Here is a 72,089-nt window from a genome sequence, read left to right as displayed (position 1 = left end):
TTTGGTTGTGTAGTAAAGGCATTGTCTGTCAAAATACTAGGAATGACCCAAGAGGGAGAGAAAAACCAAGTGGGAGGCAGAGAGAGAAAACACCTGGGTGACGGTGATCCCTCATCACAGGGATAAAGGAGTAAGAATCAGAGGGTGAAGAAATGAAGAAAAACTGGGATGTGACATCACAGAAGGTAAGGAGCGCGTGGACGCTGAGCACGAGGGGAGGGAATGTGATGAGTGCTCTTGTGTTTGAAGGTAGAACATAGAACAGTACAGCACGTGAGCAGGCCCTTCAGCCCACCACATTTGTGCTCTGATGTCAGTCAAAACTAAACTCACCTGCACTAGATCTATATCCCTTGATTCCCTGCATGTTCATGATAAGTTACAAGATATTTATTAGTCACCTGTACATCGAAACACAGTGAAATGCGTCTTTTTTGCATTACTGAGAACGTGCTGGGGACAGCCGGCAAGTGTCGCCACTCTTCCGGTGCTAACATAGCACACCCACAACTTCCTAAGTGCCTCTTAAACATTGCATCCACTGCCACCCCTGGCAGTGTATTCCAGGCACCCACCACTCTGTGCCTTGTAAATCTCCTTTAAACTTTCCCCCTCTCACCTTAAACCTCTGCCTCTAGTCCTTGACCTTTCCACCCTAGGGTAAAAAAACCTGCCTGTCTCTACCCTGTCTCTGCCTCTAACTTTATAAACTCTTATCAGGTCTCCCCTCAGCTTCCAACACTCCAGAGAAAACAACCCAAGTTTGTTCAACTTTTCCTTGTAGCTCATGCTCTCATCTAGCAGTATCCTGGTTAACCTCTTCTGAACCCTCTCCAAAGCCTCCATATCCTCCTTGTATTATGGAAATGAGAACTGCAAACTATACTCCAAGTGTGGCCTAATCAAACGTTTATACAGCTGCAACATGACTTGCCAACTTTATACTCTGTGCCCTGACTGACAAAGGCAAGTTTGCCATACACCTTGTTTATCACCCTATCTACCTGTGTTGCCACTTTCAGGAACCTATGCACTTGCACCCCAATGCACCTGAGGATCCTGACATCTACTGTATACTTTCTTACTACATTTGACCTCCCAGAGTGAAACACTTCACACTTGCTCAGATTAAACTCCATCTGACACATCAGAATCGGGTTAATGTCACCACCTTGAGGCACTGCCTTTTGAAGATGTCCTGGATGGTGGGGAGGGTTGTGCCCGTGATGGAGCTGGCTGTGTCTCCAACCCTCTGCAGCCTCTTGCGATCCTGTGCATTGGAGCCTCCATACCAGGTGGTGATGCAACCAGTCAGAATGCTCTCCATTGTACTTCTGCAGAAATTTGCAAGAGCCTTTGGTGACGTACTAAATCTCCTCAAACTCCTAATGAATTAGAGCCGCTGGCATGCTTTCTTCATGATTGTATCAATTTGTTGGGCCCGAGATAGATCTTTGGAAATGTTGACACCCAGGAACTTAAAACTGCTCACACTTTCCACTGCCGACCCCTCAGTGAGGACTAGTTTGTGTTCTTCTGGTTTCCCTTTCCTGAAGTCCACAGTTAGATAGATTTTTGCATAGTAGGGGAATTAAGGGTTATGGTTAAAAAGGCAGGTAGGTGGAGCTGAGTCCATATCCAGATCAGCCATGATATTAGAGAATGACAGAGCAGCCTCGACGGGTCAGATGGCCTCGTCCTGCTCCTGTTGTGTTCTGATGTAATTCCTTGGTCTTGCTGACGTTGAGTGTGAGGTTGTTGCGACACCACTCAACCAGCCGATCTATCTCACTCCTGTACGCCTCCTCATTGCCATCTGAGATTTTACCAACAGTGGTGTCATCAGTGAATTTATAGATGGCATTTGAGCTGTGTCCAGCCACAGTCATGAGTGTAGAGAGAGTAGAGCAGTGGGCTAAGCACGCATCCTTGAGGTGCACCTGTTTTGGTTGTCAGAGGAGGAGGTGTTATCACTGATCTGTTCTGACTGTGGTCTCCATGATTACAACTGAGCTGTAATCAATAAACAGTGACCTGACTTTGTAAGTTTCTCCACCCAGATTTCCAACTGGTCTACATCCTGCTGTATCAGTTGACAACCTTCCTCACTGTCCACAACACCAAATTTTGTGCAGTTTGCTAATCGTCCCACCTACATTTTCGTAGAAATCATTTGTGTATATCACACAGGTCCTAGCGCTGATCCCTGCAGAACACCACTGGTCACACTCCTCCAGTCAGAGTAGTGTCCCTCCACCACTGCCCTCTGTCTTCTATGGCCAAGCCAGTTTAGATTCCAACCTACCAGGTTACTGTGGATCCTTTAACTCAATCTTCTGGGTCAGCCTATCATGAGAGACCTTGTTGAATGCCTTACTAAAGTCCATGTGGAGAACATCCACTGCTCTACCTTTATCAATCATTTTTGTTACCTCCTTAAAAAGCTCAAATTTTGTAAGACATGACCTCCTCTACACAAAGCCATGATGTCTATTCCTAATGTCTATACTCTTCCAAATGCTGAAAAATTCTGCCCCTAAGAATCTTCTCCAACAATTTCCCCACCACTAACTGGCCTATAATTTGTTGGATTATACAATTGCCCTTAAACAAAAGAACAACATTGGCTATGCTCCACTCTTCTGGGACCTTGCCTGTGACCAGAGAAAGATCTTGTCTGAGGCGTCTGCAATTTCCTCCATTGCCTCCCTAGGATAGAACCCATCACCTTATCTATGTCTCTCACAATTGTAAACATTTCTGTAAGGTCACCCCTTATTCTCCTATGTTCCAAGGAATAAAGACCTAGCCTACCCAACCTCTCCCTATAACTCCAGGGCCTCGAGTCTTGGCAACATCCTCGTAAGCTATCTCTACTCTTCCTAGTTTAACCACCTCTTTTTGATAATAAGGCAACCAAAACTGTACATAGTACTCCAAGTGTGGCCTCAACAACTGCAACATAATGTCCCAACTCCTGTACTCAGTGTCCTGACGAGTGAAGACTAGTGTGCTAAAAGCCTTTTTCACCACCGTCTACCTGTGAAGCCGCTTTCAATGTACTATGCCTGGATCCCTCTGTTCCATTACGTTCTCTAGAGCCCTACCATTCATAGTATTAGTCCTCTGCTGGATTGACTTTCCAAAATGCATCACCTCACACTCATCTGTATTAAAAATCCATTTGCCACTCCTCAGCCCACTTCCCTAACTGATCAAGTACCCCCTGTAATCTACAGTAACCTTCACACTATCAACAACACCTCCTGATTTTGTGTCATCTGCAAACTTGCTGATCAAGCCTTGTGCATTCATTCTACTCTTTTAAATTTAAATTCCATGTCTACTCTGCATCCTGTTATTGTTTTACCCTGTACTACCTCAATGCACTGTAATGAATTGATCTGTCTGAATGGTACACATAACAAGTTTTACACTGTACCTCTGTACATGTAACAAGAATAAACCAATCCCAATACCAATTCGCATCCAAATATAAACAACGAATAATGAGGGTCTCAACACCAACCCTTGAGCCACACCACTAGTCACCAGCCTCCATTTTGAGAAACAACCTTCAACAACCACCCTCAGCTTCCTGCCTCTGAGCCAAATTTGAATCTACCTAACCAGCTCTCCCTGGATTTCATGTGGGACCTAACCTTCCAGAGCAGCCTACCATGTGGGACCCTGTCAAAGGCAAATAGATAACATCCACTGCTCTACCCTCATCTACAGGGATCAGACATTGTCCTAGAGAGTTGCAAGGTAGCCAGGACTGAGCTTAAGAATGGACTTTGGAGAGCTAGAAGGGGGCATGAGAAGTCCTTGGTGAGTAGGATTAAGGAAAACCCCAAGGTGTTCTATGCTTGTGTGAAGAATAGGAGGATGACTAGAGTGAGGGTAGGACCGATCAGGGATAAGAGGAAACGTGCTTGGAGTCTGAAGAGGTAGGGGAGGTCCTTAATGAATACTTTGCTTCAGTATTCACCAGAGAGAGACCTTGACATTTATGAGGATGGTGTACTATAGGGCATGTTGATGTAAGGGAAGAGGATGTGCTGGAACTTTTGAGAAGCATTAGGATAGATAAATCACCTGGGCTTGTTATGGGAGGTGAGGGAAGAGATTGCTGCGCCTTTGGCAATGATCTTTGCGTCCTCACTGGCCACTGCAGTAGTGCCAGATGATTGGAGGGTGGCAAATCTTGTTCCTTCTTTCAAGAAAGGGAGTAGGGATAACCCCAGGAATTACAGACCAGTGAGTCTTATTTCAATGGTGGGGAAATTACCGGAGAAGATTCTTAGAGACAGGATTTATGGGCATTTGGAGAAGCATAGGCTAATTAGGAACAGTCAGCATGGCTTTGAGGGGCAGGTCGTGCCTCATGAGCCTGATTAAACTCTCTCAGGATGTGACAAAGCACACTGAAGATATTGGTCTATTATTGTCACTTGTACCGAGGTACAGTGAAAAGCTTGTCTTACAAACTGATTGTACAGGTCAATTCATTACACAGTGCAGTTACATTGAATTAGTACAGAGTGCATTGCTGTAGTACGGGTAAAAACAATAACAGTACAGAGTAAAGTGTCACAGCTACAGAGAAAGTGCAGTGCAATAAGGTGCAAGGTCACAACAAGGTAGATTGTGAGGTCAGAGTCCATCTCCTTGTACAAGGGAACCGTTCAATGGTCTTATAACAGTAGGGTAGAAGCTGTCCTAAAGTCTGGTGGTACGTGCCCTCAGACACCTGTATCTTCTACCCAATGGAAGAGGAGAGAAGAGAGAATGTCCTGGGTGGGTGGGGTCTTTGATTATGCTGGCTGCTCCAAGACAACAAGAGATAAATAGTCTGAGGGGAGGCTGGTGTCCGTGATGCGCTAGGCTATGTGCACAACTCTCTGCAGCTTCTTGGGGTCTTGGGCAGAACAGTTGCCATACCAAGCTGTGATACATCCAGATAGGATGCTTTCTTTGGTGCATCAGTAAAAGTTGGTGAGAGTCAAAGGGGACAAACCAAATTTCTTTAGCCTCCTGAGAAAGTAGAGGCACTGGTGAGCTTTCTTTGCTGTGGCATCTACATGATTTGACCAGGACAGGCTGTTGGTGATGTTCACACCCAGGAACTCGAAGCTCTCAATCCACAGTAGAGCCATGGATGTGGTGTACATAGATTTTAATAAGGTGTTTGATAAGGTTCCTCATGGAAGGCTCATTCAGAAAGTCAGGAGGCATGGGATCCAGGGAAACTTGGCTATGTGGATTCAGAATCGGCTCGCTCATAGAAAACAGGGTGGTGGTAGATGGAGCGTATGCTGTCTGGAGGTCAGTGACCAGTGGTGTTCTGCAGGGATCTGTTCTGGGACCCCTGCTCTTTGTGATTTTTATAAATGACTTGGATGAGGATGTGGAAGAGTGGGTTAGTAAGTTTGCTGATGACATGAAGGTTGGTGTTGTGGATAGTGTAGAAGGTTGCTGTAGATTACAACATGACATTGATAGGATGCCGAGCTGGGCTGAGAAGTTGGCAGATGGAATTCAACCTGGATAAGTGTGAAGTGATATGCTTTGGAAGATTTAATTTGAAGGCAGAATACAAGGTTAATGGTAGGACTCTGAGCAGTGTGGAGGAACAGAGGGATCTTGGGGTCCATGATATAGATCCCTCAAGGTTGCTGTGCAGGTTGATAGGGTTAAGAAGGCCTATGGAGTGTTGGCCTTTGTTAGTCAGGCAATTGAGTTCAAGAGCTGCCAGGTAATGTTGCAGCTCTATAAAACTCTGGTTAGACCACACTTGGAGTATTGTGTTCAGTTCTGTTGCCTCATTATGGGGAAGATGTGGAAGCTTTAGAGAGGGTGTAGAGGAGATTTACCAGGATGCTGCCTGGATTGGAGAGCATGTCCTATGAGGATAAGTTGAGTGAGCTGGGGCTTTTCTCTTTGGAGAGAAGGAGGATGAGAGGTGACTTGATAGAGGTGCACACGATGATCAGAGGCATAGATCGAGTGGACAGTCAGACTTTTTCCCCAGGGTAACAATGGCTCACACGAGGGGACATAATTTTAAGGTGATTGGAGGAAGGTATAAGGGGGATGTCAGGTAAGGTTTTTTCACACAGTGGTGAGTGCGTGGAACGCACTGCCGGCAGAGATTGTGGGGGCAGAAACATAAGGGACATTTAAGAGACTCTTAAATAGCCACATGAATGAGAGAAAAATGGAGGACTATATGGGAGGTAAAGGTTAGATAGATCTTAGAGCAGGATAAAATGTTGGCACAACATTGTGGGCTGAAGGGCCTGTACTGTGCTGTAATGTTCTATGTACCCTTTTGGTTACCTCTTCAAAAAAAACTCTAGAACATTTGTCAAGCACAACTTCCCAGACACAGCCATGCTGACTCCTCCTAATCAGATATTGTCCATCCAAATGGTAGTAGATCCTCTCCCTCCAGTAACTTCCCCACAATGATGTCAGGCTGACCAGTCTATAGTTCCCTGGCTTATCCTTGCTACCCTTCTGATACAATGGACCAACATTAGCCATCTTCCAGTCTTCAGGAACTTCACCAGTGTCTAACAATGAAGCAAATATCTCCACAAAGTCCGAGGATGCACTCAGACAGGCTCCAGGGATTTAGCTACTTTAATGTGCATTAAGGCTTCAACTACCTCCTTGCTGGTAATATGATTGTTCTCCAAAATGTCTCCACTTGTTTCCCTTATCTCTTGAGCAACCATTATTTTCTCCTCAGTGAACACAGGAAAAATATTTGTTAAAAATCCCACCCATCTCCTGTAGATTGAGATGTACAGTAGGCAGCCCTGCTGATCTCGAAGGGGACCTACTCTCTCCCAAGTCACCCTTTTACTCTTAATATAGCTGTAGAACCTCTTGGGATTTTCCTTAACCTTACCTGCCAGATCCACCTCATCCTCTTTTTGCCCTCCTGAGTTCCCGGAATCTTTTTATAGACATCCACTTGTCCCTGACCTCCTAAACCCAATGTAAGCTTCCTTCATTTTCTTGACCAGAGCCTAAATATCTCTTGTCAGCCAAGGTTCCCTGAACTTGCCAGATTTATCCTTCACCCTAACAGGAACATGTTGCCCCTGGACTCTTGATATCACACTCTTAAAAGCCTTCCACTGGTGTTCACTGGAGGCAAAGTGCTCCCTGACTGCAACCTCAGTTACCTGCCCTGCCTCGTTCCCCAAGAGGAGGTCCAGTATTGCACCCTCCAGAGTTAGGGCCCTCTATACATTGACTCAGGAAACTTTCCTGGACACATTTCACAAATTCCACTCCATCCAGACCCTTAACCCTCTGGGTGGCCCAGTCAATTCCAGGGAGATTAAAATCTTCCACTAATATAACCCTATTATTTCTTAAAGTGTGAGCAATTTCTCTACACACCTACTCAAGTTCCTGCTGACTATTGGTGGGGGAGGGGGTCCATAATACACCCCACTAGAGTTACCCTCCCCTTATTGTCTCTAAGATCTACCCATGTGGCCTCACTGGACGATCCCCCAAGAATGACATCTCAGCACTGCTGTTGCATCCTTCATTATCAAAAAGGCAGCACCCTCCCCTCACTTACCTGTACCTCCGTCACACCTGGAGCATCAGTCTCCTTGAAGGATGTGGGTAAGACTGGAGTGCCAGGCCCTTCAACCCACCATGTCCATGCTAACCAGGGATCCATCTGCACTACTTATTTTTCCTCTTGCATTTCCATCAACTTTATGCCCTTACTGCCACTCAAATACACTGGGGCAATTTACAGCAGCTAATTAACCATCAATACAGTACCTTTGGGATGTGGGAGGAAACGGGAGTGCCCAGGGGAAACCCATGTGGTCACAGGGAGAATGTGCAAACTCCACACACATGGCACCAGGGTTCTGGCTCTGGGCCAAACTTTACCATGAACATTTTACAGCTGTCTTCACAAAAGGGGATGATAATGATATTGAGGTCAAGTTGGAAGAATTGAGTTAACCACATTGAAAGAGGAAGTACTAATGAGTTTAGCAATGTTTAAACTGAATACGTTCAGCCCAGATGTTAAAAGCTGCAGGGTACAAAATTGCAAAGCCCCAGACCATTTTACAATTCTCCCTGGCTGCAGGATTGATGCAAACAGTACCGTTGCTTCTGAAGGGAGAAAATGATGAAGCAAGTTATTACAGGCTAGTTAATTTAACTTCAGAATTAGGAAAATTATCGGGGAGAGAAACAGTCAACATTTCAGATTGGTGATCTTTCATCAGGATTGGAAAACTGAAAAAACGTGTTTTATGTTGTGAAGAAGGGGAATGGTGGGGTGAAAATGTGGAATGTCTCCAATAGGGCAGAGACAAAGAATCCAAGTGACAAATGCTGTTATTGCTGAAGAGGGTGGAGAAAGCTCTTCTGTAAGAGGTGTAAATAGTAGGAGAGGAAAGTAAGCAGGAGAGCGACAAGGGTGATTGATGAAGGTAGAGCTGTGGATGTTGTCTGTGTGCATTTCAGTAAGGTGTTTGACAAATTCCCTCATGGGAGGCTCATCCAGAAGATTAAGATGCATGGGATTGACGGTGACTTGGCTGTTTGGATTCAGAATTGGCTTGCCCAGAGAGAACTGGTGGTCAATGGGACTTATTCAAGCTGGAGGTCTGTGACTAGTGGTGTTCTGCAGGGATCCATACTGAGACATTGCTGTTGGTGATATGTTTAAATGACTTGGATGAAAATGTGGATGGGTGGGTTAATAAGTCCACAGATGACACAAAGATTATTGCCACATTAATGTAAGTCTGCCAAAAGCTACAGCAGGATATAGATCAGTTGCATATATGGACAGAGAAATGCCAGAAAATGGAGTTTACTCTGGCCAAATGTAAACTCAAATGTAATGAGACAATACACTGTCAATGGCAAGACCCTTAAGTGTTGATGTACAGAGGAATCCAAGTGGCCCAAGTCAATATCTCCCTGAAAGTGGCTGTACAGGTTGATAGCATGGTAAAGAAGGTGTATGGCATGCTTGCCTTTATTAGTTGAGGCATTGAGTTCAAGAGTGAGGAAGCTGTGTTTGGAGAGGGTGCAGAAGAGGTTCACCAGGATGCTGCCTGGATTGGAGGGCATGTACTATGAGGCGAGGTTGGACAAACTTGGGTTGTTTTCTCTGGAGCGGTGGAGGCTGAAGGGAGACCTGATAGAAGTTTATAAGATTATGAGAGATGTAGATAGGGTAGAAAGTCATTTGTTTTCCCAGGGGTAGAAATGTCTGATACTAGAGGACATGCATTTAAGGTGAGAGGGGGAAAGTTTAAAGGAGATGTTTATAAAATTGAGAGGCATAGAGTAGATAGCCAGTATCTTTTCCCAAGGTCGAGATGTCTAATACTAGAAGGCACACATCTAAGGTGAGAGGGAGTAAGTTCAAAGGAGATCTGTGGGGCAAGTTATTTTACACAGTGATGGGTGCCTGGAATGTGCTGCCATGTTGGTAGTGGAGGCAGATACAATAGAGGCTCTGAGATAGGCACATGAATGTGTGGGGAATGGAGGGAGATGGACATTGTGTAGGCAGAAGGGAATAGTTTAGTTAGGTGTTTAATTATTAGTTTGGCACAACATCGTGGGCTGAGGGGCCTGTTCCTGTGCTGTACTGTTCTGTGTTCCTGGAGAGAGAGAGAGACACCAAACAATTACAGGGATTGAGAGATGCAAAGCACAGCAGAAATTGGAAATTTAAAACAATACTAGTCTCTAGTCACTTCTGGTCCCTTCATTCTTTAAGAAGAGCTGCAAAGAAAAACCTGGGAACTGGAGACCAGTATATCTGTGGAAGTAAGTTACCAGAGGGGATTCTAAGGGATAAGATATACAAGCATTTGGAAAGACAGGAATGTCAGCATGGCTTTGTGTGTGGGAGATCATGTCTCTCAAATTTGATTGAATTTTTTTTTGAAGTAACCAAGAAGGTGGTTGAGGGCAGGGTAGGAGCTGTGGTCTATATAGACTCCGGTAAGGCCTTTAAGGTTCCAGATGGTAGGCTGCTATGAAAAGTTAGATCACATGGGATCCAGGGAGAGCTGGCTAATTGGATACATAATTGGCTTGATGGTAGGTAGCAGAGGGCGATGGTGGGAGGTTGTTTCTTGGACCGGAGGCCTGTGACTAGTGGTGTTTCTCAGCAGTTGGTGCTGGGCCCATTGCTATTTGCCATCTATATTAATGATTTGGATGAGAATGTACAAGGCATAGTTAGTAAGTTTGCAGATGACAACAAAATAGGTCATGTCGTTGACGGTGAAGATGGTTTTCAGGATCTACAGAGGCATCTTGATCAGCTGGGCAAGTGGGCCAAGGAATGGCAAATGCAGTTTAATTTGGATAAATGCAAGGTGTTGCATTTTGGGAAGACAAATGAAGGTAGGACTCTCAGTGAACGGTAGGACCCTGAGGGAATGTTGTAGAACAGAGGGACCTCGGAGTACAAGTACATGGTTCCCTGAAAGTGGCATCATAGGTTGACAGGGTGGTGAAGGCTTTTGGTACACTGGCCTTCATCAGTCAGGACAATTAGTATAAAAGTGGGATGTCATGTTGCTTTTCTACAAGACACTAGTGAGGCCGTATTTGGTGTATTGTGTTCAGTTATGGTCACCCTGCTATAGGAAAGATGCCACTAAGCTGGAAAGAGTGGGGAGAAGATTTGAGGATGTTGCTTTTACGTATGCACTGAGCAAGAACGACAACAATGCGGTAGAATAAACATCTTTACTGATTCATATTAATCAAAATACACAAACTGAGCAACTTACAGTTGTAGATCCACGAACAGGTCTGCAGAGACCTAAAAGCACGAGAGTCACCGAAGTCCCGTCCAAAGTGAAATTTCACACATCATTGACATTCCGGCGAGTGATTGGCCAGCCAGTGCATGCATACAGGCTTCCACGTTCACGCCATCGATCTGCTGGACAATTGACCAGCTGGCGTCTGCATCTGCCTCCCCCCAAAGGAGGGAACTGCAGGGGAAGAAAATAGTTCCGCCGCTATTCTGCCTGTTATTGATGCACACCCGTGGGCCACCGCAGGGGGGCGGCTTCTCTCTGTGTCTTCCTGATTAGCCAAGATCGGTTGGCTGTGAAGGTCCTTCCCTCGATGGAGCGTCCATTTGTTCATCTGCTTAAATGGTAGCTTCATCGGCAGGGAGTGCTCATGTGGCTTCATTGGGTCCTCCGTCAGTTCGCTGGCGCACATGACCCAAATGTCCCCTGACAGTTCGTCCATCTGGCCGTTCAAGTTCTGCAGTTGGACTGTTAGTGTCGGGTGACAGCTAGTTGCCAGTCTTCTTTGTGCGTGAGTCAAGTGCCGACCTTGTCGTCGGCACCAAACGTTCACAGCCCAGTGTGGGTGTCACGGTTTTGTTTCATGGCCTCTTGTTTGCTGCAAACTTGTTCCTGATGGCTGGCAGCAGGAGATCCAATCTGGTGCGTAATGTGTGTTTGAACATTAATTCAGCGGGGGAGGTGCCCGTTAGTTTGGGGGGATTCGGTAATCGAAAAGGAAATGGCTTAATTTCATCAGGTCACCCTGTGTTTGTTCAGAAAGGCACTGTTTGCACTGCTCGCTCAGCCGGGCCATTTGATGCTGTGTGATGTGGAGCTGTTGTCAGGTGCCCAATACCATTCTTCTCTACAAACTCCTTAAATCCTGCACTCGGGACAGCTGGGCCGTTGTCGGGTATGATCATTTCCGGAATACCAAATGTAACAGAGACCGACCGTAGTTTAGTTCCAGTAGTTGTTGAGGAACACTATGTACAGTCAGTAACGCCTCTGTCCACTTCGAATGGGCATCCACATTAACCAGAAACGTGTCCCCAGAACGTTCTAAAGTAGTCAGTATGAATGTGATTCCACGAGGAAATCTGACCAGGCCCATGGTTTAAGGAGGGCCTTTGATGCTTTTTGCATCTTCTGACAAATAGGGCAGATGCGCACCACATTCCCAATATCAGTGTCCATTTTTCAGCCACCACACACAGCTTCTCACAAGTGCCCTCATTCTGACCACCCCAGGGTGAGTGCCATGCAGACCACAGAGTCTGCACTTGCAGCTTTGAGGGGGAACCACTACTTGACTGCCCCAGAATATGCAGCCATCCTGTGGGCTCAGTTCATGTTGGTGATTTGTAAATGTTTGAAATCTGGGTGAAGGACTGGTGGGCCAACCGACCTGTTGTGCTCCTTTTACCTGTGATAGGAGTGGATCACGGGCTGTCCACTGCCTAATGAGGTGACTTTTGATTGATCTTTCATCTAGGCTTAGTAACAGGTGTGCAACCCTGAACGGAGGGGAGCTGGATGCTGTGCCCTCAACAATTGGGATCTGCTTAAGGCATCGGCAACGACATTTTTGTTTCCGGGGCACACTTCATTGTGTGGGAGTAGCGGATAGGGTGAATGCCGATTGTTGCATTCCCTGTGAGGACGTGTTGGATACCCAGTGTCTCCCCCGTTAAGCCCTGCAGAGGATTGTGTGGATTTCGAGAGGCCGGCCAAATATGTATAAATGGAAGCACTTGATGCCAAACATAACAGGTCGAGCTGTGAATAATTTGTCTCCGCCTGAGACATTGTCCATGAAGCGACAGCAATAGGTATCTCTTTTCCACAAGGTGTTCAATGCAGGAGGACAGCCCCCACCCCACACGGTGGGGCATCACATTTCATGACTATAGGCTTTTCAGGATCATCAGGCACCAACACGGACGGAGGACTGAGGGTGGTTTTTATTTGTTCAAATGCCTGTTGCTCAATTCTTGACCATTCCCAGTGTGGGTCCTTCTGGAGTAGTTGATAGGAGGGATCTAACATTATTTGATTTTTAAAAAAAAACTGGTTGTAATGTGTGACCAGTCCCAGGAATGAGCGTAACTGCATCACGTTTCGAGGACATGAAGCATCTTTTTAAGGCTTTGATTTTGTGCTCCTGTGGATGGAGACCTGTTTTGTTGACTTTGAAGCCCTGGTAATCCACTGTGTCTTCCAAAATCTTGCATTTCTCCTCCTTTAGAGTAAAGCTGGCGTCCTCTAAACTGAAAAGTACTGTCTAGTGTCTCAAGATGATGGGACTCTGTACCCAAAAATTAAAATATCATCAAAGTATGCACAGACATGAACATCCTTTGCCAAATTATTGATAAGGCATTGGAATATCTCAGGGGCAGAACTCGCTCCAAATGGCAGCCGCTTGTACCGACACAGGCCTCTGTGTATCGATTATCGTAACGTCCCTGAAATCTTCATCCAGGGTGACCTGATTGTAGGTGTGTTTCAGGTGCAGTGTTGAGAACTGTTGACAGGGATGTGTACAAGTCCTCTATCCGTGGCAGTGGATACGCGTTCAGTATTGTCGTGGGGTTTGCGGTATTCGCCACAATTGTGCACTGATCCATCAGACCTGAGGACGGGCACGATCGGAGCCACCCACTCTGAGTACTGCACCGGCTCTGTCACCTCTGCTCTCTGTAGGTAGTGTTACGGACTCGGTGAAAGCCCCTTTAAGATAGTGTATGTGTGTGGGGCGTGCTTACGTCAATAGAAGATAAAGGACGTAATGACGTAGTAGAAGAAGAGAGAGAGAAAGGAGACACCAGCCTGCTAGTTTTCTCCATCGATGGTTGCCACTGAAATCCATGTCTGGAAGTTGGAAGTAATCCGGTGGAGTTCACTTTGTTGCTGACCTGTAGAAGGAAACAGGTATTTGTGTGTGGACGACCACGGTTCGGATGCTTTTCGGGGTGAGGGAGTCACTACCGAGTAAACACTGAAGTGTCGTTTGGGTTCCATCGTGGAACATTTGGATTTCGTATTTACTCTCTGTTTCTCTACATCTACGTCTTATCTTAAGACAACGGTGGTTGTTGAAGAAGCCCTTGCTCATGTTTCACCTTATGGCTTGCGGAACTGAACTTTAAGAACCATTCCTGAACTGGGAGTTTTGGACTTTGTCACACACACACACACGACGAGTTTAGTTTTGGGGTTAACGTTCAAGGTTTAACATTTTTGAATTCTAACATACTAACATTTTTACTTTTTTATATTATCATAAGTAGTGATTAATAAAATAGTTTTTGACACTGAATCATGCTCAGTGAGTTTCTTTTGTTGCTGGTTCGTGACAAAATTGGGGGCTCGTCCGGCATCCAATCCAAAGATTAACGAGGTTCGTCTGGGATCGTTCCCCAGATTGACGAGATTTGTTTGGGATTCAATCCAAAGATTTTTGAGGGAGGTCTGATAAATTCTTTTTAATTGGCTTGTGTGTGTGGAAACCAGCAACAATGGATATTAAGGCATTTTTGGAGTCACCAACCCAAAAGGGATTGGAGGTGGCGAAAAAGGATGATCTGAAAGATTGCTACAAGGCTAAACCTTACAGAAGTAAAGCAGTCTATGAGAAAGGCGGATATTCAGAGACTGATAGCTGGCCATTATGTGGAAAAGAAGGTGTTTGAGAAGGAAGTGTTAAAACAGTTTCCTGGCAGTGAAATAGCAATTTCTGAGGCACAGGTGCAGCTGGCAAAGATAGAGGCTGAACGAGAGCAAAATAAATTAGAAGCTGAACGAGAGCAAACCCAGTTAAAGATAGAGGCTGAACGAGATAAATTAGAGGCCGAACAAAAGATAACAGATGAAGTTAGAGGTGGAACGGGAACTAATTCAGTTAGTTTGAGGCAGAGGAGGAGGAGAAACAGAGGCAGCATGAGTTACAAATGAAGCGTAGGAGTTCAGAATCTGATTCTGATGATGGTTTTTCAGCCAGCAGGGAGGTTCGATTAGTCCCTCCTTTTGAGGAAGATCAGGTTGATCAGTATTTCCAACATTTTGAAAAGGTTGCTGTGAGCTCAAACTGGCCAAGGAAAGGATGGGCTCTTATGGTACAGAGTGTGATTAAAGGTAAAGCTCAAAAAGCTTATTCTGCTTTGTCTGCTGAGGATGCAGCTGATTATACCAAGGTAAAACAAGCTATATTGAAGGCCTATGAATTGGTCCCTGAAGCTTATAGACAAAAATTTAGAGACTTGAGGAAATCTGCAGATCAGACTTATATGGAATTTGCCAATGGAAAGAGAATATTTTGAACGATGGTACATGGCTAAAAATGTAGATGGGCATTTTGATAAATTGAAAGAATTGATATTAGTGGAAGACTTTAAAAGATGTGTTCCAGCTGAATTAACAACATATTTAAATGAAAAGGCAGTGGAAACTTTACAAGAAACTGCTAGGTTGGCAGATGATTATGCTTTAACCCATAAATCCAAATGGGGACAACCTAAAACCTTTCAAAAGAGTTACAAGGACAATCCAGGTAAACCGGAGATTAAATTGGGAGGTAATCAAAAAGGGAAGGATGAAAAGAAGCCAGTGCTGGAGAAACCTGTTGAGCGTACTTGTTGTTACTGTAAGAGACCTGGCCATGTGATATCTAATTGTGCCCTTTTGAAGAAAAGGAAGGAAGCTGGGCCCAATGCTTGCTTTCAGGCAATTAAAAATCAAAAAGGTTTAGGAGATGCTGTTAAAGATCAGTCCTTGCAAGAGGGAAAAGCGGAAAAGTTGGAGGTGAGAAAGGAATTCCGTTCTTATGTATCAGAGGGTTTTGTTTCACTGAATGATGGGTCACCCCAGGTGCCAGTGAAAATTCTTAGTTACTGGGGCTTGCCAATCTCTCTCGCTGGACAGTGTTTTAAATTTTGGTGAAGAAAGTAACACCGGTGAGGTAAATCTAGTGCGAGGCATTACAGATGACACCATATCTGTCCCTTTACACAGGGTGATTTTAAAGTCAAAGTTTGTAGAAGGACCAGTCGAGATAGGGATAAGACCTAGTTTGCCAGTGGAAGGAGTTTTTGTTATTGGGAAATGACCTTGCAAATGGAGAAAGTGATCCTGTGGTACGGTTAACAACCAAACCAAGGATTGATGAGTCTGAGAATGATCCAGATCATGTGCGGTGACTCGAGCTAGAGCTAAAGAATTAGCCAAGACCGACAGTACGGTGCAGTCTGATGTGGTTCCTTGTGACAGTCCTAAACAGGAAGAAAATTATGATGCCTTATCTGAGACTTTTCTGTCTTCACTGGAGGATCAACATCCTTACAGTGAGCCTGAATTTAAAGATTTGTCTTTGTCGAGGAAGGATTTTATGGTGGAACAGACAAAGGACCCTGAGTTGACAGAATTGAAAGAAAAAGCTCTCTCATGTGAGGAGATTGAAAAAGTGCCAACTGGATACTATGTCAAAAATGGAGTGTTAATGAGGAAATGGAGACCTCCTCATGTTCCTGTTACTGAGGAATGGGAAGTTATTCATCAGGTTGTTGTTCCAAAAGTTTATAGGGATGAGATTTTAAACCTGGCCCACAGTATGCCTTTGGGTGGTCATTTTGGGGTGAATAAAACTGTAGGGAAGATCTTGAAACAATTCTATTGGCCTGGTTTGAGAAAAGATGTGGTGATGTTTTGTCGAACCTGCCACACATGTCAGATGGTAGGTAAACCAAATCAAAAACCCCCTGTGGCTCCGTTGAAAGCAGTTCCTGCTTTTGGTGAACCCTTTTCGAAGGTGATTGTGGACTGTGTTGGTCCATTACCAAAGTCTAAGACTGGAAATCAGTATTTGTTAACCATCATGTGTGCCACTTCTAGATTTCCAGAGGCAATACCCCTTAGAAATATTAAGGCCAAGACGGTGTCAAAGGCTCTTAAAATTTTTTACCTTGTTTGGTTTGCCAAAAGAAATCCAATCTGATCAAGGTAGTAATTTTATGTCAAATTTTTTTCAACAAATAGTCTGAGCTGGGAGCAAAGCAGATTGTATCATCTGCATATCACCCAGAATTTCAAGGAGCTCTGGAGAGATTTCATTCTTTGGCTCAAGGGGCTTTGGTGTGAAGGGGCAAGGAGGGTAAGTAGCTGGTAAGTAGGTAAAGACAAGGTTTAGCTTTTGGTCATTATAGATTTGTAGGTGGGACTAACTAGGAAAACAAAAGGTAGTCAGATGGAGGACATGGTGGTGTGCTGCAGCTGTTTGATGTGGGAACTCGTGGACCTTGCTGCAGTCCAAGATGGCCACATCTGCAGTAAGTGCTTGAGGCTGGATGCACTTTGGCTCAGTTGATGAGCTGGAGTCGCAGCTACAAACACTGCGCAGCATAAGGGAGGTAGAGAGTTATGTAGACACGGTGCATCAGGTGACAGTCACCCCCCTTAGGGTAGGTACATCTGAGGTTCAGGAGGCAGAATGGTGACTGCCAGGGGAGGGAAGAGGAAGAAGAAGTCAGGCAGGCAGACAGGACAGAGAGCCCTGGGGGCTGTTCCCCTCAGTAACAAGTTTTCTGCCTTGGAAGCTGTTGAGGGGGATGACCTGCAGGGGCCTAGCTGCAGTTACCAGGTCTCTGGCACTGGGACTGGTTCTGCTGCTCAGAAGGGAAGGGTGGGAAAGAGACATGCGGTAGTGATAGGGGACTTGATAGTCAGGGAAACAGACAGGAGGTTCTGTGGCAGTGAGCATGAATCCCAGATGGTATGTTGCCTCCCAGGTGCCAGGGTCCGGGATGTCACTGATCGGGTCCACAGGATTCTTGAGTGGGAGGGAGAGCAGCCAGAAGTTGTGGTCCATATTGGCACCAATGACATGGGTAGGAAGGGGGATGAGGTCCTGAAGAATGAGTTCAGGGAGCTAGGCAGAAAATTGAGGAACAGGACCTCAAGGGTAGCAATCTCGGGATTGCTGCCAGTGCCACGTGATAGTGAAGGTAGGAATAGGAGGAGGTGGCAGATAAATGTGTGGCTGAGAAGTTGGTGCAGGAGGGAGGGTTTTAGATTTCTGGATCATTGGGATCACTTCTGGGGAAGGTGGGACCTGTACAGAGGACGGGTTACACCCGAACCAGAAGGGGGCCAATATCCTTGCGGCGAGATTTGCTAATGTGGTACAGGAGGGTTTAAACTAGTTTGTGAGGGGGAAGGGAACCAGAGGAGTAGGTCAGAGGAAGAAGGGAATGGGGAAAAGTTAGATCAAACAGGTAGAGAGGCTTTGGGGAAGGAGAAGCAGAATACAGGCTGTAAAAGTAGTAAGGTAGATGGACTGAAGTGTGTTTACTTAAATGCAAGAAGTGTCAGGAATAAGGGGGATGAACTGAGGGCTTGGATAAGTATGGGGGACTCTGATATCGTGGCTATTACTGAGACGTGGCTGACGTCAGGAGAGGAGTGGATATTTAATATTCCTGGTTTTCGGTGTTTTAAGAGGGATAGGGAAGGGGGGAGAAGAGGAGGAGGGGTGGCGATACTGGTCAGGGACACTGTTACGGCTGTGGAAAAGATGGATGTTGTAGAAGGATCATCTCTAGAGTCCGTATGGGTGGAGTTAAGGAACAAGAAAGGAGCAGTTACTCTACTAGGAGTATTCTATAGGCCCCCTGGTAGCAGTAGAGATATAGAGGAGCAGATTGGCAGGCAGTGTTTGGAGAGAAGCAGAAATAACAGGGTTGTTATAATGGGAGACTTCAACTTCCCAAATATAGACTGGAACCTGCCTAGTGCCAAAAGTTTAGATGGGACAGAATTTGTTAAATGTGTCCAGGAGGGATTCCTGACGCAGTATGTTGACAGGCTGACTAGAGGGAATGCCATGTTAGATCTAGTTTTAGGAAATGAACCGGGACAGGTGAAGGATCTATTGGTGGGTGAGCATTTGGGGGACAGTGACCATTGCTCCATAACCTTTAAAACTGTCATGGACAGGGACAGGTGCAGAGAGGACAAGAGGTTTTTCAATTGGGGAAGGGCGAACTACGAGGCTATAAGGAGAGAACTTGGGAGTGTAAATTGGGATGTCCTTTTTGAAGGAAAATGTACCATGGAGATGTGGTCGATATTCAAGGATCTTATGCAGGATGTTAGGGATAAATATGTCCCGGTGAGGCAGAGAAGGAATGGCAGGGTGAAGTAACCGTGGGTGACGAGAGAGGTGGAACGACTTGTTAGGGAGAAGAAGGTAGCATACGTGAGGTATAAGCAGCAAGGTTCAGACAGGGCCCGTGAGGAATATAGGGTAGTGAGGAAGGAACTTAAGAAAAGGCTGAGTAGAGCCAGAAGAGGACATGAAAAGGCTTTGGCTAGTAGGGTTAAGGAAAATCCCAAGGCCTTTTTCAAGTACGTGACGGGTAGAAGGATGGCTAGGGTGAAGGTAGGTCCGATTAAGGACAAAGGTGGGAGAATTTGCCTGGAGGTGGTGGAAGTGGGAGAAGTTCTTAATGAGTACTTCTTTTCGGTATTCACCAGGGAGAGGGGTCTTGATGCGGAAGGGAGTGCTGGTAGGGGTAATGTTCTCGAGGTTGTTGATATCAAGAGAGGATGTGTTGAAGTTGTTAAATAATATTAAGACAGATAAATCTCCGGGGCCTGACGGGATTTTCCCCAGGCTGCTTCGAGAGGCTAGGGAGGAGATTGCTGAACCGCTGGTAAGGATCTTTGAGTCCTCGTTGTCTACGGGGGTGGTGCCGGAGGATTGTGAATGTTGTCCCCTTGTTCAAAAAAGGTAATAGGGATAGGCCAGGGAATTATAGACTGGTGAGTCTCGCGTCTGTGGTGGGTAAGCTGTTAGAAAGGATTCTAAGGGATAGGATTTATGAACACCTAGAGAATCATGGACTGATTAGGGACAGCCAGCATGGCTTTGTGAAGGGAAGATCTTGCCTCACAAGCCTGATAGAGTTCTTTGAGGAGGTGACAAGGAAGATTGATGAGGGCAGTGTGATGGATGTGGTTTACATGGATTTTAGTAAGGCATTTGATAAGGTTCCTCATGGTAGGCTTCTTCAGAAGGTCAGAGGCCGAGGGATCCAAGGAAGCTTGGCTGTGTGGATTAGGAATTGGCTTGCATGTAGAAAGCAGAGGGTTGTGGTGGAAGGAGTGCCCTCGGATTGGAAGGCAGTGACTAGTGGTGTCCCGCAGGGATCGGTTCTGGGACCTCTACTTTTTGTGATATTTATAGATGACTTAGATGAGGGGGTGGAGGGCTGGGTTAGTAAGTTTGCGGACGACACTAAGATAGGCAGTGTTGTGGATAGTGTGGAGGGCTGTCGGAGCTTACAGAGGGATATTGATAGGATGCAGAGCTGGGCTGACAAATGGCAGATGGAGTTCAATCCGGAGAAGTGTGAGGTGGCACACTTTGGAAGGACAAACTCCAGGGCAGAGTACAGGGTAAACAGCAAGGTACTTGGCAGTGTGGAGGAGCAGAGGGATCTGGGGTTTCATATTCACAGTTCGTTGAAAGTTGCCTCACAGGTGGAAAGAGCAGTTAAGAAGGCCAATAGGATGTTGGCTTTCATAAGTCGTGGGATTGAGTTTAAGAGCCACGAGGTGATGCAGCTTTACAAAACTCTAGTTAGGCCACATTTAGAGTACTGTGTTCAGTTCTGGTCGCCTCATTATAGGAAGGATGTGGAGGCATTGGAGAGGGTGCAGAGGAGATTTACCAGGATGCTGCCTGGATTGGAGGGTATTGAATATGAGGAGAGGCTTAAGGTGCTAGGTCTTTATTCACTGGAAAGGAGGAGGATGAGAGGAGACATGATAGAGGTATATAAAATATTGAGAGGAATAGATAGAGTAGGCAGTCAGTGCCTCCTTCCCAGGGCACCAATGCTCAAGACGAGAGGTCATGGCTTTAAGGTTATGGGTGGGAGGTTCAGGGGAGATGTCAGGGGGAGGTTTTTCACCCAAAGGGTGGTTGGTGCATGGAATGCACTGCCTGGGGTGGTGGTGGAGGCAGATACATTGGACAGGTTCAAGAGCTTGTTGGATAGGCACATGGAGGAACGTGAGATAGAGGGATATGTGGGAGGAAGGGGTTAGATAGTGTGAGGGTGGTCTGATGGACAGCACGACACTGGGCTGAAGGGCCTGTTTTGTGCTGTATGGTTCTATGGTACTCGCAAAAATATGCTGAAGACTTATTGCTTTGAAAACACAAAGGATTGGGACGAAGGTATTCATTTACTTTTGTTTGCTGTTAGAGAGTCAATACGTTTGAGCTTGTATTTAGACATAGGGTGAGAGGACCTTTGGAGTTGTTGAGAGAGCAATGGGTTAATGAAGAAGTGCACTTGAGTCTGTTGGACTATGTCCAAAAATTTAATACTCGGTTGGAGAGAGTCTGCTAGCTAGCGAGAGAGAATTTGAAAACCAGCCAGATAAGAATGAAGACATATTTTGATAGACGAACTCGGCCTAGGACATTTGCAGTGGGGCAAAAGGTGTTGGTATTTTTCCCTAGCCAAAATAATCCCTTGCAATCTCGTTTTTCTGGACCCTATGTTATTGAATCTCGAGTGACTGATTTAACATATAATCAAAACACCAGATAGACGCAAGAAAACACAACTGTCATGTAAACATGCCAAAACCTTATTATGAGAGGGATTGAGTGGTGGCTTTGGTGGATGATGTAAAGGTTGTTTCTAGAATGCCTGATGTTGAGGTTGAGGTAGGCCAATTTAGACCAAATATTGTTCCATCAAAACTAAAAAACCAAAATATCCTGGAGAACCTTGAAACGAAGTTGGACCATTTACAAGTTTCACAAAAACAACAGATGAGAGAATTTTAAAATTTAAAAATCTGTTCCCAGGTGTTCCAAACAGAACATTGATAATTACCCATGATGTTGATGTTGGGGATGCAAAACCAATCAAACAACACCCATATCGAATGAATGTGGACAAAAGTAAACTTGTTGATCAGGAGATAAAATACATGTTGGAAAATGAGATTATTAGACATTCTACTTCAAATTGGAGTTCATCCTGTGTTATTGTACCTAAACCTGATTGAACTGTTAGATTTTGCACAGATTACAGGAAAGTAAATGCTGTAACCAAGTCAGATGCTTACCCTATTCCTAGGGTGGATGATTGCATAGACAGAGTGGGAAAGGCAAAATTTCTTACAAAGATTGACCTCTTAAAAGGGTACTAGTGTGTTCCATTAACAGATAGAGGAAGGGAGATTTCAGCCTTTGTAACCCCTTCTGGATTGTATGAATACAATGTTTTACCATTTGGAATGAAAAATGCTCCAACATTTCAACAAATGATTAATTCAGTGATTCATGGGTTAAAACATACAGATGCCTACATTGACGACTTAGTGACTGGGAATGATACTTGGGAAGATCACATCTCTGCGTTAGAAAGGTTGTTTGAAAGAATTTCCAAGGCTAACCTTACAGTTAACTTGGCTAAAAGTGAGTTTGGCCATGCCACTGTGACGTATCTTGGTTATGTTGTAGGTCAAGGCAAGCAAGCTCCTGTTCAGGCAAAAGTTCAAGCAATATCTGAGTTCCCTATTCCCACAGGTACGAGGACTGTTAGAAGATTTTTGGGAATGGTTGGATATTATCAAAAATTTTGTAAAAATTTTGCTGATATTGCTCTTCCCCTAACTAATCTTCTGAAGAAGGGAGTAAAGTTTGTTTGGACAGATTCTTGTCAAGAAGCATTTGAGAAGCTGAAAGCCATTTTATGCTACCATCCTGTGCTCAAATCACCTGACTTTGAAAAGCCATTTTCATTAGCAGTAGATGCCAGTGATGAAGCTGCAGGAGCTGTGTTGTTGCAGAAGGGTGACCTTGATGATATTGACCATCCTGTAGCTTACTTTTCAAAGAAATTTAATGAGCATCAAAAGAATTATTCCACCATAGAGAAAGAATTACTGTCGCTTGTTTTAGCCTTGCAACATTTCAGTGTATATGTTTGCACCGCTCAGAAACCATTGACTGTATATACAGATCATAACCCATTGGTGTTTGAGCCGAGTCAAAAACAAGAACAGAAGGCTGTTAAACTGGAGTTTAATTTTGCAAGAGTTTGATCTCATGATAACTCACATTAAAGGCAAAGATAATGTGATTGCTGATTGTCTTTCCCGATGTTAAATGGGAAACATGTATCTGTACTAATAGTCTGTAGTTGTGTAGCATGATAATCATTAACATTACTAACTGTATGCACGGTTAAAATTTTCTTGGGAAAAATTTTTTTTAGGTGCGAAGTGTTACGGATTCAGTGAAAGTCCCTTTAAGATAGAGTGTATGTGTGTGTGGGGCGTGCTTACGTCAAAATAGAAGATAGGACGTAATGACGTGGAAGAAGAAGAAGAAGAGAAGGGAGAGAGACACCAGCCTGCTTGTTTTCTCTATCGATGGATGAGAAACAATAACTGTGTTTGCCACCGAAATCCATGTATGGAAGTTGGAAGTAATCCGGTGGAGTTCACTTTGTTGCTGACCTGTAGAAGGAAACAGGTATTTGTGTGTGGACGACCACGGTTCGGATGCTTTTCGGGGTGAGGGAGTCACTACCGAGTAAACACTGAAGTGTCGTTTGGGTTCCATCGTGGAACATTTGGATTTCATATTTACTCTCCCTATGTTTCTCTACATCTACATCTTATCTTAAGACAACGGTGGTTGTTGAAGAAGCCCTTGCTCATGTTTCACCTTATGGCTTGCGGAACTGAACTTTAAGAACCATTCCTGAACTTGGAGTTTGGGACTTTGTCTCACACACACACGAAGAGTTTAGTTTTGGGGTTAATGTTCAAGGTTTAACATTTTTGAATTCTAACATACTAACATTTTTACTTTTATTTTTCATATTATCATATGTAGTGATTAATAAAATAGTTTTTAACACTGAATCATGCTCAGTGTGTTTCTTTTGTTGCTGGTTCGTGACAGTAGTCTGGTTCTCCTTCCACCTTTGGGTCCACAGCACCGGGCAGTCCTTGTAAACCTTTGGCTGGCAGTTCTCCTTAAAGTTGGTCTTGGCCGCTGGACTGCAGTATTGACCCGAAGCCTCTGCTTGGAATACACACTGGTGCTTTCATAGCAGAGTATTCAATGCAGGGTTTCCCCAATACGACTGATGTAGGATAGCACCGATGGAATGTTTTTAATCCAGTTTCTGCTCAGCAAATGAGGCCATTGGCTTCCCCTGACAACCTGCATCGCTAAGTGGAACAGGTCTCCATGGTGGACCACTTCTGCCGTGAATACGGCCCATACATCACTGTCTCCAGTGTAACTGTGGAACACTAAGCTTGGAGCTTGTAGTTTTGGAATCCAGCATAAAGATGATTCATATACCAAGGTGACGGCTGACCCAGTCTCCAGCTCGGATTTCATGGGCTGGTTGTCCACTGTAAGCATAACCAAGTACAGAGGCTGGTTATGGTTGCCCACTTTCATGGGTTTGGAAGATTAGTGTCCACTTCACAGCAGCCATCTTCTTGTGTGGAGTTGATGATTGAAATCTATCACTTTCCCGCAGTGCATTACATTGCGAAGCACACCTTCTCAAGGTACCCCATCTTCTGACAGAACCAGCACACAGTATTTTGATGCTTGCAGTGGGACCACGGATATGACTTTCACCACAGCAATGGCATCTCTGTGAAGGCTGACGTGATCTTGACTGGGAGCTGTGGGTCTGAAAATGCTGGCAAACATTGATGTTTTCGGGAGGGGGGCTCTCACTCCAGTACTGTCTGAATGAGTGGTGCTGGGGTCAGTTGAATCTGTAAGGCATCTCTTGACCACCTCCCTGTGACGAGCTGTGGAGTATGCTTTGTTCCAGGACACGTCATGCTTTTCAGACAGGAGGTTCTCGTGTGTCTTCTCATCATAGATTCTGATAGTCAATGTTTGGATAAGCATTGCTGCTTCAAATTTGTTCGGAGGGATATCTTTGTACTTGTGTTCCTGCTTTTGTTTTCCACGGTAGGGGAGTCTAGTACAAGAGGACATGACTTCAGGATTGAAGGGCACCCATTCAGAACAGAGATGCAGAGAAATTTCTTTAGCCAGAATGGTGAATCTGTGGAATTTGTTACCACGGCTGTGGAGGCAAAGTCATTGGGTGTATTTAAGGTAGAGATTGATAGGTTGCCAGGGCATTAAAGGTTCTGGTGAGAAGGCGGGGGAGTGGGGCTAAATGAGAGAATGGATCAGCTCATGGTAGAATTGCGGAGCAGACTCAATGGGCCGAATAGCTGACTTCTGCTCCTTTGTCTTATGGTAATTCCTGTGGAGGGAGGTATTGGTTTATTGTCACTTATACAGAGGTTCAGTGAAAAACTTGTCTTACAAACTGATTGCACAGGTCAATTCATTACACAGTGCAGTTACATTGAGTTAGTACAGAGTGCATTGAGGTAGTACAGGTAAAAACAGTAACAGTACAGAGTAAAGTGTCACAGCTACAGAGAAAGTGCGGTGCAATAAGGTGCAAGGTCACAACAAGGTAGATCGTGAGGTCAGAGCCCATCTCATTGTATAAGGGAACCGTTCAATAGTCTTTCCAGAGTGGGCTAGAAGCTGTCCTTGTCTGGTGGTACGTGGCCTCTGGCTCCTGTATCTTCTACCTGATGGAAGAGAAGAGAGAATGTCCTGGGTGGGTGGGGTCTTTGATTGTGTTGGCTGCTTCACCAAGATGACGAGGTATAGACAAGAGTCCAAGGAGGGGAGGCTGGTGTCTGTGATGTGCTGGGCTGTGTCCACAACTCTGCAGCCTCTTGCAGTCCTGGGCAGAGCAGTTGCCGTACCAAGCCGTGATACATCCAGATAGGATGCTTTCTATGGTGCATCAGTAAAAGTTGGTGAGAGTCAAAGGGGACAAACCAAATTTCTTTAGCCTCCTGAGGAAGTAGAGGTGCTGGTGAGCTTTCTTGGCCATGGCATCTATGTGATTTGACCAGGACAGCTGTTGGTGATGTTCACTCCCAGGAATTTGATGCTCTCAACTTGCTCGACCTCAGCACCATTGATGTAGAGAGGTGCATGTACACCGCCCCCTTTCCTGAAGTCAATGACCAGCTCTTTAGTTTTGTTGACATTGAGGGAAAGGTTGTTGGAACAGTGAGAGACCGGGGACCACACGCTTCACATGCAGTGGATACTAGCAGTTCAGTCGATGACACCAAGCGTGGCGATGGTTGAGCAGTGTAAATGGAATTTGACAGTCAACCATCCGCAGAGGTTCTGCATTTTGGTTTGAGGAACTGCAGGCTGCAGATTGCAAGAATTTACCGTGAGGAAGTAAGATGGTGGTTGGTAAAAGTGTGCACGCATTGCACACTGGGCGTTAGTGAGCCATTAACACTCGATGTGGTAAAGCAAGAAGAAGGTCAGTGGGAACACGGTGACTCCAAATGTTGGTTTGTGGTTAAAAATGGGAAATAGAAAGAAGGGAAATAGGGCTTTACAGAGATCAGGAATGTGCTGATGCCACCTTTGTGACATTACAGTGGGCGCCTCTCTTTCCTCTGAGATGTCCATACATTTAGTTTAAGTGCTTCCTGGTCACCTTTTAGAATATAGAACACTACAGCACAGTACAGGCCCTTCAGCCCACAATGTTGTGCTGACATTTTATCCTCTAAGATCTATCTAACTGTTCCCTCTCACATAGTCCCCCATTTCTCTATCATTCATGTGTCTATCTAAGAATCGCTTAAATGTCCCTAACCTATCTGTCCCCACAACCTCTGCCGGCAGTGTTCCACGCACCCACCACTGTGTTTTTAAAAAACAAAAATAAATAAATTACCCCTGACACCACCACACCCCTCCCCCCACCCCCCCCCCCTCCAAATGCCTTCCTCCAATCACCTTAAAATTATGCCCCCTCATGTTAGCCATTGTCACCCTGGGAAAAAGTCTCAACTGTCCACTTGATCTATGCCTCTTATCTTGTACACCTCTTATCTTGTACACCTCTATCAAGTCTCCTCTCATCATCCTCCTCTCCAGAGAGAAAAGCCCTAGCTCACTCAACCTATCCTAATAAGACATGCTCTCCAATCCAGGCAGCATCCTGGTAAATCTCCTTTGCATCCTCTCTAAAGCTTCCACATCCTTTCTATAATGAGGTGACCAGAACTGAACACAATCCTCCAAGTGTGTTCTACCCAGATTTCTATAGAGCTGCAATATCACCTCAAAGCTCTTGAACTCAATACTCTGACTAATGAAGGCCAACACTCCATACATCTTTTAATAACCCTATTGATCTGTGCGGCAACCTTGAGGGATCTATGGACGTGGAGCCCAAGATCCCTCTTGTTCCTCCACACTGCCGAGTCCTGTCATCAACCTTGTATTCTGCCTTCAAATTTGATCTCCCAAAGTGTATCACTTCACACTTTTCCGGGTTGAATGCCATCTGCCACTTCTCAGCCCAGCTCTGCATCCTATCAATATCCTGTTGTAATCTACGACAACATTATGCACTATCCACAACACCACCAACCTTTATCATCAGCAAACTTACTAACCCACCCTTCCACATCCTCATCCAAATCATTTATAAAAATCACAAAGAGCAGAGGTCCCAGAACAGATCCCTGTGGAACACCACTGGTCACCGACCTCCAGGCAGAATATACTCCATCTACCACCACCCTCTGTCTTCTATGAGTGAGCCAATTCTGAATCCATACAGCCAAGTTTCCCTGGATCCTATGCATCCTGACTTTCTGAATAAACCTTCCATGAGGAACCTTATCAAATGCCTTCCTAAAATCCACGTACACCATGTAATTAAAATCCATGTAATCATATCAATTGGTTGAGAATTTTGGGACCAATTTTGATGTTGCTGTGATAAAATTCCTTTCCATACTGTGCCAGTTCTTTCATACTGTTCTGTAAACACCTTCTACTCCTGTGCCCATTGCTGCAATTTGGTTTAGCTTTAATGTCAGGTACTTTCTTGCTGTTGCACAACTGAGGGTTGCAGTGTTGGGATGAAATATTGGCCTAGACACTTGCAATAAGTTCCTCATTTGAACTAAGGCCATGAGATATTTTGTCTGCCTGAGAGACTAAGTGCAAATGAAAATTCACCACTAACTTGTTACTGCACTGGGAATATCAGCCTGGTTGAAAAGCACGATGATGCTGGAGGACCTCAGCAGGCCAGGCAGCATCCGTGGAGAAAAGCAGGTGGTCAACGTTTCAGGTCAGGAGCCTCCTTCAGGACTGAAGATGGGAAAAGGTTAAGCCCAATATATAGGAGGGAAAAGCAGAGCAGTGATAGGTGGACAGTGGGGAGGTGGGGTGGGCACAGGGTGGTGATAGGTAGATGCAGGTAAGAGACAGTGATAGGCAGGTGTCAGGGAGGAGGGGAGAGCAGATCCACTGGGGGATGGGTCACAGGTAAGGAGAAAAAGGTAGATAAAAAGTGGCTTGGAAAGGGAAGGAGAAGCGTGGGGAAGGGGGGTGGGGATTACTTAATGGGAAAATTCAATGTTCATGCCATTAGGCTACAAGGTTCCAAGACGGAAAATGAGATGCTCTTCCTCCAGTTTGCGCTTGGAATTCTCCTGGCAGTGTTATGTAGTTATTATAAAGAACTACAGTTCCCAGCAGGCAATGCAAGGGGTCACATGGGGAACAGGAAGTGGCTGGAAAGAGCGGGAAAAGTCTGTTGAAAGTCTGTGCAGATTGTTATTTTTTAAACGTTCAGTGTTAAACCCACGCCAAGTTTGTCTCATGATGAAGAACAAACATAACATGGAGGAGGCCAAGGACTGACATGTCAGTGATAGTGTGGGACGGGGAGTTGAAGTGACCGGCAACAGGGAGACGCAGGTTGCAGTTATGGACAGAGTGCAGGTGTTCTGCGAAACGATCACCTAGTCTGCGTTTGTTCTCACCGATGTAGAGGAGGCCACACTGGGAGCACCGAATGCAGTAGATGATATTAAGGGAGGGGCAGGTGAATCTGTCTCACCTGAAAGGACTGTTTGGGTCCCTGGATGGAGGTGGTGTAGGTGCAACACCTGCCCCTAGGGCAGGGACAGCGGGAAGTCCCCGGGGTGGGGGAGGGAGGTGTGAACTAGGGAGTCACAGAGCGGTCCCTGCGAAAGGCAGAAAGGGGTGGTGAGGGGAAGATATGCTTGGTAGTGGGGTCCTGTTGCAGATGGCGGAAGTGGCGGAGAATGATGTGTTGGATACGTAGGCTGGTGGGATGAAATGTGAGGACAAGGGGGACCCTATCGCTGTTGGGTCTGGGAGGGGTGGGGGTGAGAGCAGAGGTGTGGGAAATGGCAGAGATATGGGTGAGAGCTCTCTTGACCACAGTCGGGGGAAGCCCTGGTTAGTAAAGAAATTGGACACCTCTGATGTCCTGGAGTGGAAAACCTCATCATGGGAGCAGGTGCAGCAGAGAAATTGAGAAAGGGATCGCGTCCTTGCAAGAGACAGTGGGAGGAGCTGTAATTGAGGTAGCTGTGGGCATCAGTGGGTTTGTAGAAGATGTCAGTGGACAAGGAATCTCCTGAGATGGAAAGATCGAGGAAGGAGAGAGAGGTGTCAGAAATAGTCCCGGTGAATTGGAGAGCAGGGTGAAAATTAGTGGTGAAATTTATGAAACTGAGTTTTGCACAAGTACAAGAGGCGGCACCAATGCAGTCGTTGTCTATTTATGTTAAAGATGTTCACTAAATGTAAGTTGTAATTGTAAAGCTGGGTGTTCTCTTTCCCTATCTGGGGGGTGTTCTATTGGACAGTGCAGAGAGAACTTTACTGTGGAATCAGAATCATACAGCACAGAAACAGGCTGTTTGGCCCACCGTGTCTGTGCTGACTATCTTGTACCTACCCATGGAATCATAGTTATACAGCAGGGAAACAGTCCTTTCAGCCCAACGCTTCTATACTTTGTGCTAATTAACTTTCATAATCTATCTTCCCTTATTGCTTGCCTAGTGGTTCTTTGTTGCTTTTTAAAGTTTTCCCAATCTTCCAGTTTCCCACTACTCTTGGCGACATTGTATGCATGAGCTTCTAGCTTGATGCCTTTTATTTCCTTAGTTATCCGCGGCTGGCTTTCCCCACCCTTCCTGTCCTTGCTTTTAACCAGAATATACTTTTGTTGAGCACCATGAAAAATCTTTAAGTCTTCCACTGTTCCTCAACTGTCCCACCATACAGCCTGTGTTCCAGGTCTAAGCTAGCCAACTCCTCCCTCATCCCGTTGTAGTCTCCCTTGTTTAGGCATAATACCTTGGTTTCAGATTGAAATATTGCACCCTCCATTTGTATGAGAAATTCAGTCATACTCTAATCACTCTATCCAAGAGGATCCCTAATTACAGGATCATTAATTTTACCTGTCTCCTTGCACAAGACCAGATCCAAGATAACATTTTCCCTTGTAGGTTCACTAACATGCTGTTCAAGAAAGCTGTCACGGATCCATTCTAAGAAGTCCTTGTCAAGACTGCCTTGACCAACTTGATTCACCCAATCTATGTGGAAGTTAAAGTCCCCCACGACAACTGCCGTTCCATTCTTACATGTATCAGATATTTCCTGGTTCATTGCCTGTGCCACTGTAATGTCTGTGGGCCACTGAATAATAACAACTCCCACCAGTAATTTTTTTTTTCCCTTTTATTGTTGCTAATCTCCACCCAGATAGAATCTACATTCTGCTCCCTAGATCCTACATCATCTCCCACCTCCCTTAAATTCCCCTATCCTTCTGTATTACCTGATACTGTTGGATATTTAATTCCCACTCATCTCCACCCTGCAACCACGTTTCTGTAATGGCCACTAAATCATGCCCCTTTGTACTGATTTGTGCCACAAGTTCACTGACCTTGTTTTGTGTCGGATGATGCCCCGCATGATAGGCTGATCCAGAAGGTTAAGGCACATGGGATTGAAGACAAGTTGGCTAATTGAATCCAAAATTGGTATGGTATTACGAGGCAGAGGGTAGTGGTGGAGAGATGCATTTCTGGTTGGAAGATTGTGACTATGGGTGTACCATGTTGATCGATGCTGGGACCTTTTGTTTGTGGTTTACATTAATGGACTTGGATGACAATGTAGGAGATATGATTTGTAGATGACATGAAAATTGGTGATATGGGTAGAACCCCTCAATCAAGTTAGTAAGACATGGCCTGCCCACATATGCCATGATGACTGTTGCTAATTAGGCCACTGTTTTCCAAATGCTCATAAATCCTATCCCAAAGGACAGGATTTCCTCTCTAAGCTATTCTCTCCAATAGTTTCCCTACCATTGATGTGAGACTTACCAGTCTATAGTTTTCAGGATTATCCCTAGTTCCATTCTTGAAAAATGGAACAACAATACTACTCATCAGTCCTCCGGGACCTCACCTCTGGCTGGCGAGGACAGATCTGAGTCAAGGCCCCAGCAATCTCATCTCTTGCCTCACTCAATAACCTGGGGTATACCCAATCAGGCCTGTGACTTAGAACCAACACAACAGTGTTGGAGCTGTTGGAAAATATTAGGACAGATAAGACCCCGGGACCTGATGGAATATTCCCCAGGCTGCTCTGCAGGGGGAGGGAGGAGATTGCTGAACGGTTGGCTAGGCTCTGTGTCCTCGTCAACGGGAATGGTATTGGAGGGTGGCAAATGTCCCCTTATTCAAAAAAGGAAGTAGGGATAGTGCAGGGAATTATAGACCAGTGAGAATTATGTCTGTGGTGGGCAAGCTGTTGGAAAGGATTCTTAGAGATGGGATCTATGAGCACTTAAAGAATCATGGTCTGATTAGGGACAGCCAGCATAGCTTTGTGAAGGGCAGATCATGCTTCACAAGCCTGATAGGATTCTTTGAGGAGGTGACCAGGAAGATTGATGAGGGTAGTGCAGTGGATGTGGTCTACATGGATTTTAGTAAGGCGTTTGACAAGATTCCACATCGTAGGCTTCTTCAGAAGGTCAGAGGGCATGGGATCCAGGGAGGCTTGGCCATGTGGATTCAATTGGCTTGCCTGTAGAAAGCAGAGGGTTGTAGTGGAGGGAGTGCATTCAGATTGGAGGCTGTGACTAGTGGTGTCCCACAAAGATCAGTTCTAGGACCTCTACTTTTCATGATTTTTATTAATGAATTGGATGAGGGGGTAGAAGGGTAGGTTGGCAAGTTTGCAGATGACAAAGGTTGGTGGTGTTGTGGATAGTGTGGAGAACTGTCAAAGATTGCAGAGGGACATTGATAAGATGCAGAGCTGGGCTGACAAGTGGCAGATGGAGTTCAATCCGGAGAAGTGTGAGGTGGTACACTTTGGAAGGACAAACTCCAAGGCGGAGTACAAGGTCAATGGCAGGATTCTGGGTAGTGTGGAGGAGCAGAGGGAGCTGGGGGTTCATATCCACAGATCACTGAAAATTGCCTCACAGGTGGATAGGGTGGTTAAGAAAGCTTATGGGATGTTAGCTTTCATAAGTCATGGGATCAAGTTTAAGAGCCACGGAGTAATGATGCAGCTTTACAAAACTCTGGTTAGGCCACACTTAGAGTACTGTGTCCAGTTCTGGTCACCTCATTATAGGAAGGATGTGGAAGCGTTGGAAAGGGTGCAGAGGAGATTAACCAGGATGCTGCCTGGTTTAGAGTACGTGTTATGAGATTGGAGAGTATGGATTATGAGGAGAGACTAAGGGAGCTAGGGATTTAGAACATAGAAAAACTACAGCACAATTCAGGCCTTTCAGCCCACAAAGCTGTGCTGAACATGTCTCTACCCTAAAAATTACTAGGCTTACCCATAGCCCTCTATTTTACTCAGCTCCATGTACCTATCTAACAGTCTCTTGAAAGACCCTATCGTATCCGTCTCCACCACCGTTGCCGGCAGCCCGTTCCACACACTCACCACTGAGTAAAAAAACTTACCCCTGACATCTCCTCTGTACCTACTCCCCAGCACCTTAAACATATCCCCTCTTGTGGCCACCATTTCAGTCCTGGAGAAAAGCCTCTGACTATCTACCTGATCAATACCTCTCATCATCTTATACACCTCTATCAGGTCCCCCCTCATCCTCCATCTCTCCAAGGAGAAAAGGCCAAGTTCCCTCAGCCTGCTTTCATAAGGCATGCTCCTGTCACGAACCAGCAACAAAAGAAACACACTGAGCATGATTCAGTGTTAAAAACTATTTTATTAATCACTACTTGTGATAATACGAAAAATAAAAGTAAAGATGTTAGTATGTTAGAGTTAAAAAAAAATGTTAAACCTTGAATATTAACCCCAAAACTAAACTCTTCGTGTGTGTGTGTGTGTGACAAAGTCCCAAACTCCAAGTTCCGGAATGGTTCTTAAAGTTCAGTTCCGCAAGCCATAAGGTGAAACATGAGCAAGGGCTTCTTCAACAACCACCGTTGTCTGAAGATAAGACGTAGATGTAGAGAAACATAAAGAGAGTAAATATGAAATCCAAATGTTCCACGATGGAACCCAAGCGACACTTCAGTGTTTACTCGGTAGTGACTTCCTCACCCCGAAAAGCATCCGAACCGTGGTCGTCCACACACAAATACCTGTTTCCTTCTACAGGTCAGCAACAAAGTGAACTCCACCGGATTACTTCCAACTTCCATACATGGATTTCAGTGGCAAACACAGTTATAGTTTCTCATCCATCGATAGAGAAAACTAGCAGGCTGGTGTCTCTCCCTTCTCTCTCTCGCTCTCTCTCTCTCTTTCTCTCTCTGACTTCTTCAACAACATCTTCTATTGACGTAAGCACGCCCCACATACACAGACACTCTCTATCTTAAAGGGACTTTCACTGAGTCCTTAACACTCCACATTCCAGGCAGCATTGTTACGGACTCAGTGAAAGTCCCTTTAAGATAGAGAGTGTGTGTGTATGTGTGTGTGGGGCGTGCTTACGTCAATAGAAGATAAAGGACGTAATGACGTTGTTGAAGAAGTAAGAAGAAGAAGAAGGAGAGAGAGAGAAGGGAGAGAGACACCAGCCTGCTTGTTTTCTCTATTGATGGATGAGAAACAATAACTGTGTTTGCCACTGAAATCCATGTATGGAAGTTGGAAGTAATCCGGTGGAGTTCACTTTGTTGCTGACCTGTAGAAGGAAACAGGTATTTGTGTGTGGACGACCACGGTTCGGATGCTTTTCGGGGTGAGGAAGTCACTACCGAGTAAACACTGAAGTGTCGTTTGGGTTCCATCGTGGAACATTTGGATTTCGTATGTACTCTCTCTATGTTTTTCTACATCTACATCTTATCTTCAGACAACGGTGGTTGTTGAAGAAGCCCTTGCTCATGTTTCACCTTATGGCTTGCGGAACTGAACTTTAAGAACCATTCCGGAACTGGGAGTTTTGGACTTTGTCACACACACACACACACGAAGAGTTTAGTTTTGGGGTTAACGTTCGAGGTTTAACATTTTTGAATTCTAACATACTAACATTTTTTTTAACTTTTATTTTACGTATTATCATAAGTAGTGATTAATAAAATAGTTTTTAACACTGAATCATGCTCAGTGTGTTTCTTTTGTTGCTGGTTCGTGACAGCATCCTTGTAAATCTCCTCTGCACCCTCTCTATGGCTCCCACATCCTTCCTGTAGTGAGGTGACCAGAACTGAGCACAATACTCCAAGTGGGGTCTGACCAGGGACCTATATAGCTGCAACAGTACCTCTTGACTCCTAAATTAAATTCCACGATTGATGAAGGAAATTACACCATATGCCTTCTTAACCACAGAGTCAACCTGCGCCGCCACTTTGAGCGTCCTATGGACTTGGACCCCAAGATCCCTCTGATCCTCCACACTGCCAAGAGTCCTAGCATTAAGACTATATTCCGCCAACATATTTGACCTAACAAAATGAACCACTTCACACTTATCCTGGTTGAACTGCATCTGCCACTTCTCAGCCCAACTCTGCATCCTATCTATGTCCCTCTGTAACCTCTGACAGCCATCAAAACTATTCACAACACCCCCAACCTTCGTGTCTATAATTTCCTGGGCTATCCCTACTCCCCTTCTTGAATAAGGGAACAACATCCACAACCCTCCAATCTTCTAGAATCCCTCCCGTCTCTATCGACGACGCAAAGATCATTGTCAGAGGCCCCGCAATCTCCTCCCTCGCCTCCCACAGCAACCTGGGGTACATCTCATCCGATCCTGGCGACTTATCTAACTTGATGCTTTCCAAAAGTTTCAGCACCACCTCTTTTCTAATATCTACATGCTCAAGCTTTTCAGCCCGCTGCAAGTCCCCAGTACAATCCCCGATATCTTTTTCTGTGGTGAATACTAACATAAAGTGTTCATGAAGTACCTCTGCTATTCTGGATCCATACACACTTTCCCACTGCTGCACTTGATAGGCCCTATCCTTTCGCATCTCATCCTCTTACTCTTCACATACTTGTAGAACACCTTGGGGTTTTCCTTAATCCTGCCCACCAAGGCCTTCTCATGTCCCCTTCTGGCTCTCCTAATCTCTTTCTTAAGTTCCTTCCTTTTAGCCTTGTACTCCTCCAGATCGCAAACATTACCTAGCTCTCTGGACCTTTTGTAAGCTTTTCTTTTCCTTTTGACTAGATTTATTATAGCCTTCGTACACCATGGTTCCTGTATCCTCTCGTGACTCCCCTGTCTCATCGGAACATGTCTATGCAGAGCTCCACACAAATACCCCCTGAATATTTGCCACATATCTTCCATACTTTTCCCTGAGAACATCTGTTCCCAATTTAAGCTTCCAATTTCCTGCCTGAGAGCCTCATAATTCCCTTTACTCCAAGTAAATGCCTTTCTAGTCTGTCTGTTCCTATCTCTCTCCAGTGCTAATGTAAAGGAGAGAGAATTATGATCATTGTCACCAAAATGTTCACCCACTGAGAGATCTGACACCTGACCAGGTTCATTACCCAACATCAAATCAAGCACAGCCTCTCCTCTTGTAGGTCTATCTACACACTGTGTCAGGAACCCTTCCTGAACACCTAACAAACTCCATCCCATCTAAACCCCTCACTGTCTGTAGATGCTAGTCGATATTTGGGAAATTAAAATCCCCCATCACAACAACTCTGTTATTTTCACACCTTTCTAGGATCTGCTTCCCTATCTGCTCCTCAATAACCCTGTCACTATTGGGTGGCCTATATATTAAAAAGAACACCCAGTGAAGTTATCAACCTCTTGTATTCCTAACCTCCACCCACAGACAATCCCTCCACAACGTCCATCTTTTCTGCAGCTGTGACTCTATCTCTGATCAACAGTGCCACTCCCCCACCTCTCTTGCCCCCCTCCCTGTCCTTCCTGAAACATCTAAAACCTGGCACTTGAATCAACCATTCCAGTCCCTGAGTCATCCGTCTCCGTAATGGCCACCACATCATAGCTCCAAGTATCGATCCAAGCTCTAAGCTCATCCGCCTTGTTCACAATACTCCTTGCGTTAAAATAGACACATCTCAAGCCTGTCTGAACACGTCCCTTCTCTATCACCTGCCTATGGTACTTACTCCTAGCTTCCTCTATTTGAGAGCCAAACACCTCTTCCCCAGTCTCTCCAGTAGGGATCCTACCCCCCCAACAATTCTAGTTTAAACCCTCCCCAGTAGCCTGAGCAAACCTCCCTGCCAGTATGTTCATCCCCCTTGGATTCAAATGCAACCCATCCTCTTTGAATAGGTCATACCTGCCCCAAAAGAGGCCCCAATGATCCAGAAAACTGAATCCCTGCTCCTTACTCCAATCCCTCAACCATGCATTTAACCACCACCTCATTCTGTTCCTATACCCACTGTCACTTAGCACAGGCAGTAATCTGGAAATTACTACCTTTGAGGTCCTGCTTCTCAACCTCCTTCCTAATTCTCTATAGTCCCTTTTCAGGACCTCATTCCTTTCCCTACCTATGTCGTTGGTACCAATATGTACCACGACCTTTGGCTGTTCTCCCTCCCCCTTCAGGATATCTTGGACGCGATCTGAAACATCCCAGACCCTGCATCCATAGAATTGCTTCTGCCCACCTATCACTAGTACCCTCCCACTCCTTCCCTACCCATCTGAGCCACAGGGCTGGGCTCTGTGCCAGAGACACTGCCATTATTGCTTCCCCCAGGTGGGCTGTCCCCCCCAACAGTACTCAAACAGGAGTACTTATTGTCAAGGGGTACAGCCACAGGGGTACTCTCTAGTACCTGACTCTTCCCCTTCCCCCTCCTGACTGTGACCCAATTGCCTGATTCCGATGGTCCTGATGTGACCACCTGCCTATAACTCCTCTCTATCACCTCCTCACTCTCCCTGACCAGACAAAGGTCATTGAACTGCATCTCCAGTTCCCTAACACGGTCCCTCAGGAGCTGCAGCTCGACACACCGGGCGCAGACGTAGCCCTGCCTCTGGGAACTCCCACATCTGACACTGAGTACAGGAAACCGCACTCACACTCCTTCCTTAACTCAAGTCACCTACCTTTCCTTGCCTCTTTACACTGAAGCCCCTTGAGCCAAAGCCCAGAACACTCTGCTCCCTCTCACTCCACTGCCCGCTCCGACACTGCCCACTGTATAGTCTGTTTGATTTTTAAACTGCCTGCGCCACACAGTCCAGCCCCCACTCTACCACTTAAAACTTTTAAAACACTTATAAAAGTACCTTAAAAAATCTAACCCTAATGATTACAACCCTATTAAAAACTAACCCTTATTAAAACCCTAATAAAAATGATAAAAAAAGAAACCTATCTGCTCCGAAGTCCTCTGAAGTGAAACCCACAAAGCCTCAAGTTTTTTTCCTTTTTTTCACTCTTTGGAGAGGAGGAGGATGAGGGGAGACATGATAGAGGTGTACAAAATGTTAAGAGGAATAGATAGTGGACAGCCAGCGCCTCTTTCCCAGGGCACCAATGCTCAATACAAGAGGGCAAAGCTTTAAAGTAATGGGTGGGAAGTTCAAGGGAGATATCAGAGGGAGATTTTTACCCAGAGTGGTTGGTGGATGGAATGCGCTGCCTGGGGTGGTGGTGGAGGCAGGTACATTGGTCAAATTCAAGAGATTACTAGATAAGCACATGGAGGAATTTAAAATAGGAGGATATGTAGGAGGAAGGGGTTAGATAGTCTTAGGTGAGGTTTAAAGGTCAGTACAACATTGTGGGCTGAAGGGCCTGTATTGTGCTGCACTGTTCTGCGGTTCTAAAGTGTCCCAATACTACGTTGTTCATACTAGCATGCTCCACACTGATCTCCCTGTCCTCCACGTCCTTCTCCTTGGCAAATACTGATGCAAAGTACTCATTTAGGACCTCACCCACGTCCTCTGCTTCCAAGCACGTTTCCTCCTTCATCCTTGAGTGGTCCTACCCTCTCCCTCGTTATCCTCTTGCTCTTGATGTATGTATAGAATATCTTGGTATTCACTTTAATCCTACTTGCCAAGAATTTTTCATGGCCCCTCCTGGATCACCTAATCCCCTTCGAGTTCTTTTCCATTTTTGTCATCCTCAAGGGCTCCATTTGATTTTAGCTTCTTTAACCTTACATGCGCTTCCTTTTCTTCTTGACTAAATTCACCACCTCTCTTGACATCCAAGGTTCCCTCACCTTTCCATCCTTGTCCTTCCTTCTCACTGGAACATCCCTGTCCTGTACTCTGTGCAGTTGGTCTTCAAACACCCTCCACATGTCAGATGTGGACTTGCCCAAAAACAGCTGTTGCCAGTTAACTCTCCCGAGTTCCTGCCTAATGCTCTCGTAATTTGCCCTGCCCCAATGTAATACGTCCCCGCAAGGTCTATACTTATACATATCTATAGCTGTCTTAAAACTTAAGGAGTTGTGGTCACTGTTGCCTGAGTGTTCTCCCACAAAAGTTCAGTCACCTGGCCAGGCTCATTTCCCAACACCAGGTCCAATATGGTCCCTCCTCTCATTGGACTATCTACATATTGATTTAAGAAAACCCTCCTGGACGCACCTAACAAATTCTGCCCCATCTAAACCCAGTCTTTATCAGGGAACTTGAAATCACCCATTACAACAACCCTGTTGTTTTTGCACCTTTCCCTAATCTGCCGGCATATCTGTTTCTCAATATCCCAGTGGCTATTGGGGGTCTGTAGTATAAGCCCATCAGAGTGATTGCACCTTTCTTGATTTTGAGTTCTACCCATATAGACCCAGTGGATAAGCCCACCCATTATGTCCTCTGTGTAGCTGTGATATTGTCCCTGATTAAATGTGCAACTCCCCACTGCCCCCCCCCAACTTATCTCCCCCCAGCAGCCATCTCCAAACTTTACATTCACCTCCCCCAACCTTGCTCCATCTGTTTTTTCTTTATTGCCTCTGCTTCCTCTTTCTGTGTCCTCAGTGACTGCTGCAAGAAGGAAGTTCTGTCAGCTGGGCACATCAGTGTGGTACAACATATTTCCTGCACATTCTGTAAACTGTGGAGAAGACAACTCCCATTCTATTGACATGAGCAATAAACATCTTTCTGCTGTGACCCTCTTCCTGTGTGTTGCTGTGGGTAAGTACCAGTGTGCTTTGGTGGTGTTGGTGTTGAAAACTTGACGTGGTTTGAGCTGTGCTGTGTGTCCTGCATTTTGTGTGAATCCTATAACTGGAACATTCTGCAAGGAACACAAGTGTTGCAAGAATATGAACTCAGATGACATTCTTGGGTGATCGTCCACCCCCACCAGAGTTACACTCCCCCTTGTTTCTAAGATCTACCCATGTAGCCTCACTGGACGATCCCTCAACAATGTCATCTCTAAGCACCTATTTTGCACATGTAGAACAAATTAGGGTCCTAAACTGCAGTGGGGCTAACTTGGGGGAATTAGACAGGATCTAGCAGAAGTCAATTGGGTGAGCCTGTTTGAAAGGAAAGGAATGAGTGGCAAGTGGGAGGCTTTTAAGAGTGTGATATCAAGAGTTTAGGAGCAGCCTGTTCCTGTTGGGGTGAAGGGTAAACCTGGCAAGTTTAGGGAACCTTGGCTGAGATCAGATATTGAGGCTCAGGTCCGGAAACAGAAGGAAGCGTACATTGGGTTTGGGAGGTCGAGGACAAGTGAATCCCTTGATGACTATAAAATAACTAAGGACACACAAGGGAAATCAGGAGGGCAAAGTGTATTAGATGGATCTGGCAGGTAAGGTTAAGGAATATCCTAAGAGGTTCTATAGCTATATTAAGAGTAAAAGGGTGGCTAGGGAGAGACCAGGTCCCCCTAGAGATCAGCAGGGCTGCCTATGTCTCAAGCAGTAATATGGGAGGGATCTTTAACCAATATTTCTCCTCTGTTTACTGAGGAGACAATTATGGTTGCTCAAGATAAGGGGGACAAGTGGAGATATTTTGGAGAACATTCATATTGCGAGGGAGGAGGTATTTACAATAAGGTGGATAAATCCCCCGGGCCTGACCAAGTTTATAAAATACTTATTCAGATGCTTGAAATGCTGCTTATATAAAATGCTTATTAACAGCCTTATTAAGACAAGGTTTATAAAATCATGAGAGGCACAGATAAGGTGGCCAGTACCAGGGTTTTCCCCAGGGTAGGGGAGTCCAAAACTAGGGGACATAGCTTTAGGATGAGAGGGGAAAGATTTAAAAGTGACCTGAGGGGCAACTTTTTCACACAGAGGATGGTGAGTGTGTGGAACGAGCTGCCAGAGGAAGTGGGTGAGGCAGGTACAACAGGATCATTTAAGAAGCACTTGGATAGGTACATGGAGGGGCGGGGCTTGGAGGGATATGGGCTGAATGCAGGGAATTGGGACTAGCTGGGTGGACACCATGGTTGGCATGGACTGGTTGGGCTGAAGGGCCTGTATCTGTGCTGTATCACTGTATGACTCCATGACCCTAATATAGTTACATGGTGATTGTTTCCTGCTCTTTGTACAGCCTGAGGACGTGTAGCGCAGCAAGCTTTCATCTCCTCTTCTATCATTACCTCACTGGGGTCTGTCAGAGTAACAGTCTGCACAGTAAGGCTGCGTATTTGGAGAGAATTAACCAGAATAATAGAATAACTACATCTCAGCAGCATCCACTGGGGAAATTGCATTAATCTGAAGATTAAGGGGAAGTATTTGTGGGGGTTTAATTAATCTGAACAACAGGTGTTTATTCAGGCAGATTTACTGAACATTCAGGAGCTCCGGATTTCCAGCATCTGCAGTACTTTTCATTTTCACTAAGGAACTAAATATCCTCCACAGTCACTTGAATCACTTGCCCATCCCTCATTCCCTCATCCCCCTGCTCGACACAGTCATCGTGCTTGCGTGAAGCTCAGAGTAAACCTGGTAATAATAAACACTACAGTAAACACAACGAGTGTAAAACAGCAGTTGTGCAGTCGGAGGTGGTCCAAAAAGAGATGGTAAGGTGACGATAACAGAAGAGGGAGAGTTCAGAGTCCGAGAACGTGGCAGCACCACCAGGAAGGGGGTGTGACAGAGGTGACTGGTTCAGGAGTCTGACAGCAGTGGGGAAGCAGCTGTTCCTGAGTCTGGACGTCTGTCCTCCAAGCTCCTGAATCTTCTCTCAGAAGAGAGAAGAGGGAATGGCCAGTGTGACAGGTATCCCTGACGATACTGTCAGCCTCCCTGAAGCAACACACAGTGAAGACGGAGTGGATGGAAGGAGGTGAGGAACCTGTGAGGGACTGGGCAGTGTTCACCGCTCTCTACAGAGTCCGTCAGTCCAGAGCAGAGCATGGTATGGGGGGGGGGGGGGGGGGGACCAGGATGATCACAACAGTACAGAAGGACTGCTGCTAAATCTCTTTCTATTGCATGGACTTCAGTCTTGGTAACACGCTTACCGTGAAGCACTTACTTTTTGGAAGTCCGTACACACATCAACCACATTTCCCTCCTTGGCCGTCTCTGTTACCTCATCAGAAGTCTCTATCAAACTTTCCCCAGTCAATGCTGCAGAGAGGAGCAGGGAGTAGTTTTCTTGGACTGGAGGACAGTGTACGGTGGAGTTCCCCTGGGGGTGGTACTGGATTCTGTTTTTCTCATCAGGAGTATCTACAGGAGGTGCTGCCTCAAGAAGGCAACATCCCTCATCAAAGGTCCCCACCATCTGGGCCGTGCCATCTTCTCACAGCTCCCATCAGGCAGGAGGTACAGAAGCCTGAAGTCCCACACCACCAGGTTCAGGAACAGCTGCTTCCCTTCAACCATTCAGTTCTTGAACCAACCGGCACAACCATTGAGTATAGTTGAGCAACACTATGACCACTTTGCACTAAAGTGGACTGTTTGTTTTTTCTACTTTTGTTTTAGAACACAGAACAGTACAGCACAGAACAGGCCCTTCAGCCCACAATGTTGTGCCGACATAGCTAATCCCTCCTACCTACAGAATGCACATATCCCTCCATCTTCCTCTCATTCATGTGCCCATCCGAGCCCCTCTTAAGCCCCCAATGAATTTGCCTCCTCCACCCTATCAGGCAACGCATTCCAGGCATCCACCACTCTCAGTAAAAAAAAACGTACCCCTCACATCTGTTCTGAACCTCCCCCCTCTCACCTTAAATGCATGCCCTCTGGTATTGGATCACTCAATAATGGGAAAAAGATATTGCTTGTCCACCCTATCTGTGCCCCACATAATTTTATACACTTTCAACAAATCACCCCTCAGCCTCTGCTGCTCCAGAGAAAAGAGCCCAAGTGTGTCCAGCCTCTCCTGATAGCACATGCCCTCTAATCCAGGCAGCATCCTAGTAAACCTCCTCTGCACCCTCTGAATCCACGACATCCTTCCTATAGTGAGGTGACCAGAACTGCACGCAATACTCTAAATGTGGCCTAACCTGAGTTCTATAGAGATGCATCATGACTTCTTGACTCCTATACTCAATACCTCAATTAATGAAAGCAAGCATTCCATAAGCCTTCTTAACCACCCTGTCTACCTGTGTAGTCACTCTCAATGAGCAATGGACTTGTACCCCAAGGTCTCTGCTCTTCAACACTGTTAAGGGTCTGCCCTTGAGCGTACTGCCTCTTGACATTAGTACTACCAAAGTACAACACCTCACATTTATCTGGGTTAAACCCCATCTGCCATTTCTCTGCCCACATCTGCAGCTGATCTATATTCACACTGTATCTGTCGTCAGTCTTCTACACTATTCACAACTCCTCCAATCTTGGTATCATCAGCAAACTTACCCACCCATCAACATACTCATCCAGGTCATTTATGTACATCACAAACAGCAGAGGTCCCAGTACAGATCCCTGCGGAACACCATCACTCACAGGCCTCCAGCCCGAATAAGTCCCTTCGACCACCACCCTCTACAGTCTTCTACAGGCAAGCCAGTTCTGGATTCACACAGCCAATTCTCCACTGACCCCATACATGTGAACTTTGTTGATTAACCAATTATGTGGGACCTTGTCAAATGCCTTACTGAAGTCCATATAGATGACATCCACAGCTCTACCTTCGTCAGTCTCTCTCGTCACCCTGTCAAAAAACTCAACCAGGTTAGTAAGACACGACTTGCCCCACACAAAGCCATGCTGGCTTTCCCTAATCAAGCCATTGGATTCCAGATGCTCGTATATCCTATCTCGAAGAGTTTTCTCCAGCAATTTCCCTGCAACTAATGTGAGACTCACCAGTCTATCGTTCCCCGGATTTTCCCTTGCTCCTCTCTTAAATAGAAGAACAGCATTAGCCACTCGCCAGTCATCCGGGACCTCACCTGTGGTCAAAGAGGACACAAAGATACTGGTCAAGGCCTCGGCAATTTCCTCTCTCGCCTCCCTCAGTAACCTGGGGTATATCCCATCGGGCCCCGGGGACTTATCCACCTTAATACTGTTTAGGAGACCTAACACAACCTCCTCCCTGACCTCTAAATGCCCTGTTTCTGCCCTCAGTTCCAATTTCTGCGTCCTGCATGTCCCTTTCCTGGTAAATACTGAAGAGAAATACTCATTCAGAACCTCCCCCACATCCTCTGCATCCAAACATAGATTCCCTGCTTTATCCCTGTGGTCCTACCCTTCCCCTCATTATCCTCTTATTCCTGACATAGGGAAAGAATGCCTTTGGATTCTCCTTAATCCTACTTGCTAAGGACTTTTCATGGCCCCCTCTTGGCTTTCCTAATTCTTGGGTTCATTTCGAGCTTCTCTATAGTCCCCACGTGCTCTGTCTGATCCTAACTTCCGAAGATCTGCATACTTGTCCTTTTCCTTCTTGACTAAGTTCACCACTTCTCTGCACATCCAAGGTTCCCTTATTTTCCCATTCGTGTCCATTCTAATCGGGCCATACCTATCCTGTACCCGATGTATTTGATCCTTAAACACTTTCTATATGTTTGATGTGGACTTGCCAGCAAAAAGGTGTTCCCAGTTTACTCTACCTAGTTCCTGCCTTATGCCTTCATAATTAGCCCTGCTCCAATTTAAAACCCTCCCGCTAGCCCCATACCCATCCTTATCTATAGCTATCCTGAAAGTTAATGAGCTGTGGCCACTGTTCTCCAATTGCTCACCTACTGACAGGTGGGTCACCTGGCCAAGCTCATTACCCAAAACCAGGTCCAGAATAGCCTCTCCTCTTGTTGGACTGTCAACATATTGATTTAGGAACCCCTCCTGGATACACCTAACAAACTCTGCCTCATCTTACCCTCTTGCACTAAAATGGTCCCAATTTATATCAGGGAAGATGAAGTCTCCCATGACCACAACCCTGTAATTTTTACACATTTCCCTAATCTGTTTGCATATCCATTCCTCAATGTCCCGGTGGCTATTGGGAGGTCTATAGTGCACCACCAAGACAGTGATTGCACCCTTCCTGTTCCTGAGTTCTACCCATATAGACTCTGTGTCCAGAGTGCAGCTGATATATTATCTCTAATTAGTATTGCAAATCCTCCCCCTCTTTTACCCCCCTCTCTATTCTTCCTAAAACTTCGAAACCCTGGTACATCGATCACCCATTCCTGTGCCTCCCTCAACCAAGTCTCTGTAATGGCCACAACATCATAGTTCCACGTGCTGATCCGTGCTCTAAGTTCATCACTCTTGCCCATAATACTCCGAGCAGTAAAGTACAAACACTTCAAACCATTTGTCCCATCACATCTGTTATCAGGAATCTGCCTAATACGACATTCCCTGACATCAGCCCTCCTGCCCGTTCCCTCACTTACTGTCCTGCCTTTCCAGTTCGATAAAGGAGGGACCATGTGCTTGGAAGTGGAGGATGTGGGTGAGGTCCTTAATGAGTACTTTGCATCAGTATTTACCAAGGAGAAGGATGGGGAGATCAGTGCGGAGCGCGCTAATATGCGAGGGTATTTTGAGATAAAGGAGGAGGTAGTGTTGGATCTCTTAATGGGCATTAAGATGGATAAGTCCCCAGGGCCTAATGGGATATACCCAAGAGTTTTGATAGAGGCAAGAAATGAGGTTGCTGGGGCCTTGACCAATATCTTCATGTCCTCTCTAGTCACAGGCCAAGGTCCAGGAGGACTGGCGAGTAGCTAATAGAACATAGAACAATTACAGCACAATTTAGGCCCTTCGGCCCACAAAGCTGTGCCGAACATGTCCCTACCCTAGATATTACTAGGTTTACCCATAGCCCTCTATTTTTCTCAGCTCCATGTACCTATCCAACAGTCTCTTAAAAGACCCTGTTGTATCTGCCTCCACCACCATTGCTGGCAGCCCATTCCGTGCACTCACCACTCTCTGAGTAAAAAAACTTACCCCAAAATCGCCTCTATATCTACTGCCCAGCACCTTAAACCTATGTCCTCTTGTGGCCACCAATTCAGCCCTGGGCAAAAGTCTCTGACTATCTACCCTATCAATACCTCTCATCATCTTATACACCTCTATCAGGTCCCACCTCATCCTCCATCTCTCCAAGGAGAAAAGGCTGTTCCCTCAACTGCTTTCATAAGGCATGCTCTGCATTCCGGGCAGCATCCTTGTAAATTTCCTCTGCACCCTCTCTATGGCTTCCACATCTTTCCTGTAGTGAGGAGACCAGAACTGAGCACAATACTCCAAGTGGGGTCTGACCAGGGTCCTATATAGCTGCAACAATAACTCACGGCTCCTAAATTCGATTCCATGATCGATGAAGGACAATAAACCATATTCCTTCTTAACCACAGAATTGACCTGCGCCACCACTTTGAGCATCCTATGGACTCAGACCCCAAGATCCCTCTGATCCTCCACACTGCCAAAAGTCCTACCATTAATACTATATTCTGCCATCATATTTGACCTACCAAAATGAACCACTTCACACTTATCTGGGTTGAACTGCATCTGCCACTTCTCAGCCCAACTCTGCATCCCATGTCCCTCTGTAACCTCTGACAGCCCTTCACTATCCACTACACCCCCAACCTTCGTGTCATCCGCAAACTTACTAACCCACCCCTCCACTTCCTCATCTAGGTCATTTATAAAAATCACAAATATTAAGGGTCCCAGTACAGACCCCTGAGGTACACCACTGGTCACCGACCTCCACTCAAATACGACCCTTCAACAACCACTCTTTGCCTTCTGTGGGCCAGCCAGTTCTGGATCCACACTGCAATGTCCCCTTGGATCCCATTTCTCCTCACCTTCTCCATAAGCCTTGCATGGGGTACCTTATCAAACACTTTGCTGAAATCTATATACACTACATCTACTGCTCTCCCTTCATCGATGTGCTTAGTCATATCCTCAAAAAATTCAATCAGGCTCGTAAGGCAGGACCTGCCCTTGACAAAGCCATGCTGACTATTCCTAATCATATTATACCTCTCCAAATGTTCATAAATCCTGCCTCTCATGATCTTCTCCATCAGCTTACCAACCACTGGGTTAAGACTCACCGGTCTATAATTTCCTGGGCTATCCCTACTCCCCTTCTTGAATAAGGGAACAACATCCGCAACACTCCAATCTTCTGGAACCTCTCCCGTCTCCATCGACTACACAAAGATCATCGTCAGAGGTTCCGCAATCTCCTCCCTCGCCTCCCACAGCAACCTGTTCCATTATTCAAGAAGGGAAACAGGGATAATCCTGGTAACTATAGACCGGTGAGTCTCACATCATTGGGAGGGAAGTTACTGGAGAGGATTCTTAGAGATAGGATTTATGAGCATTTGGAAAACCATAGCCTAATTAGAGACCGTCAGCATAGATTTGTGCAGGGTAAGTTGTGCCTTACTACCTTGGTTGAGTTTTTTGATGAGGGTGATTGATGAAGGTAGAGCTGTGGGTGTTGTCAAGTGCCATGTAAACAATCTACATCCCTCAGGAGGCTCATCCAGAAGACTAAGATGCATGGGATCCATGGTGAGTTGGCTGTTTGGATTCAGAACTAGTTTGCCTGTAGGAGACAGAGGGTAGTGGTCAAGGGGATTTATTCTAGCTGGAGGGCTGTGACTAGTGGTGTTCCTCAGGGATCCATACTGGGACCTCTGCTGTTTGTGATGTATATAAATGGCCTGGATGAAAACATAGATGGGTGGGTTAGTAAGTTTGCAGATGATATGAAGATTAGTGGTGTTGTGGATAGTGTAGAAGACTGGCAAAGGATACAGCGGGATGTGGATCAGTTGCAGATATGGGCAGAGAAATGGCAGATGAAGTTCAACCCGGCCAAATGTGAAGTGTTGCACCTTGGGAGATCCAATGTAAAGAGACAGTGCGCTGTTAATGGCAGGACCCTTAACAGTGCTGATGAGCAGAGGGATCTTGGGGTCCAAGTTCTTAGTGCCCTGAAAGTGGCTACACAGGTTGACAGGGTGGTAAAGAAGGTATATGGCATGGTTGTCTTCACTAGTCGAGCCACTGAGTTCAAGAGTCAGGAAATTATGCTGCACCTTTATAAAACTCTGGTTAGGCTGCATCTGGAGTATTGCATTCAGTTCTGGTCATCCCATTATAGGAAGTATGTGGAGGCTTTGGAGAGGGTGTAGAAGAGGTTCACCAGGATGCTGCCTGGATTAGAGGGCATGTGCTATGAGGAGAAGTTGAACAAATTTGGATTGCTTTCTCTGGAGCGATGGAGGCTGAGGGGAGACCTGATAGAGGTTTATAAGATTATGAGAGGCAGAGATAGAGTAGACGGCCAATATCCTTTCCCCAGGGTTGAAATGCCTAATACCAGAGGCATGCATTTAAGCCGAGAGGGGGTAAGTTCAAAGGAGATGTGCGGGGCAAGTTTTTTACACAGAGGCTGGTGGTTGCCTGGAATGTGCTGCCTGGGGTGGTGGTGGAGGTGGAGGCAGATACAAGAGGAGTGTTCAAGAAGCTCTTAGATAGGCCCATGGATGTGGGGGAAATGGAAGGACATGGACATCGTGTCGGCAGAAGGGATCAGTTTAGTTGGGCATTTTATTACGAATGGAATTGGTTTGGCTCAACATTGTGGGCTGAAGGGCCTGTTCCTGTGCTGTACTGTTCTGTGTTCGGTTTCCCATATCTCTTGTTCTGCTTGAAATGTAACACTCCATTGACACTTCTCTTGAATCTACTGAGTGCAGCTGATGCTCCCGAGCAAAACACATCCACTCCCAAGGTGAGAGTCCCCTCATGACGCAGTTAGTCCCTGATGTTTGTCTACCATTGAGAGTTTAATCTTGTGGTCTATCCCGGCTGAGGGTTAGTGAATGGAGGTCAGAGGTCAGCTGTGATCTTACTTCTCAGATGAACAGAACTGAGTGCCTGAATATGCGACTCTTGCTCTGCTTTTCATATTCTGGTGACCTTCCCATATAGAAACATAGAAAACTTACAGCACAATTCAGTCCCTCTGGCCCACAAAGCTGTGCTGAACATGTCCCTACCTTAGAGACCCATAGCAGAGGGCTCCATGTACCTATCGAAAAGTCTCTTAAAAGACCCTATCGTATCAACCTCCACCACCGTTGCCGGCAGCGCATTCCACACACTCACCACTCTCTGAGTAAAAAACTTACCCCTGACATCTCCCCTATACCTACTCCCCAGCACCTTAAAGCTATGTCCTCTTGTGGCAATCATTTCAGCCCTGGGGAAAAGTCCCTGACTATCTACCTGATCAATGCCTCTCATCATCTTATACACCTCTATCAGGTCCCCCCTCATCCTCTGTCGCTCCAAGGAGAAAAAGCCAAGTTCCCTCAACCTGCTTTCATAAGGCATGCTCCGCATTCCAGGCAGCATCCTTGTAAATCTGCTCTGCACCCTTTCTATGGATTCCACATCCTTCCTCTAGTGAGGTGACCAGAACTGAGCACAGTACACCAAGGGGGGTCTGACCAGGGTCCTATATAGCTGCAGCATTACCTGTCGGCTCCTAAATTCAATTCCACGATCGATGAAGGTCAATATACCATACACCTCCTTAACCACAAAATCAACCTGTGCGGCTGCTTTGAGCATCCTATGGACTCAGACCCCAAGATCCCTCTGATCCTCCACACTGCCTCGAGTCCTACCATTAATACTATATTCTGCCATCATATTTGACCTACCAAAATGAACCACTACACACTTATCTGGGTTGAAATGCATCTGCCGCTTCTCAGCCCAACTCTGCATCCTATCTATATCCCTCTGTAACCTCTGACAGACCTCCATACTATCCACAACACCCTCAACCGTTGTGTCATTCGCAAACTTACTAACCCACCCCTCCACTTCCTCATCCAGGTCGTTTATAAAAATCACAAAGAGTAAGGGTCCCAGAACAGATCCCTGAGGTACACCAGTGGTCACCGACCTCCATGCAAAATACAACCCTTCAACAAACTCTTTGCCTTCTGTGGGCCAGCCAGTTCTGGATCCACAATGTAATGTCCCCTTGGATCTCATGTCTCCTCACCTTCTCAATAAGCCTTGCATGGGGTACCTTATCAAATGCCTTGCTGAAATCCATATACACTACATCTACTGCTCTCCCTTCATTGATGTGTTTAGTCACATCCTCAAAAAATTCAATCAGCCCCATCAGGCAGGACCTGCCCTTGACAAAACCATGCTGACTATTCCTAATCATATTATACCTCTCCAAATGTTCATAAATCCTGCCTCTTGGGATCTTCTCTATCAGCTTACCAACCACTGAGGCAAGACGCACCGGTCTATAATTTCCCGGGCTATCACTACTCCCCTTTTTGAATAAGGGAACAACATCAGCAATCCTCTGGAACCTCTCTCGTCCCCATTGATGATGCAAAGATCATCGGCAGAGGCCCCGCAAACTCCTCCCTCGCCTCCCACAGTAGCCTGGGATACATCTCATGTGGTCCCAGTGACTTATACAACTTGATGCTTTCCAAAAGCTCCAGCACCTCCTCTTTCCAAATATCTAAATGCTCAAGCTTTTCAGTCTGCTGCAAGTCATCACTACAATCACCAAGATCCTTCTCCATAGTGAATACTGAAGTAAAGTATTCATGAAGTACCTCTGCTATTTCCTCCGGATCCACACACACTTTCCCACTGCTACACTTGATAGGCCCTATTCTTTCACATCTTATCCCCTTACTCTTCACATACTTGTAGAATGCTTTGGGGTTTTCCTGAGGTCAGAAGCCAGCTGGGAGTCACCACCCAGCATCTGAAGGGAAGGACTTACACAGTAAATGGCTGGGCCCTGGACAACAGGGAGACCTAGGGATACAGGTACATTGCTCCCTGAAGTGGTGACACTGATAGACAGGGTGGTGAAGAAGGCGTTTGGCACGCTTGCCTTCATCGGTCAGGATATTGAGTACAAGAGTAGGGACATCAGGTTGTAAGATGTTGGTGAGACCACACTGAGCACTGTGTGCAGTTCTGGTTGTCCAGCTGTAGGAAGGATGTGATTAACCAGGACAGGGTACAGAGAAGATTCACGAGGATGTTACCATGACTGGGCTTGAGTTATAAGGAGAGACTGGATTGGCGAGTGCTTTTTTCCGGAAGGAAAGCAGCTGAGGGTTAAAAAACCTTGTACAAGTTTATAAAATCATGAGGGGCATAGATAAGGCGGATGGTCACCGTCCTTTCCCTAGGGTAGGGGAGTCTAAAACCAGAGGGCACAGGTTTAAGGTGAGAGGGGAAAGATTTAAAGGGGACCCAAGGGACAAGTTTTTCACACAGAGGGTGGTGGGTGTGTGGAACGAGCTGCTAGAGGAAGTGGTAGAGGTGGGTACAGTTACAACGTTTAAAAGACTTTTTGAGATGTATCTGGATAGGAAAGCTTTAGAGGGATATGGGTCAAACACAGGCAAATGGGACAGGCTCAGATTCAGCCTGGACGACTTGGGACAAAGGGTCCATCTCGGTGCTGTATAACCATGACTCTCTGGACCCCCTAGCCCCCATTTGTCCTTCAGGCCTGTCTCCAACACACTGTTCTGTCCATCAGCACGTCCTGCCGTTTGGTCACCACCCGTGGTCAGTCTCACTCTGACCCAGACCAGTTTGGCTCTGTTGTTGTATCCCCTGGGCCCTGCTCCCTTCTGACCTTCAGTTGTTTACTGCCCACAGGTCTGAAGGCAACGACAGTCCTGATCCAGTCGCCAGGAGATGTGAAGGTGCGTGAAGGTGAAACGGTGCTGATACAGTGTGTCCTGGAGAGCAGCGATGTGCAAGACACTGTAGAGAAATATGATGTACACTGGTACAACTCACGCAGTAAACTAAATCAAGAAGGAATAGTACTTAGTCTTTACAATCACGGCAGTGTTTACAGGTCACCGGGTTTCTCCGATCGATTTCAGCTTTCTCGGAATGTCACCAGTAACAGCTACTCACTGACCATCAGCGACGTGAAGACCACGGACTCTGCCGATTACATCTGTGGAATTTGGGGGCATCTCTTTGGAAAAGGAACCCGGCTGAATGTGACCAGTGAGTACTGTATATTGGTTCTATTTCCAATCCTGTCTCGGTATCAACGTCTCACGAGTAACCGTGATACCGTGTTTCAGTTTTACAGAATCAGCTGTTGTAGGAAGTTTATACTGCAGAATGGAGAATAAAGTGTGGGCCAAACTTAATGTGGATGATACTTCACCACCCACCGAGTTCAGGGGTAATTAGGGACGGAGAAGAAATGTCGGCATTGCCAGTGACATCCACGTCCCGGCAATGGATAAATATCAACAGATGACAGAACATTCTGGAAGGCCCCAATAATCCGCTCGCTGACCCTGGTTCTGCACCCGGCTCACCAGTGATGTTTGTCACCTTCCCCGTCACCGTCCCGGTCCCTGGTTTCCGCACTGCCTGTAAACCCTCCCCTTCGCTTTCCCGTGCTCCCTTAAACACTGACCGCATGAATTGGACTGTTGCTTTCTTACAGCTTTCTTTAGAAAGTTAATTAAAAGTGTGTTTAACAAAATAACCTCCAAGACTCTGGAAAACCTGCCAGTCCGACAGCAGTAGGTCCCTCAGTACCGGATTACTGGAGTTTTAACATCTCAGATCCAAGCCTCTCTCTGCAACTTCGGGTGAACTTTTTCTGTCTATTCCCCAAATCTGACAGAGGGTCTCGGATCTGAACCGTTACCTCAGTCTCTCTCTACAGATGCTGCCTGACCTGCTGAGTGTTTCCAGCATTTTCTGCCTTTATTCCCCACTTTTATTCTCCATCCTGTTTGCAACGTTCCACTGCCTTCCTAATGAACTGTCGCTGACAACTGCCCACTGTGTGAAAGCCGAGAAAGCTACCTACTTGCCGACAGTGGACAGCTGTTCTCTCAGTTTGACCTGACCCAGTCTGGGTGGGTAAAACGGGTCACAGAACACAGAACACACAGCACAGGAACAGCAAACAATCTGTCTGAGGTGCATTAGGGACACACTTCCAACAAATGCAGATGACAAAAGACACAACTTTAGAAAACAATGATGGGAACAGACTGCAGGAGGACAGAGCACAGATGCACAACCCGCAGCCTGTTTAGGGTTATAGGGTCATGGAAACAGACAGCACGGAAACAGGCCTTTTGGCCCATCTCTACATGCTGACCAGGTGCCGACCTGAGCCAGTCCCATTTCCCCGTGTTTGGCCCATGTCCCTCTCAACCCTTCCTATCCATGGACCTGTCCAAACGTCTTTGAAATGTTTTTAAATTGTACCTGCTTCTACAACTTCCTCTGACTACTCATTCCATATACTCCCACCCTTTGTGTGAAAGAAATGTCCCTCAGGTCCCCTTCAAATCTCTCCCCTCTCACTTTAAACCTGCACCCTCTAGTTTCAGACTCCCCTATCCTGGGGAAAAGATTGTGACCATCCACTATCTCTGCCCATCATGATTTCATAAACCTCTGTAATGTCATCCCTCAGCCTCCTTCACTCCAGGGAAAACACTCAGCCTATCCCGTCTTTCCTCATAACTCAAGCCCTCCATGGGCAGGCACGATAGTGTAGCAGTTAGAGTAACACTTCACAGTGCCAGCGACCCAGGTTCAATTCAATATTTCATGGTTTAAATGTGCAGGAGGAGATGGTTGATCAGAACCATGACCAGCTGGAATTCTCCTCTCCTGGGTTTTCAGTCAAGCACCTGCGAGTAGGGCCCAGCACTTAGTCTGAACACAGAACAAAGTTTCTAGTTTTCTCCACTCTGATAACACACTCCATGATCAAATCAATTTTCAAAAATCCAACTTCACACAGAGAGCAGACGATCAGTTCACACATCAGTGCTCACCTCCCATTAGTGAGGGGCCACAGTGCGTTGGATTGTGGCCCAGTGACAGGGCTCCAGTGTTGCATCATCTGTTCTGCAGAGCACCCTCCCAGTACATGTGCCCATCCCCAGTGAATCCAAATTCTCTGCCCTTAAGGTGAAATTCATTGAGCTGATATACACGCAATAAATCATCTTTGGTCTTAGACTCAAATCCTCCAGCTGTAATGACCAACATACATTTGCCTTTTCAACTGCATCTACATGTGAGTTTTCAGTAGTTGGTGCACCAGGACACCCAGGTGCCTTTCAACATCAACAGTTCCCGGTAGCTCCCCAGTTAAAAATACTCAGCATTTCACTTTATTCCCACTAAAGTGGACAACTTCAGTTCTCCCCTCTCACCTGGATTCACCAATCACCTGCCAGCTCTAGCCCCACCCCTTCCCTTCACCTCTTTCTACTGGCTAGCTCCCCGCTACACACTCAGTCCAGATGAAGGGTCTTGACCGGAAACATTTCCCTCCACAGATGCTGCCTGACCCACTGTTCCTCCAACAGCTTGTTTTCCCATCAGTTTACCACATTGTCCTCCATCTGCCGTGTTGTCCCCTCATTCAGCATGTTCACATCTCCTTGAAGCCCCGTGGCATCATTCACCTGTCTGCTTAGTTTTGTGTCGTCAGCAACCTTCGAAATGTTCCATGTGGCCCCCACTGCCTAATCATTGACATAGACCATGAATAGCTGGGTCCCAAGCACAGCTCCCAGCAACCTCACTGGCTGCAGCCTGTCAACCCAAGGAGGGCCTGTTCACTTCCACTCTGTTTTCTGTCGGCTTATCAACTCTCAATCCATGGTGATATCGTGCTCCCAATTCATGAGCTCTAACATTGTTCAGCAACCCTTAAGGCAAAGTCAAAGTTGAGTTTATTGTCACATGCACAAGAACATGTGTGCACCGGTGTAATGAAAAACTTACTTGCAGCAGCATCACAGGCACAGAGCATCAGATCCACAACATTCACACAAAAAAGTCATAAACCATAAATGATACACATTTGACAACAAAGAGCACAAATAGAACAAAAACAAAGTCCACCACAGTGCAAGGTTGTCAACGTGGTCACAGTTGCTGCACTGAGGCAGTGATTAGGGTTGTGCCGGTTGGTTCAGGAAACGAATGGTTGAAGGGAAGCAGCTGTTCCTGAACCTGGTAGTTTGGGACTTCAGGCTTCTGTACCTCCTGTCCGATGGTAGCTGTGAGTAGATGGCACAGCCCGGGTGCTGGGGATCCTTGATGAAAGATGTTGCCTTCTTGAGGCAACACCTCTTGTAGATACTCCCGATGGTGGGGAGGGATGTGCACGTGATGTATTGGGCTGAGTCCACTACTCTCTGCAGTTTCTTACATTCCTGCACATTCTACTTGCTGCACCAGACCGTGATGCAACCAGTCAGGACACTTTCAACAGTACATCTGTGGAAGTGTGCCAGAGTGTTCAACATGCCGAACGTCCTTCACTTCCTGAGAAAGCAAAGACAATGGTGTACCTTCCTTGTGGTTACATCAATGTGCTGGACCCAGGACAGGGCATCCGATATGTTAACGCCCAGGAATTTAAAGCTGCTGACCCTCCTCACCGCTGAACCACCAATGTAGGCTGGAGCATGTTCAGCTAGTCCGGGATCTTGTGCAAACAAAATCCAAATAACCCACATCCATTGCTTCTCCTTCTTTCACTCTACCAGACACCTGCTCAACAAGCTCCCCTAAATTATTCAAACATGATTTCACTTTCTTAAATCTGTTTTGACTTTACTCTGTCATATTGTTGTTCTATAAATGTCACCTCCTTTATTACAGGTTCCAGCATTTCCGTACAACATGTCAGCAGTTCACCATTTTCTCTCTCCCTCCTTCCTTAAATTGCATTTCCCATTTGCTCCCCTCGATTCTGCAAGAACCACTGTGGAAATTCGGGAATGTTTGCATAGCACCCACTATCTCCATCGCCACCTCTTTCAAACTCTGCATTGAAGATCATCAGGTTCTAGGGATTTTTTGGATTTAACCACATTACCCTGTCAGGCCACATTTCTTCACCAATATTAATTTCTCTTCCTCCCTGACTTAGTGCCAGATGTTGGATTTGAATAAGGTAAGTAAAATTCAGTAAATCATGTACATTTGTTGTAATGTTATCAATTATATCAAAACGAGGGCCATACGGTAGTGTAGCGGTTAGTGTAACGCTTTACAGCTCCAGAGAGCCGGGTTCAATTCCGGCCGCTGTCTGTAAGGAGTTTGTACATTCTCCCCGTTTCTGCGTGGGTTTCCTCCGGGTGCTCCAGTTTCCTCCCACATTCCAAAGACGTAGGGGTTAGGAAGTTGTGGGCATGCTACGTTTGCGCCGAAAGTGTGACAACACTTGCGAGCTGCGTCCAGAACACTCTACACAAAGATGTATTTAACTGTGTTCGATGTCCATGTCATAAATAAAGCTATCTTAATGTACTGTGCTTTAAGCATTTTCCTTAATTTATAGAAATATTTTCAAATTTTAAAATTGTATTTTCAAGGTTGATATTTACCAACGATTTCTGACTGGTAGGGACTTTCAGAAATGTTGCGAGACCTTGACAGCTTTGACAGGGCCACGGTAGAGCTTTGGCTCCTATCAAAGGCTTTCAGAGGAGCCCTGTGTGCAGGGCTTGTTCTGACCACGTATACGCCTCAGTTACACTGTTGGAGCCCAGGTCCCATGCACAGTGCCTCGTTCCAGCAACCCTTCAAGACGGTTTTTAAGTTGTTGATATTCTCCCTTTAAGGTGCAGATGTTCCTGTCCTTATGCAGTCGCCGAGCCTGGAGCATGTCACTGAGGGTCACACGGCACGGTTATGGTGCACCATGACCAGAGCCAGATTGCAAGACACCGATGTCCACTGGTACCGGAAACTACCCGGGCAGGACTTGGAGTGGGTTTTAACACACGACGCAGGAGGCAGCCCACAGTGGGGACCAGGTTTCACTGAGAGGTTCCTGCCCTACAGGGACACCTCCAATAGCAGCTTCGTACTGACTGTCACAGACGTGGAGCCCAGTGATTCTGCCGTCTATTACTGCAGAGTGTGGGGAGACATCAGTGGGAACGGATCCCAGCTGATTGTAAACAGTGAGTACTGTGAGTTTTATTCACCAGCGTGTTACTGCATAGACTTATTAGAGATCGTGAGCATGTCTTTGTGTGGGGGAAGTCGTGTCTTATAAACTTGATTGAGTACTAGAGGAGGTGCTGAAGGTGATTGATGAGGGCCAGGCAGTGGATGTTGTCTACATGGACTTCAGTGAAGCTTCCTGGTGAATCTCCTCTGCACACTCTCCAATGCAACATTCAACACCTTCCTTTCACTTCTCTTCCCACCATCCAGGGGAAGCAGTGATTCACTTGTACCTCTTCTAATCCAGTGTCCCACACTCGGTGTTCACATTGTGGCCTCTTCTACACTGGAGAAAGCAAATTCAGATTGGGTGATGACTTTGCACAGCAGCTGCTGTCAGTCTGTAGGACTGATCCTGGGCTTCCGATTTTAGTTCCCTGTCTCACTCCCACTCCGACCTCTCTGTGGCCTCCTGTACTGTTACAGTGAGCCCCAACACAAACCCCAAGAGCAAACCTTGCTGACTGTCCCTGATTAATCTGTACCTTTCCAAATCAGTGCTTATCAGGTCCATTGGCAAACACTCCAGTAATTGGCCGGGTAAACAAACTGCCTTGTGATTACTTGTAGTTCCCCTTCCTTCCTTAAAATGCAATTCTATCGAACGTTTGGGGAAGGTTGGAGGAACAGGACGTCTCTGAGGGCTGTGCTTTATTCAGTGATCCATTGGGTCAGTTGGTGGAAGCAGGTTTCACAGCAACATTCCATCAGGAGTTGGATAAATACTTGAAAAGAACTTTCCGCAGGACCCTGGGGAATGAGTGGGTTGGGATCAGTGGGCACCACTTTCAAAGAGCTAGCACAGAAAATGGGCTGAATGGATTCCTTCTGCACTGACACTGAGTTTCCCAGATGTTTTGCCCAATCATGTGATTTCCTTTCAGTTCATCAAACAGAGACATACCAAGATGTGAAGACGTACCTCGCCTTCCTCGTTCTGGCTGTGGTGCTGGCAGTTCTCGCTGTCACTGGAGGCATTTTGCTCATCAGACGCAGAGCTTTGGGAAGCCACCAGTCCCGTATGTGTGCCTAAAGCATTCAGTCTGATCCGGTTGTTGCGTGCAGTTAGTAAACTGTAAAGGGCTGGGACTGATTGTCAAAGAGCTGGTCATTGTGCTGTTGGCAACACTGTAGGATTCTCAGCTCTGAGGCTAATGTCAGTGAGACTTTATACTCTATTTCACAGCCCCACCCGCAGCAGCTGAAGACCAAACACCAGCAGCAGATTATGAAAATGTTTCCAAGGCAAGGGAGATCCCGGTGAGTTCTGATTGTTTCTCGCATAAGTAGAGGTGCTGAGATCGCTTCAGTGGTGTGTTCTTGGCTTCTTCCACCAGGGATGTTCCCCACTGGCACCGCAGATCAGTGAATATTTCAGCAATGTCTTTATGATTTGCAGTTGTATGTGGTGTATGTGTCCCTGGACATAGAACACAGCCCATAGGACAGCACAGCCCAGGGACAGGCCCTTCGGCCCACTGGGTCTGTGCCGACCATGAAGCCAAATGAACCTAATCCCTGCACATAATCCATATCCCTCTGTGATCATCCGTCTGCCTAAATGCCTCTTAAATGCCGCTGTAGTACCTGCATCCACCACCAGCCCTGGCAGCCCGTTCCAGGCACCCACCCCCTCTGTGTAAAAAATCTTCCACACACATCTACTTAAACTTCCCCCCCTCTCATCTTAAAACCAGTGTTGACAATGTTCAGACCAATGTAACTGTTGGATTGTGTCCTATTGCAGACTTCAGCAGATCCAAACGCCACCTACATGGTAAGAAAGGTCACACTTAGAACACTGAAACATTTCCCAGAGCCTGGGTTGCCCAGCAGCTGTTACCACCATTTCTGTGTTTTCTACTAGGCTTTGCAACAACCCACTCAGTCCACCTACGGTCATCTCCAAGGTACGTTGCAGTAACCTCTGACAAGGGTGTGGCTAAACCATGTGATGTTGTCAACTGCTATAGAAGTGGTGAGATTGTTGGGAAGCCTTCAGACAGGAACAACCAGTGGGCAATGAGCCCAGTGTGGTAATGGGTCAGTGGGAGCTCAGTTGGACGATGGGTTGGATCAGGGTGTGAATTCCCACCTTTCACTGAGTCAGATCACTCAGCCATACACACATGTCCTTGCAATCCTGCTCAGACTGAGCATCCAAACGACACAATACAATTCATTTTGTAATTCATTATCCCCCATTGGTTTCAAGGTTGAGCAAATATTGTCCCTGACTTTTCCAACAAGAGCTGTTCCGTGCAGTTGGAAGATAATGATCGAGGCAAAGCTCCCATTCGCCGTCCAAGTCCTCTCCTGGACCCACCAGTGACTGGTCACGATGATTTCAGGGACAGGACACCCGCCCCGAGCAATCACTCAGTGTAGTCTCCACTTGAACTACTGCCGAGATGAGGCAGGGCTACATTTTCTCAGCAATTATCACAATTGGATTGTGGTGCCTTCAGTTCAGAAGGTGGAGGTTTCCATCCTTCAGTTCAAGTTTACTGCCATGGGCAGACACACCCAGGGCATAAGTGCCGTGAAGATTCATTTATTGCAGCAACAGCAGCTCAGTACGTCACGGACAGGACAAACGTAACTTAACATCAACTTAAATTAACATCGATACATAACTTCCACCTGCGCAAAGGTAAACAACAAAATAAACATAATGACACCAGTGCAAGTTGAGGGAAACACAGTCCGAGGTGGTGTTGGGGTTTTCAGGTGGGTTCAAGAACCTGGTGGCAGTGGGGAAGAAGCTGTTGTTGAACCTTGAAGTGTGGGGTCTTCGGGCTCCTTTACCTCCTGCCCGATGGCAGCATCGAGAAGAGGGCACGGCCCGGATGGTGGGGGTCCCTGGTGATGGATGTCTCCTTCCTGAGACATCGCCTCTTGTCGATGTCCTCGATGGTGGGGAGAGCTGTCCCCTTGATGGAACTGGCTGTCCCACTGCGCTCTGTAGCCTCTTGTGTTCCGGTACATTGGAGTTCCCATACCAGGCTGTGATGCAACCAGGTGTGATCTAACTGAAGTGCTTCCAATGTTAATGTGGTTCGTTCTGCTGGACTGAGAGAAGCCAGTTGGTCTGGTGGGGAATCCAGAACGTGGGGCTGCAACATCACTGGAGCCCAGCTGTTCCGGAGACAGTCCTGTGGCAGTGGGGATGTGCAACCCTCTCCCTAGACAACTGGAAATTCCCAAACTGAGCCGGCTCGACGTTTGCCGGCTTTGGACAGAGATGGGTGATTGGAGTTAAGAGAGGTCACCGTCTGATCAAGTGACAGAACAGAGTGGAGGGGCCGAGTGGTCTGCTCTCCCTATCCACTTTGTCTCCCCTTTGCACAAAGTGTTCACGGCCCCAGGTGTGGGCCCAGTGCCATAACACCAGCGTTAAGTGTCACTGATGGAGCCCCACCATCCATGGCTGCTTCTGCCCTCAGTCCCCTGTATCCAGCAGCAGCCTGGCACAGTGGTCAGGACCAGCCGTGTTGACTAGTTCATTGTCCCTGGACACACATCCAGGCTCAGGATCAGCAGAGGTCACTCAGCCCTGAGAGCTGACCTCTCCGTGGCCCAGACACTCAGCGGAACCTCTCGGGCAGTATCTGACACTGATCTGAATTCTCCCGTTCTTCACTGGCTCACTTCACACCACTGTGCCTGTTGTAATTTTGTTTCAGGCCATAAACAAACATCTGACAGCTGAACCGCAGCGGGACTCGGGCTGTGTGGTGTGGCCTCGGCTGGGTGAAGGAACCCTGGATGGAATTCTCCACAGACAGACTCATCGGACATGTAACAGTTTAAGGCCCAGAGATTAGATTCATTTTATGTGTGAGACAAAAAGAATTTTATCAGAACAACATTTGGGAGATTTGCCTCAGGAGATACCTAATGTCCTGATTGGTCGGGGGGGGTGGGGATGGTGTGGGGTGTGGTGGGACAAGAACAGGGGTGTGAGAGGTGATCAGATCCCAGTTGTTAGAACGTGGAACATAGAACAATACAGCACTGGACAGGCCATTCGGCCCACAATGTTGTGCTGATCTTAATGCCAATTTATACTAAATGTCCTCCTCCTGTGTATCATCCACATCCCTCCATTCCCTTCATATTCATGGGTCTGTCTAAAAGCCTGTTAAACTCCACCAAACTGCCTGCTTTCACTACTACCCCGGTCACCCATTCCAGGCACCCACCACCCTCTGCGTAAAAAAAAAAAAGCCTGTCACTCACGATGCCTTTAAAATTCCCCCTCTAACCTTAAACGCATGTCCTCTGGTGTTTGATGTTTCTCCCCTGGGGTGAGACCCTGACTATTTTCCCTTTCTACAGTGTGCCTCTCATAATTTTAAGAACCTCTAACAGGTCTCCCCTCAGCCTCCGACACTCTGGGGAGAACAATTCAAGTTTGTCCAACCTCTCCTTATAACTCATACCCACTAATCCAGGCAGCATCCTGGTGAACCTCTTCTGCACCCTCTCCAACACCTCCACATCCTTCCAATAACGGGGCGACCAGAACTGCACACAATGCTCCAAGTGCAGTCTGACTGAAGTTTTGTACTGTTCAGGGGTGATGTCGTCACACAACAGCCAGTGGGTGTGTGGACCTCCTGACAGTGATTTGTAAACCACAGTGTGGTTCCCTATTCATGTGGTTCCTCAGCCACAAGGCTGCTGTGAGCTTGACAACCTGTGGTACTTGCACACCTCCTGACTGTGTACTTCATAACCTCGCAGGGGGCCTGTCTGTGGTGGTCTCTCCAAGGTCTTTCCTGTGATTGTATCCCACCCCACCACCAGCCCACCCATCCATGGACCTCCACACCTTCTGCTGCCCTTTGAAGTTCCCCCTCCTCACCCTTCTCCACAACAATCCCCCATTCATAAAAAGTGCAGGGCAAGTGACATCACAGGGAAGCTGTCAGATCATCAGTCAGGAAAGATGATCAGATGTAGAGACTTTGCAATGATTGTTTAAAATTCCTCAATTTATTTTTCTGCTTTAAAATATTGCATTGACTGTTTAAACTATTTAGCTGCTTTGGTGTAGAAATTGAAAGCTTTAAGAAGTTTGCAGCTTAAACTGTGAGGCCAAGTTTGGAAGATAAGGAGAGAACTGTCGGAGCAGCAAATTAATAACAAGCGATCTGAAAGGGAACACAGAAGCAATGCAAGATTCTGTAGGTCAGGGTTGGACGGCTGAGACCTATTGCCTGAAATTGCTTTGTCGGGTGGGAATGTTGGGAGGCTTCATTTGTCCCTCTGAAAGGGCAGGAATTTGGAAAGTGCTTGTCAATCTTAAGCTGGGACTCAGCTGTAGAGGAAGCAATGACATGGTGAAGGATTGCGGCCTAGAATGGGTTTCTGGCACAGGGAAACTGGAATGCGGTGGCCCCAGGGGATCCCACGGTGAGGGAGACAGTCAGACAGTCCCACAGCCTGCAGAGTTTGAGTGCCACATGTCACTGTGGTGAGGCCGTGATGCAGAGTGTTCTGTGAACTTTACCTAATGATGTGATGTTTTAAATAGAATGCTTAAACACATGAGGATGGGATGGTAGTGTAGTGGTTAGCATAACACTACTACAGCACCAGCAAGCCGGGTTCAATTCCCACCCATGTCTGTAAGGCAGTTGTATGTTCTCCCCGTGTATGTGTCAGATTCCTCCGGGTGCTCCAGTTTCCTCCCACATTCCAAAGACGTACAGGTTAGGAGCTGTGGGCGTGCTATGTTGGTGCCGGAAGCGTGGCGACACTTGCGGGCTGCCCCCAGCATATTCAAAATCAGTAACGCAAAAAGACGCATTTCACTGTATGTTTCGATGTACATGTGACCGATAAATAAATATCTAATATCTATCTACCTTAATGTCATCACTGATATGGAGAATTGTTTTAAAGATTATTAAAAGCTCAACAAAAGGTGTTACTTCAGTCTTAATGCGGAGTGTTGTCAAGAAGGAAAGCAGTTAAATCAAAAGTGATGCTGACTGTATTGAAATTGATGAGACGGTGCTAATTTTGAAAGAAACAAGATAACTGGACAGAACATTAAATAAACCTCCAACAATGGAAATGTCTCTTCCCTGAAAGTGGCATCAGGTAGACAGGCTGGTGAAGAAGGCGTTTGTCACGCTGGCCCATTGTGATCTGCTCTGTGATGAGAAGGAATATTGGAGATGGCATTGAGAGCCTTGAGTCTGTTCACCAGGAGCACAGCCCAAGTATCTGGTGGGAGGAGTGCCTCACTTCACAAATTACCCATCCACATCGCCATGAAACACCTCCTGCCGCAGGTGTGCAGAGTCAGCACATCCCACAAGTGGCCTCATCAGTCACCTCGGAACACCCACAGCTGAGGTGAAGACAAGTTTCCAAGCTTGAGGCTTCCTAGGAAGGAGCAGGTCCCATCTGAGCTTGTTCCAATTTGGGACGACTAGTTTCAGATTCACTCTTGACTCTGATTCTGAGCTGACTTGCTTTTGAGGATATTGACTCTCCCTTCAGGTAATGTGTAGGACCCAACATAAGGCAATAGGAGGAGGCCACTCTGCTCCTCAAACTGCCCCACTACTCAAATGATCACGGATGATCTACCCCAGGCCTCATCTGCTCTTTTGTGCCAGTTCCCCACAGCTCTCAATTCTCTGATCTTTCAACAATGTCTCTGCTTTCTCTTTAACTACCCCAGTGATCCAGCCTCCGCAACCTCCGTGGTACAGAGGTTCACCACCCTCTGCCAGAAGTTCCTAAACACCTCAGTTTTAAATGTCCACGCCCTAATCTTATATCTCAGACCTATCATCTGAGATTCTCCCACTCATGAAAACATCTTGCCCACTACCTTGCCATGCCCGCTTGGGAACTAATAGACTCACCAACATTCCTTCTATCTTAATGTAATGCTTTACAGCGCCAGCAATCCTGGATTCAATTCCGGCCGCTGTCTGTAAGGAGTTTGTACGTTCTCCCTGTGGGTGTATGGGTTCCCTCTGGGTGCTCCCACATTCCAAAGACGTACAGGTTAGGAAGTTGTGGGCATGCTATGTTGGCGCCAGAAGCGTGGCGGCACTTGCGGGCTGCCCCCAGGACACTCTATGCAAAAAGATGCATTTCACTGTGTGTTTCGATGTACATTTGAGTAATAAAGATACCTCATCTCTCCAGTTACTTCAGTGATGTCCCTAACCTGGAAGAGCGGCTTTGCTTTGTCTATATAGGTGTTAAATGCTTCCCACGTTTGGTCACAGACCGAGAACCCAATATACCTTCTTATCATTTACAGCACTTGCTGATCTTACCTTAGTTTCGAGGAAAGTCCTCAGTTTTGCTCGGTATGGCTTCCGCATCCTGTCCTCAACACCAGTGTAGGGTTTTCTGTTCCATGGAGTTGAGCATCACTGTTTCTCGTTTACTCACCCAAGAAAAAGAACTGGACTGATTTTCTCGATGAACAAAGAGCGTTATTATGTCGTCAACTCCGCTCCACTAAGTTCAAAAGTTATTGAAAAGGGATCGATATCATATGAAAATATTGAATGAATGGGCTCCAAACTTCCTCAAATTTAAGCGAAGAATCCAAAGCACCACTCCTAATTTTTTCTAAGTTTAAACGTGATATAGTTTGAGAAAACCATTGAAACGTAGTGGGAGGTATTGGATCCTTCCATTTAAACAAAATGGGTCGCTTGGCCATTAATGTGACAAAGGCGATCATACAACAAGCAGCAGCAGATAAGTGGCCAGATTCCATCAGTGGTAGCCCAAAAATTGCAGTGACTGTGTGAGGTTGTAAATCAGTATTCAATACAGATGAAATAATGTTAAAAATGTCCTTCCAAATTTTTTCCAATAGAGGGCAGGACCACAACATATGTGTCAGGGAGGCCACTTTCGACTTACATCTGTCACATCTAGGATTTATATCTTGATAAAAACGGGCTAGCTTGTCCTTTGACATATGGGTCCTGTGAACCACCTTAAATTGTATCAAAGAGTGTCTGGCACACGTTCAAGATGTACTAACTAATTGAAGAATTTTCGTCCATGCCTCTGTGGGTAAAAGTATCTGAAGTTCTCTTTCCCATTAATTCTTCATTTTATCAAGTGTCTCTGGACATATTTTCATAATTAGATCATAAATTATTGCTGTCAAGCCCTTCTGATAGGGATAAAAACCTAAAAGTATTTCCGTAATTTCAATTTTATATGGAGTTGGAAAAGAAGGCATAGTAACTTTTAAAAAATTTCTAATTTGTAAGTATCGAAAAAAGTGTGATCTAGGCAAATTGTATTTATTAGACAACTGTTCAAAAGATAAGAAACAGTTATCAATGAATAAATCGTGGAAACATGTTATTCCCTTCATTTTCCATAAAGAAAAAGCTGAGTCGATTCTGGATGGTTGAAAGAAAAAATTAGATTGAATGAGGCTTGATAAGTTAAAGTTATTCAATCCAAAGAATTTATGGAACTGAAACCATATTCGTATTGTATGTTTAACTATCGGGTTAATCATTTGTTTACTCAATATAGTAAGTGCAAAAGGGATTGAGGCTCCTAAAATAGCAGCAATTGAAAATTCTTGCAGTGATTCATACTCAAGGTATACCCATTTGCGACGTTGAATTACATCTAAATCTTGTGCCCAAAAAATTAAATATCTGATATCAGTTGCCCAGTAATATAATCTAAAGTTAGGCAAAGCCATTCCACTGTCCTGTTTTAATTCTTGTAAATATTTCTACTTAACCTTGGGTTTTCATTCTGCCATATATATGAAAGAATTTTGGAATCAACAGTGGCAAAACAAGATTTCGGGATGAAAGTTGGAATCGCCTGAAATAGATATAGAAATTTTGGTAAAATATTCATCTTAACCGCATTAATTCGGCCTATCAATGATAGGGATAATGAGGATCATTTTGTAAATAATTGTTTAACGTGATCAATGAAAGGTAGCAGGTTGATTTTAAACAGGTCCTTATGCTTCTTGGTAATTTTAACAGCCAAATACGTAAAATGGTCTGTTACTAATCTAAATGGTAATTGCATATAAATTGGGGTTTGCATATTTAACTGAAAGAGTTCACTCTTAATAAGATTTAATCTATAGCCAGAAAAAACACTAAACTGAGCAAGCAGTGATAATGCTGCTGGGATGGATTCCTCCGGGTTAGAAATATAAAGTAACAAGTCATCTGCAGATAGAGATACCTTATGAATCCCCTGTCCACGAGTGATACCAAATATGTCAGAAGAATCCCGAAGGGCAATTGCCAAAGATTCCAAAGCAGTATCAAATAATAAAGGACTTTGAGGGCAACCCTGTCTAGTAGCTTGAAAAAGCCTGAACAAAGGATATTTCCGATTATTAGTAAGTATTGATGCCACAGGCGTGTGATAAATCAATTCGATCACAGATGTAAAATTGGGAGTAAAATTAAATTTCCTTGTGTATTAAATAAATATTCCCATTCGACTCTATCAAATGCCTTTTCAGTCACCTTTGACTCTTTTGCCAATGACCCTCTATCTGTGAAAGAAACAAACAAATCTGGTAGCTCTGGGATTTGTGTGCGGACCACTTCCCGTTCAACACAACTAACAAACTTCTGGAGGAACTCAATGGGTCGAGCAGCATCTGTGGAGGTAAAGGGATAGTTAACGTTTTGGGTCAAGACCTTCGCTTATGATGCATGCAGGGTCTCGACCTGAAACGTTTGTAAAGTTTTCAACAAGATTAGCTGGCCATCACACAACCTTCTAACACACGTACGATGGGCTGAATGGCCTTTGTCTATGGCCCATGGTGCTGTGTTCCTGAAGGTACAGTGACTGTCTGACCAATCCATCCTTGTGTTAGTGCTCAGTCCCTCCATCCCGACGGACAGTGTCACACCAACAGCTGGGTCGTTTGGCTGCTTTCCCTCTCTCCTTGTCTCTTGAGATTTTCCAGTCCAAAAGATTCTAACTGAAGAATTATGGGGAATTATGCAACTCCCATGGCAGAATCTCTGGAGATTTCTTCTCGTTATTTTCCCTTTAAACAATATTCCTCTCTTTGTCATGTTGAGAATCAGCACATTTTACACCAGCACACAAGCCACCCCAGGTGGATGGTGCTGGACTCACGAGTTGTTGACTGAAATGGAGTCACCTTCCAGAAGTGGAGACCTCATCGTACAGCCTGTTTACTCTTCAGACTGTGGATATTCTCTGTGGGACCCAGTGAGATGAAACCAGTATATCATGGTTCCTTACATTAAAATACTCCGCATTCTTTATCTGATCTTACTGCTGGATTTTGCTGTGTGTTCGAGGGTTGTTTTCACCCTGTGTTACAACAGTGACTGCACTTCAAAGTACTTTCAGATCCTACTCATTGGCTCTTCCTCTTAAATCCCTTCCTCCTCTGCTTTCCCCCCTTTTAACTCCACTCTTCAGTAATATTTGATGCTCTATTCTGACACGGTGAATTGCCCAAAGGTTAAAGGCCATGTTCTCTGTATCAGTCCCGAAGGAGGGGCTGCACCCGAACGGTCCATTTCTCTGCATAGATGCTGCCTGACCCGCCGAGTTCCTGCAGCGCTCCGTGTGTTGCTGCGCTGGGAGACGTGTGCCTGTGTCATGTAGCCCCACTCCCACCACAGTTGTTCCATCATTCCACACCACCATGGAGGGAGGATGCACTGGTGCACTGACGGTGAGTGTGCCTGGGCCTGCTGACCCATGCAGAGCCTCACTGGCCAATAGTACAAGGGAGCTGGTATCAACATCACAGTGGTTAGCGCCGATATTCCACTGGATGCTCCAGTTTGACTTTTGTTGGCCTTTACCTTGGTTAACTAACTTAGGTTTGAGAAATGACCACGCGAATCTTAATTAATTCAAAACTCTCACTTTAGAACATAGAACATAGAAAAACTACAGCACAATTCAGGCCCTTCAGCCCACAAAGCTGTGCCGAACATGTCCCTACCCTAGAAATTACTAGGCTTACCCAAGCCTAATATTTTACTCAGCTCCATATACCGATCTAACAGCCTGTTGAAAGACCCCATCATATCAGCCTCCACCACTGTTTCCGGTAGCCCGTTCCATGCACTCACCACTCTGAGTAAAAAACTTACCCCTGACATCTCCTCTATATCTACTCCCCAGCACCTTAAACCTATGTCCTCTTGTGGCCACCATTTCAGCCCTGGGGAAAAGCCTCTGAATATCTACCCGATCAATACCTCTCATCATCTTATACACCTCTATCAGATTCCCCCCCCCCCCCCAAGGAGAAAAGGCCGAGTTCCCTCAACCTGCTTTCATAAGGCATGCTCCAAATTCCAGACATCGTCCTTGTAAATCTCCTCTGCACCCTCTCTATGGCTCCACATCTTTCCTGTAGTGAGGCGACCAGAACTGAGCACAGTACTCCAAGTGGGGTCTCACCAGGGACCTATATAGCTGCAACAATACCTCACGGCTCCTAAATTCAATTCCCCGATTGATGAAAGACAAAACATCATATGCCTTCTTAACCACAGAGTCAACCTGCACCGCCGCTTTGAGCGTCCTGTGGACCCCGAGATCCCTCTGATCCTCCACACTGCCAAGAGTCCTACCATTAATACTATATTCCGCCAACATATTTGACCTACCAAAATGAACCACTTCACACTTATCTGGGTTGAACTGCATCTGCCACTTGTCAGCCCAACTCTGCATCCTACCTTGTCCCTCTGTCACCTCTGACAGCTCTCCAAACTATCCACAACACCCCCAACCTTCGTGTCATCCGCAAACTTACTAAACCACCCCTCCACTTCCTCATCCAGGTCGTTTATAAAAATCACAAAGAGTATGGGTCCCAGTACAGATCCCTGAGGTACACCACTGGTCACCGACCTCCACTCAGAATACGACCCTTCAACAACCACTCTTTGCCTTCTGTGGGCCAGCCAGTTCTGGATCCACACTGCAATGTCCCCTTGGATTCCGTGTCTCCTCACCTTCTCCATAAGCCTCGCATAGGGTACCTTATCAACTGCCTTGCTGAAATCCATATACACTACATCTGCTGCTCTCCCTTCATCGATGTGCTTAGTCACATCCTCAAAAAATTCAATCAGGCTCGTAAGGCAGGACCTGCCCTTAACAAAGCCATGCTGACTATTCCTAATCATATTATACCTCTCCAAATGTTCATAAATCCTGCCCCTCAGGATCTTCTCCATCAGCTTACCAACCACTGAGGTAAGACTCACCGGTCTATAATTTCCTGGGCTATCCCTACTCCCCTTCTTGAATAAGGGAACAACATCCGCAACCCTCCAATCTTCCAGAACCTCTCCCGTCTCCATGGACGACGCAAAGATCATCGTCGGAAGCTCTGCGATCTCCTCCCTCGCCTCCCACAGCAACCTGGGGTAATCTCATCCAGTCTGGGCGACTTATCTAACTTGATGCTTTCCAAAAGTTTCAGCACCACCTCTTTACTAGTATCTACATGCTCAAGCTTTTCAGCCCGTTGCAAGTCCCCACTACAATCCCCCAGATCTTTTTCCGTGGTGAATACTGATGTAAAGTATTCATTAAGTACCTCTGATATTTCTTCCCGATCCATACACACTTTCCCACTGCTGCACTTGATAGGCCCTATCCTTTGGCATTTCATCCTCTTACTCTTCACATACTTGTAGAATGCCTTGGGGTTTTCCTTAATCCTGCCCGCCAAGGCCTTCTCATGTCCCCTTCTGGCTCTCCTAATCTCCTTTCTAAGTTCCTTCCTTTTAGCCTTGTACTCCTCCAGATCTCTAACATTACCTCGCTCTCTGTACCTTTTGTGTGCTTTTCTTTTCCTTTTGACTACCCCAGTGATTTAGAACATAGAACGTTACAGCACAGTACAGGCTCTTCGGCCCACGATGTTGTGCCGACATTTTATCCTGCTCTGAGATCTATCTACCCTTCCCTCCCACATAGCCCCCCATTTCTCTATCATTCATGTATCTAAGAGTCTCTTAGATGTCCCTAATGTATCTGTCTCCATCACCTCTGCCGGCAGTGCGTTCCATGCACCCACCACTCTCTGTGCAAAAAACTTACCCCGACATCCCCCTTATATCTTCCTCCAATCACCTTAAAATTATGTCCCCTCGTGTTAGCCATTGTCGCCCTGGGAAAAAGTCTCTGACTGTCCCTGAGGTTGAAAAACCTAATGTTCCATCACATCCTCTTTCCTCACGTCAACGTGCCCGAGCGTATCAGCCTGTCGTACACCATCCTCACAAGTGTCAAGGTCTCTCTTTTTGGTGAATATTGAAGCAAAGTATCCATTAAAGACCTCCCCAACCTCTTCCGACTCCAGGCACATGTTTCCTCTTTTATCCCTGACCGGTCCCACCCTCACTCTAGTCATCCTCCTGTTCTTCACATACGTGTAGAACACCTTGGGGTTTTCCTTGATTCTACTCACCTGGGCCTTCTCATTTAAGCAGTTATCTCTCCCACTCTCAGAGTGTAGCAGACTGAGGGGTGATCTTATAGAGGTGTATAAAATCATGAGGTGCAGAGATAGGGTGAATGCACTCAGTCTTTTTCCCAGGGTTGGGGAATCAAGAACTGGAGGGCACAGGTTTAAGGTGAGGGGAAAGATTTAATAGGAACTTGAGGGGCAATTTTTTTTTACACAAAGGGTGGTTTTCATGTAGAATGAGCTGCCAGAGGAAGTGGCTGAGACAGGTACATTAAGAACATTTAAAAGACAGTTTGACACGTATGTGGCTTGGAAAGATTTAGAAGGATATGGGCCAAACGCGGGCAAATGGGACTAGCTTGGATGGGGCGTCTTGGTCGGCACAGACCCGTTGGACCGAAGGGCCAGTTTCTGTGCTGTATAACTTTATGACTCTCCCTCCCTCCCGGCACATTTACTTAACAATAACTTTTATTGCAATAGTTACTCAGCTTGTGCAAGATCACTGCATTTCCACAGCTTCATTCTCGTGGCATGAGTGTTGTGTGACTGTACTTGAGTGTTCTGTGAATGCAGCTGGTTTCACTGAGTTCCTGCAGTGAGTGCCGTACCTTCTGAAATCCATGGCTGGCCAGCTGCACGGAAAGAATCTTGTGCTCAGTCAAGCTAGAGGCAGCCACGTTTCATAACAAATAATGGATGAAGATTTTTACTTAAATTACTTATTCACGTTGGAGACACCAGAGACGGCAGATGCTGCAATCTGGAACAACCCACAATCTGCTGGAGGAACTCAGCGGGTCGAGCAGCATCTGGGGTGGGAGGAATTGTCGACGTAGACAATTCCATTCCCCCCATCGATCCTACTCAACCTGCTGAGCTCCTCCAGAAGGTTGTTTGCTGCTACTTGTTCACCTTGTTGGTCCCTCACAAGTTGCCACTGAATTGGGGAGACAGTGAAGAACCAACATGTTGGTGGGGCTGGGGTGATACAGAGCCCAAGCCAGGTATGGATGGCAGATTTGGTATTGGGATTGGTTTATTATTGTCACTTGTACCGAGCTACAGTACAAAACTTGTCTTACATACCGATCGTACAGATCAATTCATTACATAGTGCATTTGAGGTAGTACTGGGTAAAAACAATAACAGAATACTGAGTAAAGTGTCACAGCTACAGGGAAGTGCAGTGCAGGTAGACAATAAGGTACAAGGTCACAACAAGTTAGATTGTGAGGTTAAGAGGCCATCTCATCATATAAGGGAACCATTCAATAGTCTTATAACAGTGTCCTTGAGCCTGGTGGTATGTGTCCTCAGGCTTCTGTATCTTCTGCCTGATGGGAGAGGGGATAAGAGAGAATGAACGGGTGGGTGGGGTCTTTGATTGTGCTGGCTGCTTCACCAAGGCAGTGAGAGGTATAGACGTCCATGGAGGGGCGGCTGGTTTCCGTGATATATTGGGCTGTGTCCACAACTCTTTGTAGTTTCTTGCGGTCCTGGGCAGAGCAGTTGCCGTACCAAGCCGAGATGCATCCAGATAGGATGCTTTCTATGGTGCATCGATAAAAGTTGGTGAGTGTCTAAGGGGACATGCCAAATCTCTTTAGCCTCCAGAGGAAGTCGAGGTGCTGATGAGCTTTCTTGCCATGGTGTCTACGTGATTGGACCAGGACAGGCTATTGGTGGGGTTAACTCCTAGGATCTTGAAGCTCTCAACCTTCTCGACCTCAG

The 72,089-nt window shown here is 46.0% G+C and overlaps 1 protein-coding gene across 2 annotated transcripts; it reads left to right on the top strand.

The window, feature by feature from the left end:
• The first annotated feature begins 27,976 nt into the window (after positions 1-27,976).
• LOC127568682 (junctional adhesion molecule-like) lies at positions 27,977-63,036 on the top strand. 2 transcript variants are annotated; one of them, XM_052012711.1, is made up of 9 exons: positions 27,977-28,108; positions 39,317-39,475; positions 51,496-51,858; positions 56,481-56,825; positions 57,756-57,890; positions 58,058-58,131; positions 58,619-58,648; positions 58,739-58,781; positions 60,558-63,035. In XM_052012711.1, the coding sequence occupies exons 1-9, from the start codon at positions 28,042-28,044 to the stop codon at positions 60,581-60,583; spliced, it is 1,242 nt and encodes a 413-aa protein (XP_051868671.1). In that variant the 5' UTR covers positions 27,977-28,041; the 3' UTR covers positions 60,584-63,035. The 2 variants fall into 2 exon arrangements, with proteins under 2 accessions (XP_051868671.1, XP_051868672.1); XM_052012712.1 differs by lacking the exon at positions 57,756-57,890 and having other exon boundaries at positions 60,558-63,036.
• The last annotated feature ends 9,053 nt before the right edge of the window (positions 63,037-72,089 follow it).

Source organism: Pristis pectinata, chromosome 3 (assembly GCF_009764475.1).
Source record: "Pristis pectinata isolate sPriPec2 chromosome 3, sPriPec2.1.pri, whole genome shotgun sequence".
Classification (NCBI taxonomy): domain Eukaryota; kingdom Metazoa; phylum Chordata; class Chondrichthyes; order Rhinopristiformes; family Pristidae; genus Pristis; species Pristis pectinata.
This window is presented reverse-complemented; position numbering and strand designations above follow the sequence as displayed.

Excerpts from the sequence above, each read along its gene's own strand:
- LOC127568682 (XM_052012711.1), top strand. The coding sequence starts at position 28,042 with ATGATGCTGGAGGACCTCAGCAGGCCAGGCAGCATCCGTGGAGAAAAG. Across the intron at positions 51,859-56,480 it reads AACCCGGCTGAATGTGACCA|GTGCAGATGTTCCTGTCCTT; the intron begins GTGAGTACTGTA and ends TCTCCCTTTAAG. Across the intron at positions 58,649-58,738 it reads ATCCAAACGCCACCTACATG|GCTTTGCAACAACCCACTCA; the intron begins GTAAGAAAGGTC and ends GTTTTCTACTAG.